The sequence below is a fragment of the Lonchura striata genome, chromosome 1 (genome assembly GCF_046129695.1).
Source record: "Lonchura striata isolate bLonStr1 chromosome 1, bLonStr1.mat, whole genome shotgun sequence".
NCBI lineage: Eukaryota > Metazoa > Chordata > Aves > Passeriformes > Estrildidae > Lonchura > Lonchura striata.
The window spans coordinates 98,462,467-98,534,555 of NC_134603.1; positions in this window are offsets into that span (position 1 = coordinate 98,462,467).

Here is a 72,089-nt window from a genome sequence, read left to right on the forward strand (position 1 = left end):
TTTTTTGGTTGATTACTTTTGTAATGACTAGTCAGCCAGGTCTGGAGCTACAGGTATTTCAGTAACAGCATACTTTGATTTAAACAACTTTTCTGCTTTGCTGATGAAAATAGATAAGTAAAAAAAAACCAAAAAAACTGAAAAGCAAAGAAAGAAACCTCGCCAAACCATAACTGACCATCACCATTACTGAAAATAAAAAAACTTCAAAAGGAAAAAGAAAAATAAAAAAAAGAAGATAGGAATAAAACTTCCCAGAATGACCTTTCAGATGTGCCAAATTCACAGCCCTGTGTCAGATGATAGCGTCAGAACAATTAACCTAGCTGTAATAGATGAGTTTTTTCAAATTTAGATATTCAACATGAAGAATATATGCATTGGACTCCTCATAAAACCTGACTTCCTAAACCATTACATTCCATTGTTTTATTCCATAGATACTTGAAGATGCAAGAAATGCAGTTAGATGCCAAGTTTCACTTTAGAAAGATCCAACTTTGATGTAAGGCCTTAAAGCATAAATAAACATTTTAAGTGAGTGTGGGGAGACAATAGTATGTTCTATATCGATTGTGTAAATCATAACCCCAAAAAAATACTTAGTTCATCACATACTGGACAACATTTTCAGAAATATCTGTAAAATTACTTGCAAAATTACATGAGCTCTTTTTAAAAATTTATTTTATTTTTCACTTTAATGGCTGTACCTATCCTTATTTCTGTCTTTGCTAAGAAAAAATGAACTAAATTGATACATATATAAAAAATAAATTAATATAGACTTAAAAAAAATAACAAAATTAAGCACAGAGTTTTTTAGAGGGTAATTTTTGAGAGACTACAAAAAATAATGTAATGTGGGCTATCCTAACACAATTACCATACTTTTTGAGTTTACAGAACCTTCCACTTTTAAAAAGTAAATTATGTCCTAACTTTACTGATTTGAAGTCTAGAGGCTGCCCTGTTTAAACTATGTAAATTATCAACCTAAAGCAATTACTCCATATTATTGTCATCTCATCATTAATTCTCCACAGGTTAAACAAATTTGGATTAATGTTTGCAACTTCCATATTGCATCAGCAGCTCCTCTAGCATATTATCTTAAGACAAATTAATTAAGACAAACTAGTATTATAGTTATGCATTTTTGAGAAGAGAGAGATTCTGATATTGCTACTGAGTTATAATAATACTGCCAAAGATATTAACATATATCTCAGTGTTTCAATTCATTACTTTTAGGCTGATAACTTCCATATTAATAATAGAGATTACAAAACATCCAGGGCCACGTGATTACATCAGGAGTGTCTCCTAGACTTACACACACCTAGCTTTTGCATATTTCTTTAAATTTTCTGTCCATGTATCATCTAATATATAAAAGCATGGACATGAGCCATGTTTGCTACAATTCAATCAAAATGTTGATCATGTGTATCACAAGGAAAATGTACACAGGTAGAAAGGAGATCTAAAATGTTGAAAGAAGGGAATAGATTCTGTAAGATTGCAGTGAGAACAGAGTCTTTTGGCAGAGTATTTCTTCTGTTGTTTCACCTATAGCAGCGACATGTAATTTTATTTATTTATATTCTCTTCACCTCCTCAAATCTATCTTCCAAAGAGTCTGGACGCTGTTTAGCTTAAAAAACCGAAACAAAACACCCAAACCAAACCAAACAAACAAAAAGTAAGAAAATAAATTAAGTGTGATAGATCGTTTTGACTAAATGGGGTTGAGGAAAGCTGTAATTTTTGACAGAGAAACAGTAATAAGCCACGTCACATAGGCTGAACTCCACGATATGCCAGCTGATAATGTGGCTGCCCGAAGAAGACATCACACCAAAATTTAAGAGCACATAAACTTCAGAGCAAAAGGAGTTATCTGGGTAGTAATTGCTGGACAAGAGGAACATGCCACAGCCTTGCATCACTCTCTAATACTGCAGTGCATCCCACAGGTGAGCGCCATTCAAGTATAAAACACTGGAAGAGGGATGGACTGAAGGATGTGAATTTACTTCCTATCCTAGTCATGCTTTTCTTATAATGTGAATAAATGAATTCCATAATAGAGCTAATTGGATAACCTGCACCAAACTGTGCTATCTATCTGTATTATTTCCTGTCCTCTCTCTTGAAATACAGAGTATGCATTTCACTTTGTAAACTATCTTCAACAAAAATATACTGGACGGTTTTTAACTTTTATGCTGTTCTATATTTCTCATGCACTCTGTCATCACCCAGTCTATCTGAAACTTTGCTTCTAACATTTTATTTAAAATCAGATTTTATACTAACATTTTAACAGATAAAAGACATTTCTAAATTTCTAATAAGTAGCATTGGCTTTGCTAAACTGAGTTCATAAGAACATAATTTCTCAATATAATGGGAAGCTTTAGAGAAAATACATGACATTTCAAAAGAGAGTTCTTTTACAGAGTGTATTTGTACTAGAGACACGTCTTTTAGGTACTCTAACCAAAGCTGCTCTGGTTTGGGACACTGAGGTTTCTCCAACAAAATTTTTTTCTCCTCAAGTCAAACAAAACAGCAACTCCACAGACAGAAACCAGTCCATTCCCTATATGTTTTCTACCTACATATGACATTTCCCAGGCTACTAAATAGAAACAGAAAATATATCTTTTATGTCACAGTGTAAAAATAAACTAAAAGAGATATCAGGAATCCTCAGAAGTACACTTAACTCCTAGGTGGGTGTAAAAAAGTGGCTTGTTGAGTTAGATGCTGCTTCTGAGATGAGAAAATGAAGGAATCTTGTAGTTATCTGAGGGAATCACCAAAACAAAGCATAGCAGAAATTCCTAATATTAGTCTGAAGTGCCACTGAGTGCTCAATCAATCTTGGTAGTATGATATTTTATATTCAGTTTTATCCTCTGTCACTCATAATTTATAACATTTCACATTGTAAAAAGTAATTTAAAGGTGCAGCAGCAATGTAATACACAAAAAATATCCACTTAACTGTGGGTCACTTCACATGGTTAAGTCTTCATTACAGAAACATTGTCTTTGGCCATTATAGATAATGACGTTTATCCAGACACACTGATCCACTGAATAACAAATGGCAAAATAGAGCAACCAGAGACCTTTGTGACTGTACAGTCCCATAATATCAGACTGCCCCTTCCCCAGAAAGGAAAAGGTCTAAATATATAAGTAGAATTAAAACAGGAGATGTTGTGGTCCCCTCACTCCCTTTCCTTTCCAATCCTCTTTTTCACAATATATAGACTGTAAGATTGGAAACAGAAAGACAAGTAATTTTGCATGCTTTCTTCTGCTAAAATGAGGATTATTATAACATTTTATTCTCCCATTCATTCAAGGTGACAATGCACATTGAACAATATGAATATAAATTTTAAAACTTCAGATGTTATAAGACATATATTCAGTCACTTTACCACTTCAACCTTTTTAAAACTACTTAAATCACATGTTTCAGTATAATGCATATAAGCTGTTTTGAGGCTTACATGCCATATAATCCTTCAAATATTTTTCAAGTTGACCCAACAAAGATTCACTTAGAGAGAAAGTTTTATTTGTGCTTCCTTTAGGATGTGCTTCCATCCCAGATTTTTGAAAAATCCTAGACTGGAGTCTGATCTTAATCAACACAGAGCAAATTTAGCAGCATCAGTGACACTACTCAATATATATATATATTTGTAATAAAGCTGTAAATCAGCTTATTTCAAATGTGACAGAGTCAAGACCTTTAATTCAATTAATGTCTAAATAAGGCTTTGAGATTAGGATGAATCTTTTGGAATTTAAATTTGGTCACTACATACCCAGAAAAGGACATCAGTGTTTGCAAGATCAGCATTCCCTTATAGCAACTCCCATATTTAATTTCAAATCCTTACAAGGACTGTAAAATGGAAACATTTCTTATTCATACTTTCAATTCAAAAATAGAACTTGTCCCAGGGCAATAAGCAAATTTTGCAAGTTCTTCAGATAAAGTTAACATTCTATTGCATATAGAAAGTAAATGTGTAAATAATTTTTAGGAAGCCATTCAAAAGGAATACATTAATTGTTTTTCTAGAGCATTACCATTTTATTCCATGACAAACCTGAGGTCCAATAAAAGTGACAGCACAAGTATTTTACAAAGTTTCTGATCTTTTGAGATTTTTTGGCTCACAGAACTGGGCATATGATGCCAATGCTTTTTAAACAGGATTTTAAATGGATGAGATATGGATTTCAAATAATAAGTTAACAACAACATATGTTTCTAGAAATCTCTTTAGATATGTTTTCAGACATAGAATAGGTATAGAAGGCCTATTACACTGTAAATACATGATAGTGCAGCATATATGTATATATACATATACATATATACATATGTATATGTATATATATGTATATTTTTCTGCAAAAAATTACCCTAACAATGAAGCAAAAACCCTTTGTTATTTCTGCTTCTACTCTAAGTTAATTCCACAACTGGCAAAATAAGAAATGTACCTATTTTAATTGGGGAGCTAATGTCAAAAGTGCAATCAAATTAAAAAATAGAAACGCAGGTGGAACATAACAACTCTTCAACCACCCACTGATCAAATAATTACTAGGCAAGTGCTGTTGTTATCATTGTTGGTTAGGGGTTTTTAATAAAATAAAAGCCGAAAACTTCAGCTTTACCTCAACAAGCTCTGTAACAGAGATGAGACAGATAATGTATTTCTGATTCATCTTTTGTTATTCTTTAGGTTACAAATTTCTCTTAGTCTCTACAACTTTACAAATTATGGTGTAGTGTCTAAGATATTCAATATTTTCCCCTGGAAAGGACATTGTTTCAAAGAAATTAATCTATCATGATTCAAATAGAAGAATATGTTTCAAAACATTGAGATGAGAGAATTAATTAAGGAAACACAATAAATATCAAACCAGGTTGTCTTCCCATTCACTTAATTTCACAGCAGTACAATCTCATCATCTTTTATAGAACTTTTCCCAATTTACCATTGTCATAAGAAATGTGGTGAACATCAACAAGGTATTACAATTCAGCAGAATTATAATACCAAAATGGAACGTTGAATGAAACTAAAGGAATTCACAAAACCATCACCAGTAGAGGGAAACACTGTTCTTGCCATGTTCTCTGGAAATTCTCCCTATCAAACAGCATTGCAGTTAGGTGACAGGTACATTCAAAAAATTGCAGCAGCTAGCTAGAAAAAATAGGTTTTAAATTTAATCCAAAATCAACTTTATATTTCCTTTTATGCAGTCGTTGATATCTATAAGCAGAAGAAAGTTAGCAGTAGTTTTCCTACTAACTTATTTCAAAAAGTATGATACTGTCATTGCAGACCCCCAGCCAGGTAATAATTAGAACTGACTTCACAGAAAGCTGATCAATCTCTTTATCATATATCTTATTATGAAAAAACCCATTGCTTTTATAGACAGTTACAATCTACCTGGACCTAATTGATCCACCAATCCAAACACCATCACCACTGGCTAATTAAGAAACCACCCTTTGGTAAACAAATCTCCATTCCACATGTTCTCAATAACAGGTGCAGCAAGTGAAGATAAGAATTGTTTCTCATTCTTTTCTCTGGTCTTCTGACAGCCTTCCCCAGAAAGGCCTGGGAAAGTTATGTGTTGCTCTCTGTGGCCAGAGAGCTGCTGCCACAATATACAGTCAATAATAAATATATTGTATGGTCTATTCCTTATATAATAACAGACCTTAGTGACTACAGAACATGTTCTAGCACTGCTTTAGTTGACTTGAAATTTATGGAGGGTCTGAGTATAAAGAGTATTAGTCCAAGAAGTCTACCAAACTCATGACTGTGAGGAGGAAGTAAATAGATTCCACAGTCTGTAGCTGAGAAGCATCACATCTGAAACCCACAGAGTTTTGAATTATTTAAGCAAAAAATGAACAAACAGAGAAGTTCCTAGCTGTTCACTATTTGACACAACTCATTTTGTTTTCTTGGAGTAAAAATTTGTTAAGAGTAGATGCCTGTTGCGATTTAAACCCAGCCAGAAGCCAAGCGCCAAACAGTTGCTCACCCAGACCCCCACCAGTGAGACTGGGGAGAGAATCAGAAGGGTAAAAGTTAGAAAACTCATGGGATGAGATAAATATGGAAAAAGTCATGCAAACAAGCAAAGCAAAACAAGGAAATTATTCACTTTCCCAAGGGCAGGCAGCCATCTTCAGAAGAGCAGAGCCCTGACATGTACAAAAGTGATTTGGAAAGACAAGCACTTCACTCCAAACAGCCCCCATTTCCTCCTTCTTCCCCCTATCCCCAGCTTTATATGCTTTTCTAGCATATGTAAATTTTTCAGGATAAAGTTATTAATGAATTTTGCCACATTGCTGCATATCCTTCTGTCCAGAGTATAATTAAATATGTTAAAATGCAAAAGAACAAGATACTTGGTCATGTTACATACTCTGCACCAATTTCTTAGAATTATTCCTGTAGTGAGATTATTTCTCTATACAGCTTCTATATGAGTAAAAGACCAAATAGGAAAATAATATGAAAAGCTGTGAATAGCATAGTTATTTTTTTGTTTTCACTTTAGAAGCTACACAGGACAGGAAGCTTCATGGGCTTTGTAGGTACTTCTGAGCTGCTTATAAATAAAAGATGTGCAACTCCAACTGGAGTTCAAATCATAGTAAGAGCTATCATGAAGGTCACTGTATACTCTCTCAAGGAATGTCTCTCATATTAGAAGATCCCTACTCATAGCACATTCTCCAAAAAATAGTTAATAGTTAGGAAAACTTCCACAAATTAAATAATTGCTACTCTCTTTTCATGCAAAATCCCGCTGTGAGATGTCTCATTTATTCTGGCTTGTCTGTCTTAGTTTCCTTACATGCAAAACAGAGATAACATTAGCCTCCCCAGGTGCATGAGGGGAGAATATTGTGATAGATAGACAGTTAGTTAACGTTCCTGTAACACTATCTTTGTGTTAAAAAATTCTAAGATAAATTGAAATAAATGGAAGAAGATGTCAATTGTCATAACAGAAAAATGCCATGGTTTTTAACCCACAGTTGAATCTACTTGTTTACACTCTATACTGTAGAATATACAGTAATGTTACAAATATACATTTGATACTGAGACCACTCTTTTAAATTAGTGAAGTCCAGAGGAATCAAACAATATTATGCAATTTGTCAGTACAATGCAGATTAGAATCGTGCAAGTCAAGTCATGCTGTGAAAATTTGCATGAGTCACGTACACTGCTGAGCTTTAAATTCACTCTGTCTACTCAGGCAAAAGTCTTGACATTGTCACTGCAAGTTAGCACACCAGAAACATTAATATTGCTGAAATAGCTATAGTTGAAATAAAAATGGTAAAGTGGGTGAAGAGATGGACAGAAAATAGTGGGAAATATTTTGTTTAAGAAATATTAATTACACTCTCCCATATATTATTGTGTTCCATTCTATATACTTTATCTCAAAGTGAAATACTGCAGAAGCTTGGAGGACTGCAGGTGGATTTGGAAATATCTCCAGAGGTAAGTAAAAAATAATTTTGAAATTAATCTAATTAGGAGGGGCATTATAACCTGATTCAGTGCAGAGCCATATGGAAAGATTAAAGTCATTTAATGAATGTCAAAGAAAGCAGAGCCAGGCCAACTCACCATATTCATTCAGGAAATCAAGCTCAGTAAAACCTGAACAGAAAGAAATGTGAAAATTATCAATGTAAATATTTTTATAAAATGCCAGAAAGGCAGAGTTTTTTTGAAATATGGGTCTCCTTGTCTTATTACGACCTCCTTTGCTCTCTTACTCTCTTTCAGAAAAATGAAAGGAAAAATAAGACATTATGTATAGTAATATTTTTTTTCTCTGTAAAAATCTTACAGTGTTCTCTAAATACAGAACATCTAGGCACCATTCTTAGAGGTGCACTGTTTACATATCCATCCTAGCCTCACTTTTATTGGGGAGCTGCATTGGGAGTGTGTGCTGAGAGGGTAATAGTGAGTAAAGCCCCACGTTCAACCCAGGTTTACTTTCCATTGGTTTCCATAGTCATTCCAGTGGAGTGATTACAGGCACTACCTGCCTGGGAATACCCAAAGTAAGATTGTGCAGAGCCACTATTTAAGTAAGCATAATGCTTGTGGCCAAACCCCACAAGAAGCAGCAGCTTGGCTCCCCATGCCCTAGGAATCTCTGTGGGGAAGCACAATTGACATCTGGTAGACAGGAGCAGCTATGACTAATGGTGTTACGGGAAAGATCAAAACCATGACAAATTGTGTGTAAGGGCTTTATCATGTTTAGAAAATGTGTCATAAAGCTAAAGGAAGTATGGTTGTGGGATCCTGGAGAAAGGTTGTGCTGATATAAAAAGCAACAGGAGTTGCAAAGTAAACAGCCACCTAAAGAAAAGACAAAAGGAAATAGATCACAGGGCTATGGTTTGTGATTTAGAGGTTTAGAGGCAATTTTAAAAAGTAAAAAAAAAAAGATTGTTTTAAAACATATTCATTTTTTTTCTCCTCAATGCAACAGGAAAATATAGTGCTTAAAAAAATCTGTGATAATATATAGGAAGCCTCCATACTATGCATACTTTTGCTAGGAATGGAGTAAGTAAATAGACCAAGGCTTTCACACAGGCCCCATAGTGATCTATAGCATTGTCAAAAGACAAATAGGGCCAGAACAGGCAAGCAAAACCTCTAATAGGCAGTGCAGAGCAAGAGCAGCTCACACCACAAAGTGAGCAGCCCAACAGAACAGGAGGCAGTACTTGGGCAGCATCGGGAAAACCCAACCTAGAACTGAGGCACAGCTGCAGAGGTATCTGACACCCTCCTTACAAAATACAATATGAGGATACGAGAGGAGTAAATGCCATGGGGGAGCAAGGGGGCATGAGCTGTCAGTGCTGACAGATAAGGTGTTCTTTTCCTTTCACAGAGAAGAGGTGAGGGTTGTGAATACTGGTGCTGAGGAGGATGGTCTGGAGCAGGTGCAATCAAACCTCCCCCTGCTGAATGCAGGCAAGCTGCATTCAGGGAGGTCTGCTCTTTCCATCCTGATCTATGAGCCAATTCAGGCACTCACCCACTTTGAGTCATGCAGCTGCCCACTGATTCTGGCTCTGTGTCAGAGATCTACTGTAAGGGAATTTGCTGGAGATGCCAAAATCTCACAGTCAAAGAGTGGACTTTTCTCCAAACTACCAGAAAATGCCATTTTTACAGAGTGGTTATTTTACTAATCAGGTCCAAGTGAAGCCATTGAGCCACTTCTGTGAGTTACTGATACTTATTTTAACGAGCTATTATAAAAACCTCCCACTTTAGCATAAGTGTAGAATACAGAAGCTTAAATTAAAATAAGGGAAAAGACTGCAGTGAAATGGAAAGAAAGAAAATAGTGCAATTAACCTGAATATGAGGAGAGAATTTTGCCCCAGGGGAACTGCTGGAAGAAATTGAGAAGGAAAGGTGATTATTCCTTCCTCTGTTTCTCTGTTAAGGGCTTTAAGAATGGTAAGCTTTTGTCATTAAGGCCAATGCTCACATTTGACAATGCTGGAACAAAGGCATATACAGGTAACTCAAGGGAGAAACATGCTCTGGGGAAAAGAACAAATATTTTTTGGTTTATTGTGAGCTTCCTCCTCAGTTATAATTTCACTTCCAGACTCATACTTCACTCCCCACCAAAACCAAATAAAATGAAGGATGCACATTATTACCACTAAATTATTGACTTAAGATTGCTTTTGATAATGGAAACGAAATAGTCATCTGCATTAAATTAAGACAATAGATCTTCCCCAGATACCTTAGATTATTTTTTAAAACATTTATTTATGGAATATCAATAATTATTTCAAAATAACACTTTAATCTTAAAAGGAGTCCAATTTCCCTTAGCAGTCAATATAATTTCATAGAGTCCATAGACAAATAAACTTCTGCTGTCAATTAACTAAACTGGATTAGAATTATTATTAGACTATATTATTATCATTAAAATTAGGTAGTTACAAGCACTCAGTTGTAGAGCTCTGCTTCCAACTTCTAGACATTATTACTGTTAAGTGAAACAAGAATATTCATTCATTTGAAAAATAAATTTTTAGAGCACAAAATGGAAAAATTCTGACTTAAATTACACAATGTGAAGAACATAGAACAGAGGAGACATCCTCCTCTGGCTCCTAAAAAAATACCATTATTTTCTTCTATTCATTTGCCTGTGCTTATAGCATTAGTACTCTTTTACCAATCATTTCAGTATTTATCCCTAAATTTTTCACATAAAAAAAAAATGAAAATAAGGAGCTTGCATTTTAAATGTCTTAGAAATATGCTTTTCAGCTCAAAAGAAAGATCTAAGTGAACAGTTTCTTTTGATATCTGTCTCTCTTGGTATTGTGTCACATCTAGCAGTGTGAAAAATAAAGTAAATACAAGATACATGTTAAGGAAAAAGAAAAAGGGGAAAAAATGGTTTCTGGTACAGAATAAAAGAAAATATGACATTTTTACTTAGTATTTTTAGGGGGGAATGAATTATTAGATTTCAAATTGACTTCCACTGAAAAATCAGTCCTTTCTGTTGAGGAAAGCTTTTTTAGTTTTTTCCTAGGGAAACTAAAATGGTTTTATGAAGACTGAAACAGAAATCAGTATGTCAGCAATCAAAAAAAAAAAAAAAATAAAAATCCCAATACCACTCAAGAATCCTACTGTAATACAGCATTTTGACATGGCTGTGTCCAGAGTGCCTGATTTTTAATCTTTTGGTACTAGAAGCACACTGATAATTTAAAACTAATTTTGTTCTGAAGTTGCAGATATCCCACGATCATGTAGGAGAAGAAATCTCTCCTTTCCTGTTTTGGAAACATCTCAGCTGACAACTCTTTAATAGGAATGTAGCTATTTTATTAAATATAATACACTGTTTTAATACAGTGTATTTTTTGTGTTAACCCCCACAAGAAATGACTAATTGCAATTTATTTAGAAATATTGAAAATCCTTCTGATGTCAGGAATTATTCCAGGATTAAGGTTGCAGCCACGCTTCTTTATTACCATATCTTATTGCCTACTTCATTAATTTTTTTCCTAAAGAATTAATCTGAAGAGGAGTACCATAATTTCCTCACCTTATTCACTTCCATAATCACAATCCTGTCAAACAATTAACTTCTAAATGAGAATTTAATAATCCAACTATTTTTGAATTACCATACAGATTAGCAGTTGTTCTGTCCAGCCTAGAACTTCTGAAGGAAACCGTTACCAGACACTTGAAAACACAGTAAATATGCAGATACAGAATAACATTTCATGGTAGAACTACATTCATAAAGACTACAGAATTAGAAAAGAGAGCAATAGAAAACTGTTAATTGGAAATTAGCTTTCTTTCATGAAAAGTATTTTTTTTAAACTTTTGTAAAAAATCCCATAAAAAAATTTGAACTGTTGACATGAAAGCATGGATGATTTTTTAAATAATGAGAAAGTGCCTTATGACCTGAAAACATACAGTCTGTCTGATGACAGTGCCACTGAGATGAAAATGCTAAATTTATTGCAAGTTTGTAGAGATAAACAAAGCCAATTTAATTTCTGACTTTCCAAAGGTATATGACAATGAAAAAAGAGAGACAGACAAAAAAAATCAGACACAAAAATCTGAATCTGCCTAAGAATCCAATTAAGTGCATTGATATTTGTAAACAAAACAACCCCCCCAAAAACCTTCCTCCCCTACATCACAATTTCTTTTTTCTGTTGAAAATTATTAATTGGGAACATTAATTGGTATGAACAAGATAAACAGAATTTGTTTCCTACTTCTAAGTCAATACAGATTTGGCATATGAACATTAATACTGTGGTGGAGGAATAATATGGGTAAAATATTTTTCTGCTGCTGTGAGTCACTGGGAGTTGCTCAAAGAAAAGGCAATTTCAAGATAGAAAAATGGTTATTATGGCAGAATCTAAAGATATAACTGAACTGTACATATACTTGCTAATGCAAAGAATATATGTCTCAGCCCACATGTATGCACCAGGTAAATTATGAATAAATATTTATCAACAAAAATAGTACTGTAGGCAAGAGTGACGTGCAATATTTTTCTTCTGTCTGCCTTTGTTTTCTTCATCATTTAAGCATTTTGTCACTTCCAGTTAAAGACCTGAAGAGATAAAATATAAGAAATGGGACTTGTTTTATTTTGTTTTGGCCATAATTGCTTTTAACAAAGCTAAAAGTAATCAGGAAGATCCTTTCATACCATCCTTTACCATCCATTGAAACTTTGAGATAGAGTTCACTTTGTCATGAAGTCATAATCTGAAAAACATTGCAAATACTGACACAATGCAAAATCTTGTCAGCTTTTTAGAAACATATGCTTTCCTAAAATTTTTTTACTTTGAATGTTAAATGCTTTGCAAGCTTGTTTAATGAAGATGTGCAACTTTTTATATAAAATCTTTCTTCAAGTTTATAATTGGGAGTACTTTTGAAGTGGTAAATGAACTGACTGAGTACCATGAAATGTGTAATTTTGATTATCTGAAAGATTTGATCATTACTTTGTATGGAAAGAGTTGACTAGAAAAAAAATCCATCAAAAATGACAAATTACAATTTTGATGGATAGGCATCCTGGAAAAAAAACAGCAAATCCAAAATCCCATCAAAATCCCACACTCGGCAGGCCTTTCTTGGAATGCTGTTATATTACGTACGTAAATGGGAGAAAATATTTGATTAGATTGGTAGTATCATCTCTGATACAGAAAAATATGAAAGATGAAGGTAGAAAATTTATTTTTGTTAACCATAATGTAACAAACAGCAGTTTCCCTTTTGAAGAGCAAGAGAGGGGGAGATGGGAAATGAGTCATTAGTAACCCTTAATGACCCACATTCAGCTATTATACCATTACAGTTAATTTGTTCCAAACCAATCCTCACACCAACGTAAGATTCTCTGGAGCAGATATTAACTTTTCCAGTATCAGAAAATGTTTATTTAATGCAGAAGTTCCAAGCAGGTGGGGTTGCAAGGCAGCACTCTCATTCCATGCAGTACAGCACCACACTGTGGGGTGGTAGAAGTCAAGCTGGAACCAAACTGAAACACATGGAAAGAGCTCAGGGAAACAACTTGGACACAGCAAGCAAAGTAGTAGATGACCTGGGAAACAGAGCAATCCAAAATTATGTGTAAGGAAGTTTCCCTGCATTTTCTTTACCCCTCCCCAACAGTTTGTAAAGAATTTTTGAACCATCTAGTACAACAGATGTGAGTAAATTATGAAATTAATTCAATTTAATGAAATGAAGCAAACCTTCATAAATAGGTATAGACAATGTAACCTCTTTACATAAAATCCCATAGTTGTAAGGTAAAAAGGTAAGATTGAATAATAAGTGCTCTTTTTTTAATGAAATTCAAATGAACAATAGAATTTAAGGACAAATTAAAGACATCAAGCATTTTTTTGGTTGATATCTTTAATTCCAGACTATTAAGACAATTGAGAATCAAGAGAGGAATTTGAATTACCTAATCACAACAGGGCAAAACAAAGAATCAGTCCAGCATTACCTTGAGCAGATAATATAATATGAGGTAGCAACTGCTCCTTAGGACGTAGGGGATGCACAAGAAAAAACAGAAAATTAAATAATTGACTATCACCTCCTTCAGCAAGACCCTTCAAGACTTCTGTATAATTTTTGCTCCTGAAATTCTCACACTCTCCTGAATAGTGAGCTGCAGAACCAGAGCAAAGCAGTGCAAGTGATCTCATTAAATCCTCCTTTACTCAAGTCATGACAGATCAGCACAATATCTAAATCACTTTAATTCTCCCTACTGAGAGTCTGATAATAGAAAAGTATGCTCATCTGCAAATTTCTTACACAGATGAAGAATCACTGTAATTGACCGGGTGACCTCTGAAAAATTATGCTGTTTCCACCTCTTACTTGTAACCCTACCAAGTATCTATAATTCTACAGAGCTGTGTCAGCATAAAATGCATGAAATTGTATTTAAAACTGTGACAACTTTCAGGATTCCCTATGTGCTTTATAGCATATTTTTAATGAGAATTTACTAATGTAAATTCATTAATGTAAATTACATTCTTATAAACTCAGGGTTTTGCATGTATACATAGAAAAGTACATACACACCCCTGTACAAGATCCCAAATTACTTTCATGGAGAAAGCAAAGCAAATTCCTGGCAAAGTAATTTTCCTGGGTGTCACGATCTGCTAGGACAAGCGGGGTTGTGATGGTTCATTTACCGATCCCAAAAGTGCAAAAGACAACCAGCAGGGGACTATCAGGTTAATCACAACACATGCACCTTTTATTGAGTGTCCATGGCAAATGCAATAGAAGGATTAGAAAGGAGAGGAAGGATAGAGAGAGAGCGAGAAAGAGGGGAAGGGGGATATAGCTACCAACAAAGAGGCAAAATTCTTGAAGTCCGGCCAATAGATCCGTCTTGTCTGTCGGGGAGAATTTCAAAGTCTTTTGTTAACTCAGGGGTCTTTTATAGTAAAAGACAATGGAGAAATGAGCCTATAGAAACACGGGTACAGACAATCCATGTTCTGAAGCAGGGCAAGTCAATTTCAGCAGTGAGCAAGACCCATTGTTTTCTTGGTCCAGCAAACACACCTGCAGGCACCACTTGGCAAACATCCTGCTTCAGCCAGGCCAGCACCCCTGTGTTCAGGTTATAGGGGTCTCAGTCTCAGTCCTTTGAAGGGAGCTTCAATCAAGGTGGTTTTCAGGCAGACAGGGCATCTTCCATCGGAGATCACCAAAGTTACCCCAAAAAGTTCATTTGGCCAAGAGGTGGAATAATTCATGTTATTGTGATGAGCGGGTATTGCGAAGCAGGCGCATAGAGCAAGCTGCTCCTTGCCAGGCCCTGCTCGAAGCAGGGCAGTGTGGCGACACAGCAAACACACCTGCAAACCATCACTTAGCGAGCATCCACCTCGCACAGGCCAGAACTCCAGTCAGGGTCTTCAGGATCTCAGTCTCTGCCATTGCAATGATTGTCAGGCAAAAGGAGGGGAACTTTGGACCGTCTCTTACACTAGGAAAGTGAATTTGTCCCAGTAAGAATGATTCCACCTGAGATATGCCAATCACTGAAAAATTAAAAGTGCTTAAAGGTAGTTCAGGAATTGATCCAAAGAAAATGGAAACATAGGTCTTTTTTTCCTAGACTTCAGCCAATTGTTCAGGTTCATTATCCATTTAACACTAATGCCCAAAGCAAGTTGTGAAACTGTTGGCCAGTGCTGCTCCTGAAAAGTGTTAAGAAAGTGAAAAAGAGTATGAAGTACTTTGATTTTAAGAAAACCCAAAACCAACCAAACAAAAAACCTCCCAAAAAACCCAACCAAGAAAAACCTTTAGGAAATGGCAAAAATGCATCTTACTCAGAAATCTATCTCTGCTTCACTATGTCCCTGATGAAAATCTCATTCAAGGATTTTCATTGATCACTTGAATCTCATAGGAACTGAGGGGACAAACCATTTTTGACAGGCATTTTCATAAGCTGCCCAGAAGATACTAGTGTCCATCAGCCTAATTCTTGGATCAGAAACCATTAATGCAGAACTGCTTGGTTCTGGACAATATTTTTTTCCTGAGCCTGACATGGTTTTGTGGGGCAATATGGGCAATTTTGTGAGCTTTATGCTGAAATTACTAATAAAGCAATTATTTATGCAGTAAGATTAGAATGCCTTGCAGAAAACAGGACCAGCTACTAATCTTGGATAGTCTCTTATATTTAACTTGTTAAGTAGTAATAATATAAATTGACATTTTAATGAGAAATTAAATAAAGGCATTCAAAACTTTACTAGATGACAGGGGAAGAACCCTGAATAAGTATATATATCATGCTGTGGCTCTGATTTAAAAACAAACAAACAAACAAAAAACAAGACAAAACCCCACAAAAACAAAACAAACAAACAAACAAAAAAGAAAACAAAACCAAAATCAAACTTCCTTCATATTTTTAAATTTGTTTAAAATTTGTGTATGAATATGTTTCTTTAACTAATCTATTAAATGTGTGGAACTAGGAAAATAGTATTTAGTCCCAAAGAAGCTTACATTCATCATTCATAGAATTCACCACAGTCATAAAAATACAGTTTTATAGAAGCACTGTGCAGTTCTACCAGAACCAACCTACTCACTGTGTTGTAAGAAAAGGGGTTTACTTTCCTTAAATGTAGCAATAAGAAGACCAGACAGTGCACAGAAAATGGAGAAAAATAATAAAAGGAAAGAACTCTCCCACTACACACAAAAAAAAGATAAAAACAAGAAAAGGAAAGGTGCCTGTAGGCACGTAGAGGAAAATTTTGTCCTCCTAGAGGAGCACAAACAAAACCATACCTCCCCTGGTTTTAACAATTACTATGTTCCCATTAATAGCTCAAGCAAACTGTACAGTGCATGTACTATCAAACCTGTTAAAACCACTGCTTTCATAGCTATTGGCTACAAGAGCCTCGGAATAGAGATTCTTTATAACTGGAAATATTTTGAAAAAAAATTAGACTCAATTTTCATCCCTAGTTTTCCTGAAAAATCTAAATCTACTCTGGTAATAGGAAGTACCTAATAAAGATATATGACTCATTATTTTCTGTACATTTTAATATTTTCAAGAATTTATGAACTAAAATCCTGTATGTTCTTTAATAATATATTTCAAAGTAATGCAAAAATGAAATAAAGATTTATAAGTGTTTTCTTTGCAAGAAATTCTTAGCCTCTCTCCCAGGGCACACTTGGATGTGACTATGGGATGTATGAACACTGAAATTTTCTGGACATTTTGTGTGTCAAAACTGTTGAGCACTTCCTCCTGAAAATCAGCTCAACACAAACATTGAAGCTTAGGTAACATGAAAAATTCTGAATCCAAGTCCTTGAATTTGCTAATATTACAAAATATTTTTCATGCCATATGAAGGCTGTTTATGTGCATCCCTCTAGATCACAGCAGCAATGGCCTTCTCACTATAATTTTAAGCTATACTTTCCAAACTGAGATGGTCACTTAATTTCAAGATTGTTCTCATTTATTTGAGGAAGAAGGGGAGTGGTGGTGGGGGGGGGGGGCAGGGGGGGCACAGTATTTTCCCCTCCAGAACTCCTTTACATAAGGAAAGATTGACCACAACCCAGAAAAGATCACAACCATCTATATGCTTAAATCATTAGACTGTTAAATCATGAATTTCAAGATCTGTAACTAATGATTATTTATTAAACAGAGAATATTTTCCAGAAATTCAAATTGCAATAAATAAAGCCCTAAAGATCATAAGTTTAATGATGTTTGCCTACGCAGCCTGCTTTTCATCGTGAGCTTTAAAGTGCCAAATATTTTTCTGATGAATAGGAAGCCAGGCAAAAACAGCTGAACAGGGAGAAAATACTCCAAAAGGCAACATACAAACCACAAGCCTTAGACACCATCAGAGATGACTCAAAATGAGATTCAAGAGCTACAGAAATATGAGTTAATAAAAGCAACAGGACTAATGCACTTTGTGATGTACACAGGCTGAAATTAAAACCAGAGTGGGAGGAAGGGAATTAACTGAGCTCAAACACAAGGCTCTTCACTTTCTCTTTGGGAAAAATATAATTTGAAAGACTATAACAGGAGGAGTGATGAAGAGAGGAAAGCAGTAGGGAAAAACAATTTTGCAAAAAAAGTGACAAGTATATCCCCTCTCAATAAGGATCAAGTCTAGCAAAAAAAAAAAAAAAAAATTCTTTCTCGTTCAGTTTAGTGCCAAAACAGTGCATAAAGACAGCATTTGAATTATGAATAACGTATGAATAACATCAATAGCCTGAAAGTGAATTTTCTTGTCTTTTCAAAAAGCCCTCAAGAGACATCACAAAATCTTCTTCAATATTGCTCCAAATGGCAAAATGACTTGTGGACTCAGCAAATGTGCACAGCTTGATCAGGCATGTGATACCTCTGGAAAAAGTGGTGGAAAGAATGGGGAAAAGGAAACAGATACAGGCATCCAAACAGACAGGCAACTGGCATGGACATCAAGCAGACTAATACTTGCCACACAAACAATAAGTAAGAACCTTCCAGTTCAAAGCATCTTCTTTAGTGTAGTATCACATATCTTTTTTTAAAATTTTCAACCAAAAAAAACCCAAAAACTTGCTGTCTACAACCATGATTAAAATCATGACACATCAAATTAGCAATCAGTCATTACAAGATTCTAAAATCAGAATAATTGTCAGTAACCTTTTCTTTCAAGATGAAATAAAGTGATTTAGTTCACTCTATTCAGGTAAAGTTGAGTGTTCTGAGATTATAACTACTTGGACCTGTGAATTAAAATTTAAAGTGAATCTTTAAGTAAATGTGCAAATAAAGAGCACACCCTGACTAACCAAAGAATCCCAGAATGACAGAGCAGTTAGGGTTGGAAGGGACAGATCTGGGGCAGAGCTGCCCAAACCATGTGGAAGACCAGAAGCAATAAGGAGTGCTCACAGCACCTCCAGGGCTGGACACCCCAGCCTGGGAGTAGAATTGGAGAAGCCCATTTGAAGCTGGTGAAGCACTGAGCTGGACTAGAGATGCTAGGCTCTCTTCAGGGCTCTCTTGATATGCAGTGTTGAGCAAAGGATTTGATTCCCCTATGAATTTCATTCCCTATTTATGCTGCCCCAAGCATACAGATTAAACTCTTCCAGGAGCACTCGTCTATTCTGTATGCTGATAGTGTCACATGAGCACAGTCTTGGTCAAAAAGTTACAATTCAGAATTAACAATTTTGAATACAGGACACATTCTGAGGGTAGAGAGAGAAACATGCAGTATCTAGAGAAAATTATGTGGCGGAGGTCAGGGGACTCCTGAATGTAGGCTTAGAGGGATGCAGGAAGAAAGAGGACAAAGGATTCACAAAAGACAGACCCTTAGCAGTAACATCTTACCTTTAAGTGCTTACATGTACAGCCCCCAGGGAATTTAACATCGAATTCTTAACCTCCACTTTGGGAAACAAAAATACAAATGAGCACACAACCCTTGGAAATTTCCAGTGTCTGATTAAAGTGATTTCCACAATGTAAATAAATAACACTCTTTCCCAGGTTCCTTTTATTCCCCTTAAAACAAATCAAGATTTTGATTATTTATGGAAACTACAACAGCAATTTTATGCAGTTCCCTTCCATCTCCAGTGAAGCACACCATATCCAATATTAACACAGCCTTCTGTACAATAAAACATTACAAAAATTATGTATCTTTTTTCCCTTAGTAAAACTGTTGCCACCACCGGCAGCCTTGAATCTGACAACTTTAATTACAATTCAAGGATTTTATTGTCAAATATATTCCCCAGATAAATAATTCTTGCCTTTTCAATGATTCTGACTGATGTGCTGAGCATGGAGTCATCTCTGAAAAGCTGGAATATATGGGGTAATGCAGATTCTCTTGCATTTTACAGGCTATCCAAAGGCTTTCTGCAAATGCATTTTTAGTGCTTGTTTCTTATAGTATGGTTTATTTTACATGAATCTGCACTGCTTTGTAGCAAATCAGATTCAAGTACATAATTTGTGAGCTACATACAAAGGCAGCAGTAAGAGCATTAATCTGTTCTTTTCAGCATGCTAGGTCTCAAGAAGCTCCTACAATCTAGCATTAACAAGCTATTTATTTCATTTACCTACTTAATGACTGAAGAAAAAAAAAAATTAAAATGATGATTGCTTGTTTGTTAATGATAGGGTGCTGTGGTTAACCACCGGAAAAACTATCAAGCATCGTAAAATTGTCCTTGGAATTTGACACTTTTAATATCTCTGATGTGTCAGACTAGTAATGCAATAGAACTAGAAAGATCAATAAAGGTTTCACCTAACTCCCAATTAGATAATTTCATGGATTTGAGGAAGAAAATAAAAGTTAACTTGAAAAGATAGAAATCTAAGTATTAAAATATTTTAGATTATTGAACAATGAAATGTGATATGGGTTGAGTTTTGCTATTTTATTATCATAATTTAGCTGCCTTATAAAAACATAGACCTACTTACCTTTTTTTGTGTATTGCCTACGTTTTTGTCCAGCTAGGAAATTTGCAGATCCTTGCAGGTCCTTGCTAGATTACCAATTATTTTCACAAAAATGGAAAACGAAAGATTTTTTGATATATTTTGGTATTTCCCTTGCTCTTTGCATAGGGAGCCTTGCAGAAGACATGCTGAGGAGCTGCTGACCTTGAAGGGTCCATGTCTCCTCTGCTTGTACTCTGGGCTGGAGCAGGCTGTATGCAGCACAAGCAGCCACTGCAGGGGAACCTGCTGGCATGTCCAGTGCCAGCCTGTGCTGCAGCAGTAGGTGGTAGGGCAGAGGGAACATCCCGGCCTGCCAGGAAACTCTGACAGCTGAACAGTTTCCCAAAATAACCTGTAACATTTCCTATGCTTGGGAACAGAAGGGTCTATGCAGATCAAGAGGTGCAGTGAAGTGATTCTGACTGGGGGGCTGCTGCACCCCAAGGAGTCAGTGATCCACATCACAATTGACCTGAGGCCCGTGCTGTGCTGGGCCACCTGTCCAGTGTGGCTTCAGGATGTGTGGGGCTGCTCAAACACCTTGCTTGCAGAACAAGCTCACACAGCTCATCATGATAGTAGAGTCTGCAGGCAGCTCCCCCTTGGTGCTGCAATTACACCATCTGTATGACCTCACCTTTAACTGGAAGTGCTGTAAGAAGCCTTCATGAGAACATCCTGTATGAATGGAGATACTTGCTTGTTAGAAAATTATATATATAGCTCAAAGGATCAGAAAGGAAGAACCTCTCTCCTTGGACAGGATCTCAACAGCCTGCTATGGATATCAATCATGGTATCTCTGATGATGCATGAACAGTATGTTCCCAACATTGAAGGAGACACCAGATTTATTCCAATAGCCTTCTCTAGAGGGCAGATTAGGAAAAAGAAAATAATTATCCCTATATTATTAAAAAGGCTACTTTATTTAACTACATGCTGTTGACTCATCTTTCAAACTGCACCTCAGTGTCTGAGGCTTAGAACTTTGATACAATATTTTTTGACAATAAAAAGAACAAGGAAAATCTCAAAATCTAAAAATTTTATAAGAACTTTGCCAGCAGATCACTACAAGTAAATTACATTTTTGACTATGGATGTCACTACCTTTCCCCCTGATTTCATCCTGCCCAAAAATCTTGATTAACCTTTGACTACTCAATTCTCAGCTGGTGAACTCTGCAATTAGCATTTGTAGCTTAGTTCTGCAAAGAACAAGAAATGAAGCTATAATATAAACTTACTGTCATAGCAATCTGGAACATCTCACGTGAAGGTATTTGGGACAAAAGTGGGACCCTCCAAGTAAGAATTAGGTTTTTGCATAAGTAATTCAGAAGAGCACCAATGCTAGTATGTGACCAGATGTAACCTACTTTTGCTGTAGGAAGTGCTTAGGAAAGTGAGAACTCTTGAGTAACATCCCTTTCCTAGGCTTTTTCTCCATATTTTGTAGTACCTACAGAAACTTCACCACATAAAAGCATCAGCATTGAACTTGCTGGTTTGCAGGTAGAGAGGCCTAGAAGACAATTAGTTTCTTCCTTTCCAGATAAAGACACAGGAGGGTAGACAGTAAATGAACAAATAAACTTTGCCCAAAATCTTGGGCTTGCACATGAGTTGAAGCCAAACTTCTGGATAGCATTGGTATTAAGATGCTGCAGAGAAAGAAAACTTCAATTATAAATAAGACTATGGATGTAAGAAAGCTCATAGGCTTCAAGTATTTGGCACAGTTTTGAACATCCAAATTCTGGACTTAAATAAAATGAAAGCATCTAAAATTCAGTTTAAAGAAACAACTCCTGTCACAGATTTAAACATTAACATATAGAAAGAACAGACCAGATGTCTTGAAAGGACTTTAGTAGTTTATCAGTAAATATCAAAGTATCTCTGTGTGAATTACAGGTCCTGAGAAGCTCCTGTTCTCCCATCTTTTACATGTTTATGTGTTATGTATGATTAGACTAAAAAGAGAAATTTTATGAAGTCTACATGCATTGTTTCCTATAAATAAACAGTAAGATCGATGATTATGCTCACTAATTTCTCTGAGGACTGACACACTAAAAACTGCAAAGCTAATTAATGGCAGTAGATATTGCAATTTACAGATGAAACATCAATCTATCTTGGAATACAAGCAGATTTTTGGAGTTTATGAAGTTTATATACTGCAAATCTACTGAATGGGTTTATGTTCTCTGTAAGCACTTCATTTCATGGCTCTCAATTTTTACAGGGCACTCTGGAAAAAAAAAAATTAGTTTTTATATCTGAGAACACTCATGAATATTATGTAAGAGATGAAGATATAACCATAAAATTACTTTGGCATTCTCCACCCTGGCCTCTCAATTCGATTTTGTTAGGGTTTTTTTTTTCCACCTTTGAGGTAAGAGAACATTTTTATAAAGTGTGCAAAAATAAGCAGACATCAATTCTTCTCTTTGCATTCCTGAGTAACACTCAAGCCCTTGAAAAAGAACTGCAGATTGTGTTATGGAGGGTGCTACAGAAGTGAAAAGAAATTCTTGAAGTGATGTAAACATAATTTAAAGAACCTTTGAAGCTCTCTACAATTTCAAATCCAGAAACCCAGGTAAATTAACATTCAGTATTTTCAAAATATTTGCATTGCATACATCAACTTTTTTCTGGTGTAAGACTAGCTTTTAGAAGGAAGAGAAAAACCCCATCTACTAGTGGAATAAAATCTTTTATTTGCCTTATCTATTTCAGATAAAAGTTGCCTTCTAAACAGTTAAATAGTTCAGCAAACATTTCAGCCCATATGCCTTTGCTTATGTGAATAATGTTGGTACTGATTTTATTAGCAAAAGAAACAAAACATTGTGGAAACAGAAAAAAACCCTGGTTGACTGTGGAAAGAACGGGATTGAGCAGAAGAATGTTTAGCTCTTCCACAAAGACCTGCCTCAGTAGAACAGTCAGACATAAATATAGAACTGAAAATTTTAATTCAATATAAAATATTGAATTAAATTCTAGTCTCCGACTAGATTAGAATTTACATCAATCTTTATTGATATAAACAACAAGACAACATAGTTTGGAAAACAGGGACAACCTGGTTCCCAATCAGTTTTAACAAAATACTAAACCTGAATTAAAAAATACACTGTAGAGATATTAGATACACATATAACATATGTTATATGTATATCAACAACGTAATATAACAATGTAATATAAAATACCCAAAGAATTTAAGAAGTGTCATGTTCCTTTGATAAGCATATTAACTAATAGATACATTTTTAGTCTCCAGAAAAACTTATTCAAAATATGAACTATTATAATAATTCTTTGCCATTGTCTGTATAAGCTGTCTTTGAAAAGGGGCCTAGCATTTATTCATTCCTTGTCCAAACTGAAACAAAAGTGCATATGAATTATGGATAGCAGAAGGAGGATTGCATGATATCTAGAAGTGTAACTCAGGGAAGTCACCGTTTTAACAATTCTTTAAGATTTATTTTACCAGTTGAACATATTGATTGCAAAGCATCGCTTAAGCATATACATGACCATACTAGGTATGATTCTATTGGTCTCAAATCACTTTGTTAGAATTGCATCAGGAAATTCTATTACTTGTTATAACATTTATTGTTACCAATCTGTCTTAACCTTACTCTTTATTATAGACAAAAAGTAATTGTAGCTTACGACTCTACATTAACAGAAGTGTCCCACCTGTAATTTAATTTCTGAACAAGGTCAGTATAACCTTTCACATTTAGTTTCTGTGTTGTAAACAATGCAATTTGTTTATGCCACGCAAGCTGCCTGAGTTTTCACTACTTACATTTCTGCACTGTTAAGTCACTTGAACATAATCAGCCCTTCCTTATTCTAGGCCTCAATGGACCCTAACATTTTGAAATAGCCTTCTAAAGAGTACAAATGTTTGGCCATTCTTTTGCACCAGTGCCAGAACTACAGGTAACAGTATATTTCGAACTAGTGACAGGGTCTCTCCTCAAAAGAACCTCGCTGTAGGAGATGAAACATTAAGCTAAAATAAAAACAACAGTAGTGGAGGTGATAAAGGGTGCATCCATCTTAGGGATTTAAAGGAGACACACATTCTACAATTGAGTGCAATGAAAGACAGAAGATCAAAGAAATAGAAGATTTTTAAATGGGGCTTTGCTATTGTGACACAGCTCATGATAATAAAGTCAGGAGAGTCACAGGCAGAATACATGAGGGGCTGAATAGTGAGAATGAGTCATCTGGGGGCCACATGGTGGATCCCAACTCAAAAGCACAGGAGGAAGGTGGCAGTGTAACAGGCTGAAGTAACAGCAGAGAATTTGAACACCTGCAACAGTCTTGAGAAGATGTCATAGTCTCTTCCCAATTAAAATTATCTTCATTGGTATAAAGAGCTTTAAAATATGTGTCAAAACAGAGATTATTTTTTTTAATATGTTAATAATTATTCTATTAATTTCTTGCCCTAAAGAGTGAGAATAGTACCAATAGCACAACAGTGAAAGTAGGACATCATGTAGTGAAAAACATTACTCAGAAAAAAACAGTCCAATTTTACTACTGAAGCCTGAAAAGATACTTTTCTAAAGATGCAGTGCTTTGTCTCACTACATACCTCTACTCCTTCATTTTGGAGATGCTCTGCTATTACCCAAGAAGTTTTTAAAGAGTCAGGAAGCAGTATCAATGTTTTTAAATGCACAAACAAGAAAACCATTAAAAGTCATTTTGAAGGGAAGAAACAATACAATCATTGCAATGAGAAAGGACTTATTCAGGTGTACACTTCAGAGACTGTCATCATGCTAATACTTCCTTAATCACATGCTTAAATTCAGGTACCTTTCTGAAAGGACTTAACATTAGGCAAGAAAAGTAACAAGGATTGGCTGTTTCTACCTTTTCAGAGGTACATGTTAGATTTCAATACTTGCGGGAGGAAAGCTTTTCTGAGAGGGGTCTGGCCAAGCTACTCTAAAGAGGTTTTTATTTTTAACAGCAGTTTACAGTGTATAGAAAATTAGACATATTGAAGTAATCCTTCTATGTTGCCTTTATTTCTTAAGTAATATAATAATGCAACATCCTGTCTAAAGTCAGAAAGGGAAAATCCCTTCTACAGAATCATAGACAAAACTGAATTTTCTTTCACAGATTTTAGCAAAAATCTGAAAAGGAAAGTTTATGACAAAAGGAATATGATTCTGGATCTGAGCAAGACATTTGTTTACAAATAAAAATTGAGGGAAAAATAAAGAAATAACTTCAAATACTGCAATATCATGATAAAAAATAATTTCTGTAAAAACCTACCACAGCTATAGCAAAGATTAAAAAAAAGTCAAAGTAACAGACTACTTTTTTTTACTTTTCTATTAAGTACACAGTAGATATTAAACCGATAATTCATAATAAACTTAATAGCTAGTCTCAGGAAAGTGGGAAAATAAAACAGCAGGAAATAGGAAATTATGCATGAAATTATATTATCTAAGCCTCCCAGTGCATCTGGATTTTATACCTACATTGTATAGTATACTGTAGTAGATGTTGTGGGTCCCTTGGCAATTTGCACTGGACCTAACTATGCTTCATCAACTACCATAAGGATGTAAATTTTACCTCTTGTCTATTTATTTTTCCCCCTACTTAGCAAGGGAATAGCATTAAAGTTTAGTGTGGTGTTACAACAGTGTTGCAAAATGCCAGTGAATTATTTTGTTTTTAAAACAAGCAGGCTGCCTGCTGGATTCATAGTCATTGCTCCTGTTGTATGTGTGAATGCAAGCACTATGGCACGCCTTGTCCAGGTGAGCTTACCTGCTCTGCACCTCCTTCACACCATCAGGGATCCAGGTAGGGCTCATACTTGAATGATTGCTCGATCCTTAATTTCCTACATGAGGTGTTGACCTTGGTTGGCTGCCCAGCACCAACACAGCCATTTGCTCACTCTCTGTCCTTCCCAGGACAAGGAGGAAATGCCTTTCCTCCCAGTCATTCTCAGACTTTAATGTTTACAGGGCTGTTTCCCTTCTTCATTCTTGTTTGTGAAATGCCAATGCATTCAGGCATGGCAGACTTCTTGGTTATCTGCTTTAAACTGCACCAATGCCCCTTCTTAAATTTCATCACTCATAATCTTCCAGTCTGACTTCTCCCCTCTTCCCACCACCACTACCTTTCTCCCCTTGCTCTCCCCCCAGTTCTTGTGCTTTTTACTTAATTCTTCACATTCAAAAGATACATGAAGTGCAAAAGGCTTACATCAAGGGATGCTGTCAATTATATATTTACATCTAGGAACAGGGTTTGGTTACTGTTGCAAAAACATGCCATTCAAGAGCAACCTCATTTCTTACATAAAAATAACCCAGTAATTTGTTCACTTAGTCCTCTCTGTGTTTAAGGCTCTCCTTTTCAAAGAAGCCTTTAATATTTCTTGTCTATTACTGAAAATTAATTTTTTGAAATTTGGTTCAGGATTAGACATCAAAGGTTTACTACCTCAGATGGCATGTGTCAAAGTTTTTTGAAAGCACTTAAAAACTACACTTTGCAATTATTTTCTCCTAAAACAATAAGCTTTATAAATGCCACCTCATACAGGAAATATTACAAGAGTACCACTGTTCTAGTCATTCAGTTTGTTAAGCATATTTTGCAACATTGCCAAGTATACTCCAAGTTAATGATGTCTTTAATTTCATCCTGTATGCAGGACATGACAGACACCATTTAAAGCCATGGATGAGACAGTGGATTCCAGAAATCACAATATTTGTATAGCATTGAATAATCCTGAATTTGTAAATTATACATAGGTCCCCAATGCCTCAGGATTAGAGACTCTGAAGTCTGAAGAGAGCTATGGGGCATGTATGTGCACGCTAGAAATCAAGGCTAGTGAAATTGCTTGTTGAATTTTCAAAAGAAATGTATCAAAATCAGCAGTCTTAAAATTGGAACTGATGCCTTCTCACTTTAATAAAGGCCACTGTTATAAATCCTGCCTATCTGCAAAGACCTAGCTCTGATTATTTCTGTATTGAAGAAATTTACAAAACCTGAAAATTTACAAAAAACATTACTAGCTGTTCAGTGTCTCAGCATTTGGATAATATAAATTAATTTCCCTACTTTTATTTCTAGACATAATCATGTACACAAAGATGTATGGAAATAGTAAGTTTTCACTGAGGAAAATATGATTTCTTTTTTAAAATCTTATGTAGTACTTCTTAAAGCAGGAAAATAAATGTAAACAGCTATACAACAGAAATGCAAAGAAAGGAACAAATTTAAGAAACAGCTTCCTTTGCTCAGCATATGTGCAGGTAAAACTAGAGGGTGGACAAGGAGTGGATAATTTGAAAGCCTATCCCCTTTAAAAGGTTGGATCAGGCCTTCTGATTTTCTGTACCTTCTAAAATCCCCTGCTATTGAATAGACACTCCAAAAGCTTCTTTTCAGTCAACACTGTAATTAACACTATTTTACAGAGAATCTTTTCAGCAGATATTTGCTAAACTGTTGTTTTCTGGAGTATTTTTAGGCACTTCTATACTCAGGGATATTTTCTCTTTAAATCTTGGGAAACCAAATAAGTAGGTACAGAATTTACCCAATACTATAATAAAGTTCTTAGTAATTTCTAAATTATAATTTGGAAATAAATATCAGTAGGAAGTATCAGTTACCCCACTATTACCTGAAAAGTAGTGTTGATGGATAAGTGTCTCAAGAATTTAGCTGTCCACATATGCGATAGCATCTCAAGGTGGCATGCCAAACTGTGAGAGAATTACTTAATTTTTAAAGGGCAAACCCCCACATCAATTTCTCGAACAGATAATATGCAAATGAGCCGAGCACTGAAGCACTTACTGTCAAAAGTATAATGCAGTTGGTTTAAATTAATCCAGCTGCAATGTGACAAAATGTACTTGAGGAAGAAAACTTTTTTCCACATAAACTGTCAGAAAATACCTCAACAATGTCTCTAGTAAACTATGCTATGATGTATTCAAATTATTAAAATCTTTTCTTCTTACACAAAAACAAGGCTTACTTTAGTTATCTGAAATTATCTTTAGAGGTGGGAGGGTAGGGAAATGTGGAGGGGATCCAGACTACCCTTTGTCTATCTACCATGTGTAACACATAGTCAAACTTTAAATATAAACAATTTAAATAAATAAAAAAAATTAAAAAAATTTAAAAATTTAAATAAATGCATTTAGCTTTTCATATTTCACCTGAGAAAGGACTTGGCAGATACATAAGGTAAAATACCTATAAACATCAGCAAAGAAATGTTTCCTCTAGCTCATCACAAATTGATGGACTCCACATGACAAATGCATAGAGAATGCTTTTGGTTGAAGGACTATTTTGCACTATTTTATTGTCCATGTCTTATTTTGAAAGGGTGAGTGGATGGAACTAAATATGTGGAACAGCAGTAGTGGGGATTGTTGGATAAAAAAACTCCTCAGCATTATTCCTAGGTTTTGAAAAATCAAGATACCTTATTGAGTCTTGATATTTTTCCCATCTGGCACATCTTGATATGCCATCTATAGCATTTCTGAATGTTCTGTTTGTTTTGACCTATTCCCAAATTGAACAAATTAGTTCCCAGACCATCAGTTTTCCATTAATTCCCAGACCATTCTGATTATCAATAAAGTATATAGTTTAGCTTTAAAGGCTATGTAGACTTCAAAGAAGAATGGCAATCTAGCTGTGAAAAAGCTTATTCTGTGCAATTACAATAACAGTTTGCTTTGGACAGCTGAAAATATTAACATCCTGTTGCAAGCATATGCTGATGGATCAGAGGTTCATTGGCAAGTAAGTTAGAGATGTCAGACAGTTTTGAGAAAACAAACATGTTTTCTCTGATAGGGGCATGATCCTTTGACTGCCAGTGTATCAGAAACAAGTATGAAGCTGAAGAGAGGAGAGGAAGAAAATAAAAATGGATTTAAGCTAAGACAATCATTTCAGCAGAAATAACTTCATATGAAAATTCTAGGACAACCCAAAGTAATCCTGTCTTCCTGTTACCTCTCATGTCAGCATTTGTATTAAATGAGGAAAATACTCAGAAAAAGCATTAAAGACTAGATATAGTAGCCTTATTAGTACCTGAATTTAGATCTTCATCAGAGATATTACATGATGCAAAAGCATGAATCCCAACTTGAAGTCCACTTAATATGTAGTCCAGTATCTTTAATTAAATACTTAAAAACATTCCCTCTTCCTGTTAAAATATAACTTAAAAAAAAATCTTCTCCTTTTAGAAAGCATATGAAAAATCTTTCACAACCAGCCATTTTCATTTTGAATTTCTAAGAAGTTTGATCAATGAAATTTAGCATGTGGATTTTGCCAAGGGAAAAAAAGGTAGTTTTATATCATGTTATCACATTGCAATACTGCTGTATCTGAGATGACAGCAATGCAAAGCAGTTGTAGGGAACAAAAGAAATATATAAATAATGCAAGTAACATGCACAAGGTTTGCAAAGGTTAAAATAAATTTAAGCTATGACAGCATTTAAAACTTCAAATCCATTTTTCACAAAGCAGATCCACCTGTCTATTTCTTGGTTTTTCTTAGAATGATTAGGTTTCTGTTCACCAAACAAAAAGAATTTAGAAGAGAGTCAAAGTTGCTCAGTTCACTAGAGCAGTAATAAGATTTTATATATTCTATGTCAACAACTTGTACTTTGCTTCCTCCTTCCTCCCTTGTTAAGTAAGCCCTTGTGATAAATCAGTATATGAAAATTCTCTGATGTCTGCTGATTAGTCGCAGTTAATTTTTACCTCCATGTAGCACTATTATCTTTGTTTAAGATGAAAACTTATGTTAACTTGTGCTATTCATTCACTGCATTTTGCCCTCTTGAGTTAAGAAATGTAAGTCACGCAGGATGCAGTTTCAAGAGTAGTTCTGCTCATACAGTCTTTATACAAATAGCAACTCCACATTTAGAGACACAGTTATTAGCAATTTTGCCCAACTTCCTCCTAGGCTATAGTTAGGTAAAATTAATGAATTCTGTCTTGTTAAAATTAGTTCTTTAAGTTAAAGACTAGGGGGAAAAGCTAAGGTTAAGGGCAATGCACATTGCACTTTGTTATACACAGAACAAGCAGCTTTTCTATTCCTGTCTCTGGCGCTTTGGGCAAGATTCACCACATTCCACATTAAACAAAACAATGGATTGCAGTTCAAGTCCTTCAGGTTTCCTGTTGCTAATTAGGGTTTTGAACAACCTTTTAGAAGCATAAATGGATCAAATTTATAACAAAGTGTCCTGGAGGCACAAATAGATTTAATTCCTGTCCTGCTGGTAATCTCTCTCTGTCCTACATATCCAGGAGAACAACTCACTTCATTCTGATGGCTGTTTCACCTCAGAGGTCTGACCCTCAATGGGGTGTCACTGGGCTAGACATTTACTTACAGCACCACTAAGTTCCCTGCAGTTTTTGGTTTATAAATCTTTGCCCTCCAGCCATACATTTCTTCCTCCCAGCTCTGTATTGCAGAAAGCAGTCATTCAGCATTTTTTAAACATAAATGGCAAAAAGAAAATTATGTGTCACACAAAACAATATCATTCTATATTCCCCTGGGAAACATTGCATCTTTTGTAAACTTTGCTATCTCTCCCCCTTTCTTACAGCATCCAAGTGTGGTTGGGATGACATTACCTGCTTTACTGGGATCATTCTCAAGCAATCAGTTACAAAATCATAGATTCCTAGAATAGTTTAGCTAGGAAAAAAATATTAAATATCAGCTAGTTACAATACCCCCACCATTTAGAAGAAAACCTTCCATGAGACCACTGTGCTCAGAGTCCCATCCATCTTGATCTTGAACACTGGCAGGAATGGGAGTGGGGATATCCTGTGCCAGTGCCTCACCACATCAGCAGTAAAGATCAGTTTAAAGCCATTCCCCCATGTTCTGTCATTACATACCCTTGTTAAAAGTCCCTCTCCAGATTTCTTGCAGGCCCCCTTTATGCCCTGGAAAGTGCCATATGATCTCCCCAGAACCTTCTTTTCTCCATGCTGACCAGACACGTCTCTCAGCCTTTCTGTAAAACAGAGGTACTCTACCCCTCTGGTCATCTTCCTGTCCCTCCCGTGGACTCACTCCGTCAGGTCCATGTACCTCTTATGTTGGGTATCCCAGAGCTTTACACAGCACTCCAAGGGGACCTCAGGAAAGCAGAGAAGAATTCTTTCCCTTGCCCTGATTACCACGCTTCTTTTGATGTAGCCCAGGAGGCAGCTGTCTGTCTGGGATGAAAGTGCACATTACTGACTTATTATGAACTACTTGTCAACCAAAAAATTACACAGAATAATTTTATCAGATGCTAAAACAGGGAAATAAAATACTTCATTATGATATTCAGTATAAGGAAATAAAATACTTATTTATAATTTGATAACTCATTGGAAAATTATTTTCTGTGACTAAGATACCCTTATACATTACCAAAAATCAGCCACTTGAGTTGTCAGAAGAAGCTCAGAATGCTGGAATATATCATGACTCACTAAGGTACACTGTAAGAGCACCTCTACACTTTGCCACTGACCCAACTCGCAAGAACAAAGAAACCCTGTAGATCCCAATCACACAATGACCTCCCTCTGTGGCTTTGTGAAAATGTAGACATTTATTGATAAAGATTTGAAATATTTGGCTGCATCCCTGAGCTCTCTGTTTCCAAATAGAAGACTTTTGTTACTACAAAACCAAGACAGAGTTTCTGGATATAACTATTTAAGAGTTTAAAATCAGAAAGGAGAAAAACAGTGATAACTATGTTGTTTAAATGGAAATACAAAAAAAAAAAAAAAAAAAATCCAGAGTTCTATGATAGTCATATAACACTCTTGTTAGACATTTCCAAATATTCATTGCCCACCGCACTTGCCTCTCCCCCTGCAAACTATGGAAAGAGGAAAGGAACTCCACAACTTATGCCACTTAGGCTGACATATTTCCCAGGAAGGAACACACCTCCTGAACACCTTCCTGAAGCACTGAGCCTCTACTATTTGAGTATTTCCTTTTCACTATACAGTCCAGGAAAGTTGCAAAGAAAAGTTTGCTAGTTGCAGCACTCTCACCACTTTAAGGAGCTGTGCTCCTTGCTGATGCAAAAGGCCACATTAAGTAAGCTAACCTCTGGTCTTTGGGATGACAACAGACAGGAGTTGTGGTCTCCTCAAGCAGAGAATATCCCTCACTAGCTCAGAGCCCTCAGTTCTTTGCCAAAAGTTCAATTCAAGAGTTCTTCCACCTTTAAAACAAAAAGGTACAGATATGCAGATATTATGGATATTAACAAAAAAATTTCAAGGGGAAAACAATTACCTTTATTCAGTTATAAACCCTGTCTTTTAGTTAAACAAGAACAGTACTACACAGTTTTATATATGGTGAACTTAATTCCTACCAATCCTCATTAAATATTAATTTTGTTGCAGTTTTATCTTCTTAAAAATTATTTTCATAATCCTTTGTTTAGATATTTTGCTTGATCTTTACACTTCTGCCCTGTTTGGGATGAAATGGCAGTCCTTTTCTTTGGATTTGTATTCTCCCACTAAGTGAGAGCATACATGTGGCTCATTGCCTGCGGCTGGGAGAGATTAGACTCTATAACCATTCAGATCCCTGTAGTCCAATGTTCTGTCTTCTTGTTACTGCACATACCATTAGCTCAACTGCAAGGAAAGTTTACAAATGAATATGGCAAATTTGTTGCTCACTGGACAAAGCAAAAACCCTGGAGACTGGTATATATCACTAGGACAAGGATTTTTGCCTTGAAATCCAAGACTATCAACATAATTTCACAAGACTCTTTTCAACATTGCATCTTAAAAATATATATATACTTCCTGGAAAGGTTCCTGAGGGATAGGGAGATGAGGAGTTTCTTGCTTTCAGACATCCTTTACTTGACAATGGGTCTAACTCTAATATAGTCTGAAAGCAGATTATCATGTCAAGCCATTACCTTAAATAACTTTCAGAAAATATTATCAACTGGCAAGAAATCTGTGGAGCTCATCATTTACCATTCCCTTGCCCATTATTAACACTTCAGGCTTGGAGCTGAACATGGTAACAAGATTTTACTAAACAATTTTCCTTAAAAATAAGGATGACATAGTCTTGCAGCATGAATATGGCAAACATATTATTTATTTCTCCACTTTTGTTTTTTTTTGACTAATTTTATTCCAGATATACATGTTTTCAGATCTATACCTTTATCTCCTCTTCCAGCTCTCCAAAACCTCGTAACATTAGTGTCTGGTAACATAAAATGTTTTACATAGGCACCAGAGACACCTAGCATAATGAGGCAGTAATTTAAAATAAAGCCTGCCAAAATAGGTACAAAAATTGCAGAAAATCTCAAAATAAGCATTCTCAGGAGAGCAAAGAGCTCTGCAAGTTGAAATTTAAGTCTGACAGAGGTCAAAAATATAGCAATTTTGTTATGCCTTATTATCATAGTTTCCTTATTTCAGTCTACTATGTAGAGCATGTCTGGTGTTGGCTGTGATTAAGCATGCTATTGAGTCCAGAAAGACAGAGCTCTAGAATAGTCTGTGTTGCTGTGCTATTATGAGTCTCACATTTACAACTGCTCAAAATGCTCTAAATTCACCTTAGAAAAAGCACCATCTGGCTATTACTGGCTGCAAATTACCAGCTGTGAAATATTACTATATTAAGAATGTCAGCCAAAACAACAGCTGACCTTTTGTGCAATAGAAATGCTGTGTATAAGCCTTGCAACATTTTGATCCAGATTTCAACTTACAAACAAAACTTATGCTAATTTTGCCTTTTTACAGAAGGGTGCATTTTCTTCAGTATTTTAAGGATAAAAAAACCATAAAGACTGATTTTCTAAAAGGTTTAACTCTGATGTTTTCTCTTTCTCTGAAATTAATGGAGGATTTGGCTGGATTTGTCTTCATCATAGATATGAAGATAGATATTGTATTGTAATTCAGAGATTTTTTTCAATATTAATTCCCCTTTTTGTCTTTCTTTCCAGAAAACTATAATTTATCCTTTATCAAGAATTATAAATGCTCTTGCTCTTATAATCAAGAATTAGAAATTTTTTTAGTGTGGTTTTGTTTGTTTGTTTGTTTTTGTGGTTTTTGCCTTGGATTTTTTTTTTAATTAAAGTAATATTTTTATGATGTGGAAATAGTTTTAGGGAAAACAATGTTTTGAATTGATAATCTTGTGGATTTGAAGGGGTAGGGTGTGTTGTTTTGCTTGTTCTCTCCATCCCTTCACTGACTGTTTCACATAAGATAAAGAAGATAGATAAAAAACTTCGAGAGGAAAGTGTTGCAAATCTAATATGATTTCTAATGGCAGAAAGAATTGGTATACATGAAAGCTTGGTTTTTTTTTTTTTTTTTTTTTCTCTAAGGTCACATTAACTGGTCCAAGAGAAGATAAAATATTTCCCTTATAGCTTTGCCACAATATATCCTAAACCTTGACAAAAAGCAGCAACATTAATGACATAAGTGCAAGAAAAAATATGTTGCTTAGCAGAATAGCAGACAGGGAAACCTTTGAATATGGAGGATATGAATAGTTGTTTAGGATGCTTTGAAAAAACTTTTGCTTTATCAGGCCGTTTATCTACTATAAGATTAATTCTGTCAAGTATTGTTCTTCTTAGACAGACTATATTATGAAAAATAGATGAAAAAACATGATGTTGAATTAATGAAGTTGAAATGATGAAAAAAACTCATGTTATACTGCACATTTCCCTCTCTGTTCCATAAGTGTTAATTAACAATGAATATTAATGAAATATCACAAAGATTATTAATCCAGAGAAGCAGCTTGGTACTGAGGGCTTAGTATACAACCCAGTAGCCACTCATTAAGTCAACTGCAATAACTGGAAAATATGCATGTTCTCTGCCCAAGGAGGTGTACAAATGATCTATTATTCAGATTTAAATTAATACATTCAGAATTGACTAGAAACATTTGGCTAATCATTATGCTTCAGATAACAAATGGGAACTCATTCTACACAGTGATTAAAATAAGTGCCAATTGCTCACGTTTTGTGCTGGTGTTTCTAAACCTGACAATGTCATATTATCTGAAGGGCTTTTAGTTCCACTGTAGCAACCATGTTCTGCTACCTCATCAAAGACATGAAGGAATTGAACTATTGCACTGTCTGGACTTTGGCACTGCACAAAGAGAATACCAGCAGCTAGTGCTCACTATCTGAATGCAATCAAAGACATGGCATGCACAGGCACATCCTAGCAAGCACCTAGCTCAGCTCCTGCCTTCAAAACGGATATACTATTTAGAAATACCATTTAGGTCTAGATACTTTCTGTCATCTCATCCATTCCCTCAAGCCACCCTGATATTGAAAATTGTTACAGGAATGGCAAACAGCACATTGAACCAAATATTTGACAGGACTGTCCATCCAAACTTTCCTTGCTGTTGCTGTGTTGGAGCCTCTTGCTTTGCATTTGGCACAATTTGCTGTAGTTTGAGCTCTCAGGAGTTAAGTTGCCTATATTAATAATCTATGTGAAAGTTCATATGCAGCTTTTTTTCTCTGTTTTTTAAATCTGTTTTACAGGGCTTTACCACTGAGGTAAGGAGGCACATTTAGCTTACTTCAGGGGTAATTTCTTATCATCTGCAAGCTTGAAAGTTTCACTCCTCATGTATTTTCTAGGACACTACTGAAGTTAAATAAAGTCAATAACATCATCAGTCCTACAGGACTGGTGTCTCACTTCTCCTCCTTTACCCTGAAAAGTGATTGCTAAGCCCTACCCTTCCTCTACTCTAACTTTCAATACAAGAAAAGTCTTCCCCTAAAGCCACATGTCAGTGTTCAACATATTCTGGTCTGGTTCTTTTAGATATTCTGTGTATGGAATGGATAATATTTAATGTAAAATTTACTTACTTGGAGATGTTTGATGCCACACAGGGTTTCTGATTTAGCAGAGTGATACATAATATATTGAAAACACAATACACAGGTAAATTTCGCTTCACTAAATGTAGCAGTTGCAATATACAGTTCAATCCAATTATCAGTCCTGTCTCTAAGACCTGCTGATTGTCACAACACTGGGCATCCCACCTTACCAGGAAACAATGTGTGGGTTGAAAGCAGCTCAGCATTGTTTTTCCCCTCAAAATATTTTTGCTATTTTTTATACTCTATGTTGGGCTGAACCATGAATTTACTCCCTCCCATTCTGGTCTAACTCAGGGAGGCATTTGCACCTCCAGCTAAGCCACTCATCTGCTGTCCATTTAAAACAAAACCCACTCTTTGGTGCCTCTTGAGTGAGGGCAGAAGCCAGATCCTTTGCATCTAGGCCTACTCTGGGCTTCATGAGTACATCAGCCTTGCAGATTCCTCTTCTTCTATCACAGGGGTTCATTTATTGGCTTCCATTACACCCCTAGGGTTTTAGTCAGTCACACCATGGTAATTTACTTTCTTTATCTCCACTAGATTTACTTTATGCACATCAAACCCCATTCACAGAAATGTTACACAGATTGTTAGTGAGGCAGGTTCTCCCTCTACAGAAACCATGCTGGCTCCCAGAGAGCTTTAATCCATGTGCTTATATTTGTTATTACAGTTTCTACTGTCTTATCAGATGTATACACCAGCTTCATTGCTCTGTAGCTGACAGGATGTCCTCCAGAGCCCTTTTGCAAGTAGGATTGCAGCAGCAATATTCCGCTCCTCCTGTACAGCTCCTATTTGTAATATTGGGCTGCAGACCAAACTCATAATTTCACATCTGAATTCCTCCAGAGTTCTCTGGTGAATATCATCCTAGTCTTACCAGATGCAACTTGTCTATCAGATCTAATATAACCCATACATTTACTGAAATTGAGCTAGTGTTTCTGCTCTGTCTCTTAAAAAGCGTGGGTCACTGGGAATCCCTCCAATACCTGCAGCAGCAAAGGCGAATGCTAAGAACTCACTTTATTTTCCTCCTGCTGCTCTACTCTTTTGTCATCAAGAAAAAACCACCTACCTACCTACTTCCTCAGTTTTGAACTATATAAAGAGCTTCTTCATATGAGCTCAAGCATGGCACCTGCCACATATTTTGTGGGTTTTCCTGCTCTTCTTGCTTTCATTCCTACCAACTTTCCAACTTTTTAATTTTTTTAAATGCTTGTTTGTTTTCTGTTTGCATCTCAACTTGTTTGATCTTCTAGTAAAATAGATTTTTAACTGACTGTAGACTGCTTGCATTTTCTTGCACTGCTGCTTTAAGGAGGTGTTTGGTTTTGACAAATTCTCTCATTTTCATACACTTCCAACTCTTAAAATTGAATATGCATGGAGTGGATTTGTTTTGCCTATTGGCTCCTGCTACAACATTAAACCTAATTGTATTATGGTAACTACTACAGAGCAGCTGCATAGTGTGGATCAGCACTCAGTGTAAACCAGAAAGGCATATTTTCCCGTTGTTACACATAGTTTGTCTCAGAAGCAGCCAATTATTGCATCTAGAAATTGAATTGATCTTTACACAGTAGCTTTAATTTCCCACTCTTCTACCTGCCATAAATTTGCAATTTGACTCATTTTGTTTAACACTCTGCTCATTTTTTTTTTCTTAACTATGGTATAAACAGTATAATATAATAGTATAATTAATAAAATCTTACTATTAGAATCTGGGAATTCTGGCCACAAGGGTTCCACAGTACTTCTCCTTTCCTTTAAAACCTGTCCTGTTATGCCATTCATCCTCCCATCAGTGAAAATAATTTGATCCCTGTGAAGTTGGTAGCCTGCTAAAATTATGTCCTGTTAAATTTCCTGCTTGCAAAACGGCTGCTTGCAAGCACCACTTAATGTCATGTATTTTCATTTTTTTTCCTTTTTTTTATTTTTTCAGAATTTAGACTGGTGTAAAAATACTTTAAAGTTTTATACTCACTCCATCACTTAGAGCTGCATATATGAATAAATAGGAATTATAGCTGAATTAATTTACCTCCTTTAAAATTTTCAATGCCATTTACTTCTTTCAGACTGTTCAGGACTGCACTGGACATACTTCATATCAATATAAACCAGGTGATCTTTTGTAATTCCAAGCTTTCCCTCAATTTCTAAGTTTCAATATTCCTCTGTAACCTTTCTAATTCAGTATCATCAGCTTGACTCCAGTATGATAAAGATGCCACTCATCCTTCCTATACAGTTTCCTTAGTTCCAAATACGAGTACATCTGATTTTTACATCATCTACTCATCTTCATACCGTTATAATTTATCACTATCCTCTATATCTCATCCACACATTGAGACTTCAAATCTCTGCCTGGCACTTGTCATAAAAAACACAGATGAACCTAAGGAGGTCTCAGGTCCTGGACTCTGGTTATTCTCCTAAACACCTTTCCTACACCTTTGTTATTACTTTGTTGCTGGTTCCAATACAGATATCTGCATCTGTGAAAAAATATCTCCTCATGTTCATTGTTTTTGTGCTTGGCATAGAAGTTCCCATTACCATCATACTGGATGTCAAAAAGTGCCCATGTATCAATGAATTTCCACTAACTACCACCTGCTTACTCCTACTTGTGGCCACCCCTCAGCTGTACCTTGAGCACAAGAGGACATTGACCTCAGCTGGAAAGCAAATCCTTTTCAGAAACCTTCTTGTTAGTGGTGTTCTCCATCTTTAAAACTTGATGCTCTTCTGTAGCACTGGGAATGCAGCAACATAGGTGAGGCTATTATGATGTTTTCCTGTCAGCCACATTAAAAGAAAAAAAGTTTTCCTAGTTTGCTTAATTCAGCAGTCCCAAACTAAACAGCACATGCCTGTTCACTTGGTACTGGTGGATCCTTTAATTGTGTTGACAGATACAAAATCTGCTCCTTAGATCAGTCATTACATACACTGCACTTCAGAACAAATTGGGTAAGCCCTGCTCCACTGAGAATATCTAGTAATTTTTTTTTTTTTTAATCTTACTAGGCTAATAGTTTCAACTTTCTTTTTCTGATTTTATGGGTTGATTATTGTTTCTTCCTTGAGGTAACCATCAAGAGGTGAGAAATACGCAAGAGCACAAAAAGAAAACAAAGTTCAAGGAAGTCAACAACTACATTTCTTTCCTATGCAACAAAGGCAGATGCTAAAAAACCTGAAGACTTTTTTCTCTTCCTTAGGTCCTGGAAGATTGACTTTATGGATTTTAAATAACCTTAGCTGGGTATCTCAACATAACAGGTTTCACATTTAAGAGTTGAACAGTTACCTGCACCCTCTATTGAATATTTATAAAGAAACTACTAACCAAGACAGCCATAGCATCTTGTATCTTGTGATGTTCACATTGATTTTTTTGTATTTATAGGTACAAGAGAAAAACAAGTAAGTGAACTCAAGTGCCCTGGTTACTAGCTCATATCAACTCAGACATACACATACACACAGCAGATTACTGAAGCAGGTCTAGCTATGTCAGTAATCAGATCACACAGAGTGTGCCTCAAACAGTTTGGTCCTGAGCCTGATCCAGATTTTTAACATGTAAGCATCCCTACCTACTGCTCTAGTGTGCAAATCATCAAGCGTCTGTGAACAGTAACCTCAGCTGGAGATGGTAAATGACAACACAGTAGCAATAAGAAACAGCTTGTTCAGTCATCCATTAGTTGTATCTGACTGGGTGAACACTTGTCTACTCCAGCAGCCATTTACTTACAATTCAATGAAAGCATCTGTAATAGCAGTTTTTATGGAAAAGGAGCAGCAGAGAGGCCATTCAAGATGGCACTTTTGCTCAAATATTTCTTATTGCACTCAGAAATCCATTTCTGCCTCACAGTCCAGTGTTTTACAGGGCACACCATTCTGAATTCAACATCAAGCACATTAGGTGTGATGGATTTCTTGTGTTTTAAGGTTTCCAAAGAATAAAATGTAATACAGCCTAGGCTTGCTGGCTTAGCAATAGAGCTAGGCAATGATTTAACCATACTGATATACACATAAAAAATTCAATTATAGTACCAGTCAGTCCCTCTATCTTTCTTTCAAGAAAAAGACAGAGATTTTAACCTCTACAACTCCACTGATTAAGTTACCCTATTATTACCCAAAGGTAGCTTCAACTAGAATTCTTCAGCTGTATGAAATGTGGGGCAGATATGAAGTCTGCCTCCTGATTCTCCTCTGCTCTTGTGAAACCCCACCTGGAGTGCTGTATCCAGCTCTGGGGGGTCCCAGCACAGGAAGGACACTGCTGTTGGAATGAGTCCAGAGGAGGACACAAAGATGATTACAGAGGTGGAGCATCTTTCCTGTGAGAAAAGACTAAGAGGATTGAGATTGTTAAGCCTTGAGAAGAGAAGGCTTTGGGGTGACCCAGCTGTGGCCCTCCAGTACCTGAAGGAGACCAACAAGAAAGACGGAGAGGGACTTTTACAAGGGCATGTAGTGACAGGACAAGGGAGAAGGGATTCAGACTGACAGAGAGTAGGTTTAGGTTAGATACTAGGGGAGAAATCTTTACTGTGAATGTGGTGAGGCACTGGAACAATTTGCCTAGAGAAATTTAGGCTGCCCTACACCTGGAAGTTTTCAAGGTCAGGCTGGATGGGTCTCTGAGCAATCTAGTCTACTGAAAGGTGTCCCTGGTCATGGGTCATTGAAGAGGGGTTGGAGCTATATGATCTTTAGGATCTTCTCCAAATCAAACCATTCTATGATTCTCCACAAGGTTTGTGAAGAAATTGGCTAAAAAGTACAGTGGGAAGAAAAAGGGAAATTATTAATAATTAAGATTTCAAAGTCAACTCATGAACTGGAAGCAAATCTATTTTTCACTCTGCTCCTTTAGTCTCCACATTATTTTATTTCTTTGGTTACTTTAAAATAAAATGAGAATAAAAACCACATTTTTAGTAGCATTTTCTGAAATAACTTTGTTAACATAATTGTTCTCTAAAAGCCTGTCTACAGTAGTAAGAAGTTTTTATCCAGATAAACAAACTTGTAGCTCTTCTATCAACCTACCTAAAATCTTTAAATAAAAGAAAATTATTTTTTTTTGTTTTGAGAACCTTAGATTTGAAAAGAGCTCTGTTTTAACAAACAAGCAAAAAAGTGCTGATCATTGTAGTCTTGTCACTACTTACCAGAAGATGAGAAGCCTGTACAGAATTCCTGTAATGAAATAAATAAAAAGGGGCCAATATATTCCCAGTAATTTTAAATACCCAGCACTTATAAGCATCCTCCCTTTTGTGGATCAGTTTCATAATATCTATCTGTCAATTAGCAGACATTGCTAGAAGATATATAGGTGTGGTGATGGCTCTTTGGTCACAGAGGAAAAGATAGTTTCCCAGGCATTGCTCTGGGAAAATCTGTGAGAAGCTCAGAAAAAAGAATTATAAACAACCCTCAATCTCTGCAGATTGACCACATTACCATGTCTTACCTGCTGTTTACAGTAAGGTTCTTTACCAAATGGGTGCCTTGCTAATTAGCCAATCATATGAAATGTATTAATTAAATGACCAGTCAGGTCCATCTGTATTGAACCAAGATGTAAAGGAAGGCAGCTGAATAAAGGAGGAGGCCTTTTTGCCTTTTATGACTTCTGAATGATGGAGTTGCCTTCTTTACTATCCCTATACCTTTGGTGACATATAGGTTAAAATTCTTTAACAGCCTGAGTGCTCTACAAGTTCTACCAAAAGTAAAAATAAATTTAACAACTAGTCATATACTTCCTTTTCTGTTTTGTTCTAAGAGATCTGAATAGTTACTGTGTATCTCAAAAGGAATGGACATGATGTTTTGCTTTATTAACCAGGCCATTTTACAGAGACAAAATCAGGACTTGTGTAACTGTGGGACACAATTGCAGAATATCAGGAGTAATCTATACAGCACTTGCATTCAAAAGTCCTAGAAAGACAGCTTTGTAGCACTAAGAGATGAGCGCTACAACATTTATTCAAACCAGTAGTTTTCTGTACAAGTAACAAAGTCATGCAAACAATCTGATCCTTTTTTCATTTTCCTGATTCTTTTCTAATTACTATCTCTCTGTTTGGTATCCCTTCCCAATGTTTATTCCTACTTGTAGGCTATAACTAAGCCAGGGAGGCCACAGACTGTAAAATGAAAGCCCCTCTTCTTCCACAGTATCACAGTCCTAGTCCTTGCCCCATCCATTGTAGCTTGGTTTTCTGAGCACTGCTCATCTCAAAAAAATACCAGCCAATTCATTTATTTGATTTTCCTTGTTGCCAGGGTACAGAAATTACTGTACACCCACCTTTTTATCTTTCCTCCAGTTCATGCTTGTTAGCTTCTCTTCCCCATGAAAAGATGTTGCAACTTGCTACAATTCCTACTACATCTCTCCCTGTGCCTTTCAGTTCTAGACTAGCTGTCATCTCCCGCAATTTTTCCACTGGAAAAGAAAAGCTGCAGTATCAAACAGATCAGAAGTTGCTGATTAATATGTGTATTAAGGACATCAAACATCAACCAGAGATGCCATCTTTTACCTCATTTAAATTTCATAAGCAGAAACAGAAAAATGTTAGCATGGTTATGGAAAATGCTATGCTATTGGTGACATCTCTGATATAAGTTCATATATTCCTCAATTTATTAATTCTTTCAGTTACAGGATAATTAGTACACTTCTGGGGTTTTTGGTCTTCTTTGTAGGGAGCATGAAGAAATATCACAGATGTTTTCTAATCTAAAAAATTAGGATTTTAGGATTTTCTTTTACTTTAAGCATCCCTATAAATATTGTCTGTAACATTAAAATATTTTTCAGGATTTTAAAAATAAATATTAGCATCAGAACAGGTTGCAGACAAAGTTTCTCCTTCAAGATGTTTCTAAAACAGATGACATTTTAAACAATTTTGAAAGAGACTAAAACAATAACTGCTCTAAGCCTTCCATATTTTACCTTTAGACTTTCAAGACTGTTGCTTTCTGCAGGCTTTCAGAGACACTAGCAATGCTGTTTCCTCTAGACAGGGAGAGGATGCCACTAAAAAAGTGTGGGATTTGCCAGTGATAAACAGGTTCCTATTAGATTCTCTTTTAGAAGATAACTAATTCAAAGTTTTTCCTAAAATGAAATACTCTATCTGGACTTGGAAGAGGGGAGCAGACTAAAGTATATGTTATGGGGTAAAAAAAAATTGAGTAGTGTAACTCTAGTGGCTAGAGCCAGGTTGTTTTGTTGGGATTTTATTTGTTTGTTCATTGTTTTGTTAATCTGGGGCTTTTTACATAATTTTTGTTGATTTTTGTTTTTTTTTAGGCACAGTGGTGGACTTGTATCAGTGACACAGCTAGAAGCCAAAAATCCCCCATTTGAGGCTCCTTGTTCCATTTATGGCCAGCAGACACTATCTATTCATTTACACATAGTATGTTCCAATGCCCAAAGCCTCATAATCTATAATAAAAATAGCAAAAGATAGTATTGCTCCCCTTTTGATCATGCTTGCAAACAAATCTAACCCATCACAGCATGTTTGTTTCAAGAGAATACCATTTCCTAATTAAATTCTTGCAAAGATATAATTATGTAAAAAGCCTCAATGCATTTCATGTTAGCGCTTATTACTTTAAGTACTGCTATGATTAAAATTTCATTATCAGCTATCAATTGACCCATTCCTGAACATTTTGTAATATTTAAAAACATCATCTCTCCTCCAATTCGTCCTCTTGAGTTTTGTCAACTGCTGTGTGCCTATTTATAGCTGAAATACCTAATGGGAGTCATTAAAACTCTAACAAATCAAACATTAGCAAAAAACACGAAACAGCAATCAAAAAAAGCAACAAGCCAACCTCCTCTCTACTCTTTTTTATATCGTTTCCTTTTAAACTCAATAGCAAAGCTGGGACACATACAGGAAATAAATTAATTTGCTACTGACTCTTTGCAGGGATTCATTAGCAGGCAAAGGAAAAGTAGCAGCAGGTATGGAATATGCAGTTGCTGCCTGAATCTCTAACCTGAGGAATTTGAGCTGACAAAGAAAAATCAGCTTCTAGCTGGGCTTTCCTATGGGGTTTCTATTCGTTCCTAGTTAACTTTAATAATAACTAACCGATAGGAAAATAAAGAAGCAGGAGAGGGTATTCCTGTGAGTCAGCTCAATCTCCACTGAAGTGGTAGTCACTGCCTACCTAAATCCCAGACACCACAATGTTCTGGGACTGGGAGGAAAAAAAAACAAACCTGTAAACTCAAAAAAGCAATCCAAGCTATAAAGTATATCCAAAAAATGTAATAATTTCTAATCTCTTCTGTTGCTGAAGCACAGGTAACATCCTGCTACCAAACTAACTTCCATGAATATGAGATCTGATTATTTTAAACTCAATCCTTTAAAGACAATCTTCAACTGGAATTCAGGTTGTTAAATCTTTTAAGAAATCAGAAGAATTCTGCAAAATTTTCAGGGGAATGCGAGTGCACTTCAGCTGATTCAAGCAGCATCCTCAGTGACTCCTAGATAGCTGAAGTCTCCTGTGGCTTTTCTTTAAAATTTGACGTAACAAGTATCCATTTTGGAGTATGAAATTGGTGTTCAAAGATGAGACTTTACTAAGCAGAGAAAGAAAAAAAGGGGGAAAAAAATCAACTTCCCCTTAGAATGATCATCTTAACATACACAATAGTTGGTCTTTTTACCTTTGGATTAGCAGTAGTAGAAAAAAAACCACAAAAGAAACTGTTCTCTGGGAAATAGAAATCTGACTGAGTGCATGGAAGGATAAAAGTATCAAAAAATAACTATTCAACATTAGTAGAGACTGGGTCAAAAACATCCTCCCAAAGCTGCTCAAAAATTTATAGTTACATTGACACTGGTGATATTCAAATTTCTGGTATGGGAGTGGATTTTGTGATGAAATGAGGATACCTTCTCTGCTTCAGGAAAGATCTTGGCTAGAAAAAACTGAGACAACATATACCAAATATCTTGCTTTGCTATCCAGCAAGCAACAGCTGACATTATTTCTTCTAAGCTCTCCTCTTTCTTTCATGCACACAAATACAAACAGTGATGGATTATGTGCTATTTAAAATCAAACTGTGCATCTGGATTCAGATTAAGATTCTTTTCTTCTTTGTCTAGGAGCACATATAATATCATGGGTGGTATAGAACCAAGTGACTGACTATTAGTCAGCCTACAATGAAAGGTCATTTCTTTATAATACAGTATTTTCTGGCAGCTCCCTACTTCAACTGTGCATTTCAATTGCTCGGTTCTCTTCACACAAAACACACATTTCTTCACTAGCCTCTTGTTAGGATGTCCAGGAAGGATAGTTGAGCTAAAGTTGCTCTTTATTTGAATTTATGTTTAGGAAACCTCACAGAATGAATAGAAAGGAGTGCAGCTTCTGAAGAAGGAACCAGCAATTTTCTATATACCCATCCTAGGGTGCTGTGTATTTTGTATGTAGTAATGACTTAATGACACTGGAGAGGTAGCATGGGTTAAAAATATTCACTGAAAAAACCTGCTCATTATTTGTGTTTGGTTTAATCCAGATAGAAACGAGTTATTGCACTACCTTTGTCTCCTGCAGTTAGATTCATTACAGTGGCTATATCTGTATTTATGTTTCCAAAACACACAGCTAGCACCTGTGCTGTCTTCTTATTGAGGTTCACTAGATAATATTGGTATCCAATTTTCAATTGTTTTATTCTGGTGAAATTTTCCATATTGGCAATATTCTTCAGATAAGGTATTTCAGGAAACTTAAGACAGAAATCAATCAGTCATGTGTAACAATGAAAATGGGTGCCACTATTTCTCTTGTTTATTTTTCTCAAGTCTGTTGAAGTGTGCAGTTTATGGTCCTTAGCATCTCTGCACATCTGTGCAGACTACAAAATCTGTCCAGTGGAAAAATAGAGAGCCCAACAACACTAGATGTGATTATTATCCTAGATTGTATATTAATGTGCAACAAGAGAGAATTATTATTATTTGCATAACACAACATCACTTTTTAGAATTTTCTGTCCTTTTATTGCTTGACTTGACAACTTTACTGTTTTGAGTATACTGGGGTTTTTTCCTAGTAATTATCCCTAATACAGAAATGATTTTGAGTTAGCTTGATTTGGACGTGGAACTGTGGAAGAAACTTAACAGTGTTAATCTCAAAGTAATTAATTTATTTACAGACATATACTTAAAGTCTTATTTCTCTCCATAGCAGTATAAATATGCAGAATCAATGCACTCATGAGTCCCATACCAACATTTTCCTCCTCAGTGAGGTACACAGTTTTCTGCCTCTTGATCTCCATTCCTTAAAAAACCCAAACAAACAAATCCATAGCCTTCTGTAGTTTTCCTCTTTCATACAGTTTATTAGACTGAAAATCACTCTCTAGTCACTTTATGCAATATATATACAACCAATTTCTAAAACTGGAAGCTCATAATTTGTAGATCTTACAAATGTAAGATTTAACTTTTGTTTTAACAATTTTATTGAAGTTATTGAAAACCAAGCTAGCAATCAGAAGTCTTCAGCTGAAAATGTGTGTATTTTCACTGTATACACAAGAAATTTGCTTTGAAAACAGGATGTCTTAAGCTGTCTCAGGCTAAGCCTTGAAATTAGCCTGTTATTTTGAAAGAGCTTGCCTACAAATAATAGCATTCAGAGTCTTTGCTACAGCATTAATGTCAATACAGTTTTGGAAATTTAGAATGCAGTGAGTTGGAGCAGTGGAAGACCCAGAAAGACTCATTCTAAATCTAGAGACATTTCTCAGGCATCATGTACCCTCACCTTTGTGGGTGGCTTACATGAAGAAGAACCAGAAAATATGCTTGTCCATCTCAGAGAGCAGCGGTGGGTAGAAAAATGGAGAAAGTGAACATCACATGTATTTTTGAAAGGGAAGCTGATAATTGAATAGTACCTCAGAAAGCAGAAGCAAGAGATGAAGCAAGAGATTTAGCAACAAGTTAGTTGGTCAAATTAATTTATCTGCCCAAAGAATAAAATGAAAAATAACACTTAAATACTTTAATAATTCTAGTTTCCCTGATAAAAAACATATCTCGACAAGTACTGAATTAAACAAATAATTTATGGAAAACAGATATCTTTATTTTTTCTCTATTGCTCTCATATTTTATTTTATGAACTCTATCATATTTTCAAGTGTGTAGTTAATGCAAAAAGATTAGACATTTGATCTGAAGTCATATTTCAAAACTCATCAGTGGAATCTAAGGCCAGGAAAACTTTTGAATGCCAGGATGCAGGACAGACCAAGATTTCAGAGAGCCTCTAACAGTATGCAGATATCTGTAATATATGCAAGTTAGATTTCAGCTCCGTCCTTTTCCTATGATAAGGTCAATTATAGCAACCAAGTAAATGACTCAGTGTATTTATTTATGGGAGCATTTGACAAGAGAAATAGACCATTAAGTCCACATTGCAATGCACATTTATACAAGCCTACCTCAAGTTTTTCAAAGGCTGTTACAAGGCTACACAAAGAAGCCTTGCCAAGGCACGCAGCTCCAGATGAGCAGCTGTGCTTTTGTTGCCACAGACATGAGTGAACTCCTAGCAGCAGATTACTCATGTTACCTATCAGTCAGTGACTTTCCATGAGTTTGAACAAAAGCACCTGGTCTTGTTGTTGTCACAGCATTGTTCCACTCTGTCAAACTATGCTTTCCTGACTGCTTTCAGATCCAAGAGCTATGCAGCAGAGCAATATGGAACTGAAATGATGAGGATATTCTTTGCAAAAATTACTTTGATACAAACAGATCTGTACTTCAAGCCATATGCAGTACCCACCTTCCTCTTCCCAGAGGATTTAACTTTTAATTTTATTTTCCTACTGCAGTACATCACTTAAATGCAGAAGTAAATTATTATTTCTAATACCACACACTCTCCATAAAGAACAGAGAACCACAAAGACAGTGTTCAGAACTTCAACAACATCAGATAACCTTCAATCCTTTTTTCCCTTCAACATATATGTTATGATTTATTTTTAATTACAAACAACTTATTTTCCACAAGATCCTGCTTTAAATCAGAAACTCAGAAAGGACAGTAAATGTTTCCTGGTGGACTAGTCAATATTTTTCTTCTTATTCACCAGTCATTTTGTGACCTCAAATTTTATTTACTACCTGCTGTTCAGGCTCTGCCATCAAGACAGAATTAGTGATTCCCTTAATAGATTTTTCTATAGCCTTCATTATTCTGGCATCCAAGTACTTCACAAACCTCCCCCATTGCCAAAAAAACAACAACAAAACCAAAAACAAACCAAAAAGTAATGGCCACAAAAATCTCATGAGATGAAAAAAAAATCTGTCCTATTTTACAGACCTGGAACTGAGGACAAAAAAATAAGATGTGTGGGACTTCAGAGTAATGAAATTCAAGCAGGTGTGCATATCTTCATGCACTACTGCACCATACCTCTCCATACAATCACTTTGAACAATTTTGTCTCCAGCCCTTGCAACAATGTTATCATTACATGAAGATCAGCTTTATTATTCCACCAGAATTTCTGTACAGCAAAATAATTGCACCTGATTATGTAAGATTCTTATGGTTATTTTCTCTGTAAAGTTCTGAGTAATTAAAGAAGTCTGACCTTATGGCATAACCTCTCACTGGAAGCATTGGTTTATGATTCCCACCCTAAACTGTACTATTCCCTGCCTCTAAAGACCCTTTGAGCACTAAAAGATTCATCTTGATGGCAAGATTTTCCTGAATGTTCTAGCAAAAACTCAGTTTTCAAAAGTCAATAAGTACCTTGAGGAAGAAAAAGGAACCAACTTTATCACTTTGAGGTATTCACCCTTCTCTCTCAGACCCCTGAAGAAAATGTTCATAAAAGATGGAAGCCAAGCATAGCATAACAACAGTTTAGAAACAACTAGGAATTACTGCTGAATGGCAGGCAGAATCAAACACCGTTTATCAATCTCACTATAGGATTCCTTTTACTCCCAAAAAGGAATAGCCAAAGGCAGTTCTATAGCACGATCTTATCCCCCGCTGCTTAATCCTGAACAAAACATATTTGAGAAGAAGTGAGCTACATCGAGCCTTTTGCTGCCTAAGTGAATAGGCAGAAGTCAGAGATGGCACATGCTAGCTGGGTTCTTTCACCAGCTTCCTTCATTTTACAGATATCTTTAGTTCTTCAGGTGCAGTAAAAATGTAGATGCCTTGCACTGAATTCATAGATTCACTGTCTGTAAATAAGGTAACTCACTTCAATTATTTGTACACAATCAAGAACTATCAAACATCTCGTTCAGGAGAGGATAAGTCAACATCTAGAACTACATATTTACTGATTACACAACATTTATAGCTATGCTTCATGCTCCAAGCTCTGACGACAGAAAAGATGGCTGTGTCAGTTTGCTTTCAAAGCATAAGCAATCTGACCACAGGCAAGTCTAAAATATCAGCATCTATATTTCTATGGAAAAAAGCCTAGCTAAAAGATCCTGGCATATTCAGCACTACAAAACAAAGTAGCCCTCTTCAATTCATCCAATTTCATGGAAAAAAAATCCAATTCCTAATCAAATTTTTGCAAACCCTTAGGAGATGACCACTTTAAAACAAACAACATTCTTGAGTATTAACCTAGTCACAAACAATTAATTTTCCCTATCTTTTAGGTTAAAAACCCTTTGCTTCTGTTCATCAAACCATCCCTCTCAATTGTCTTTGAAAAGAAGCATAAAAATGTCAATAACAGTAGATAAATCCTCTGGCCACTGCAACAACAACAACGAATATAATTGTATATAGGAGCCTGGATGAAGCAAAAGACTGTTAAAAACAGGAGAACAGCACAGGTGTGGCAGTAGCAGAGCTAATGAGCAGCACATGCTTTCAGTTAAAACCCTTAATTTAGAGCCAGGAAAAATCCCAGGAATGGAGATAACAGGTAATCAATGATCCTATCAGCTAAGCAATCAAGATTTTAACTCAGTTTTATTTCTAGTGTATTGCTAGGCCAGTACTTACTGAGTGTTTTTTTATTAATTCTATGGAGAAAAAATGATGCTTTTATATTTACATAATCTAGGAAGAATTTCCAAGAGAAACAACAGGTTGAAGAAAGGCTTTGAATGGTTGCATGCAATCATAGTGCTTTACTTGGTACTATATCTTGTTAACTTATTTTACCTAGAGGCTAAGAACATGGTGAGTATAATAGAGACTGAACAAAATTTGTTTTTTATATGCCCATTAATTCCCCTCTTTTGGGTTTAACCTGTGTCCTTAAATTATATGCCAAAATGATTAAAATATTATTCATGTGATCAGAAGATTTTTGGTCTTGTTCCACTGTTGCAGAGACAACTAAAATTCCAGCAGATTTCTGCACTCTCACACTGCAGCTTCTGATAATGAAGGGAAAGCGTGTGGGCAACCCACTGTGACAGGGAACTTTAAACAGCAATTAATAGGCAATAGCTTCCAGCTTCTTCTCTTTCATCCTTTTAAAGATGGAGAAGAAAGGATGGAGCACAGATTCAGGAAACAAGCAAAGAAACATGAAAATGTGGAGACAAGACAGAAAAAAATGGGACAAATAAAATATGAGAGCCCTTCAAAGCAGGAAGAAGCATCTACAAATATATGTCTGTTTGTTTAAAGTATCTGTCCTTTTCTAGGGGCTTTGACAGGACAGATTTTAAAACCTTTTCCTAAGGATGACTGCATTGCTTCTACAAAAGAACAGGAGATTTTGGAAAACAACCTTTGCATGATGGAAGTAGCATTTTACACCTGAAAACATCTTAATACCTTCCTGCTCCTAGGTTCCCTCACTATTGCCATGTGGAAAGGACTGCAAAAGAGTTATTGCACCATTGCATATTCCAAACCTATGTTGTGTTTAAAGAGATGCCTCAGGGAAAGCTCTGCTGCAACACCCTTGGCTGGGGTCACCCAGTTTGGCAGCATAGACCTGCTCTGGCTCTGCAGGCATTTGTTGCCTCCTGCTGTCCAGCAGCTGGGATGGCTTCCTCATTTATTGAAAGGTGGCTAAATTCTAAGGTAAACAGGGACAAATTTAGCTTCTGGTGTCAAAGTGGATCACAAATTACAGAAATTAACACCCGAGTCATTATGAGCTACGTGCCCAAATATTGAAAATGATGGTAGAAGAGGTCAAATTGCTGCTTTAATGAGTTTTTGGAATGGATTCTGCTTGAATGGAGCCTATTGCTGCAGTATATGTGAAAGCATTATCTCTCCACCCCCTGGTTGCTCAAAACTGAGATCCCATTACATGTCACGATGCCTCTCTGACTGTGTTAACGTTATTAGGAACTAGGCAGAGAGATTGGTAGGTTTGTTACACATTGTTTCATTAGATAACCCATTCTTCCTTGCTCAAAGTGAGTTTTTAAAGCCTACAGAAATTATTTGCATTTCTGGGTTGGAGAAATGCAGGTGACAAGCTGATAAGAAGCTTATGCCTCATAAATATCCACATGATTTCTTAATATATTTAGTAGATTTTAAAGGTCCTACATAAGCAAAGGTTGCATTTTCATCAATACTCTGTTGACAAACTCCTTGATTACTGTCTGAATACTTTTTCTCTTTTGCTAATAATTTCATTAGGAATAGACTTGGGAGAATCCCCTGGGTTTTTTTGTTCTGGTCCATAGAAATAAATTGCTTTTGTAAAATGGGGCAGAGATGACTGTCTTGCAAGTGTGGGAAATTATTTCTCTAGCTTTAATTTTTACATAAACATGTTTTTAAAAAGATGGATTGCTTTTTCTGGGATAGTTTCAAAATATATTAAATGCCATAAATCTTTGTCTGTAGAGATTATATTCAGGAGAGATAGATTTTAAACGAGTAGATTTTATTAATGCAGAGAAGTTGAAAACAGTCATGACAAAAGATCTTTTAGAAGTGACTGCAAATGAAATGTTTGTGCTAAACTTATCTCGTGACCCCTTACCACACATCCAATCCTTATTCCATCCCACTTAGTAAAAATGGAAATTTTTCTTTATCCAAAATAAGGCATTTTTCAGGTATTAAAATTTCTTGTAGAGTATTAGATTTTTGCTTTATCTCATCTGGATATTTGCCAGAATACTTAGTGCATGTGTTTCTCTAGCTAGATAGCTAGATAATGACCAATGACTTTAGCTACCAGCCTGAAGATCAATAAAAAGCCATCAGGTAAACAATGAAACTCTGTAGACATTTGCTTTTGCTGTCTACCAATGTAAGTGTGACTAGTGCATGAATCCTACATATAAGCAAATAATAATTATGGCTATGCACTCTAATAAACAAAGGTAGTGACAAATATAAGGCATAGTAATTTCAGTTCTGTACACTTTATTTGATTCTCCCAATGCTCACCTAACTCAGACCATTTTCTTCACCACAATTGCTGGAAGGAATTATAAAATGCAGGAAAATGTAATTCTGTCTGTTTCAGCACCAGACTCACAATGAAGCTCATGGATGCTGATTACCTCCAAAGTTGCTTGTGTACAAGATGAAAAGTGTTCTCTTGGTTTTCTGCCAAAGTAGTGTTAGGTATAGGCACACTCAATTCTTTGATCATAAAAAATAAGCTATTGGTTCCTTGGTTAAAGATAGTCATAAGTCCTGCAAAAATTTCTCTGAGTAGAATCTATCTGTTAGATTAGAATTAATCTCAGCAAAATCTCTGAGACTAGGTGCAGAGGCCAGCATAAGCTTCTCTAGAGTAAAAGATTGCAATGAAGTTTCTTGATAAAAATGAAAATAAATAATTTTGCGAACAACTACAGATAAAGGATATAAAATTTTCTCGCACTTCTAGTAACTTCTCCAGTGTTTTCAAAACACTTCTTTGTTAAATAGTTTATTTGTTCTATTTAGTACACCTGCTAGGTTATCCAATTTTTTATTTTGTGTTTTTATTATTTATTATGTTCTGCTTTAAAAATGGCTAATTTTAATGCATTAATTGCATTTAAAACAATATTATTAGTTAGCTGTGACAGGTTCTACTGCTCTGTTTTTCTGTTATTAATTATTTTCTGTTATGTTCTGCAAATGTGTGCATTTCACAATAAATTTTACTTTCCCCTCAGGGTATCTCTAATATTATCTTATACTTAAGGTGTGATTTCAACATCAACTCTGTACCTGAAATAAATAAGAACTTTTGCTCTTAGTACTACTACCACTGCTACTACTAATAAAATTATTCAGGCCTTATTTTAACTTGTAAGTGGAGCATATTGAGACTTATCTGTATTTGTTCTTCCATGAACTGGTGTTAGCTGCAATAGCAATCATCTAAAGGTTAAGGAACTACTGCCTAAACTTTTTCAGCTTTACTCTGTGGATATCACAAGTGGTTAAGTTTTAAGGAACTTAAACAGTAGTAGGTATTGTGAATGGGGACAAGTAAAGGCTGCAGTGGTGCTCTCACACATTAGCTGTAAATAAATGAACAGAAAATAGCCTTTGGTACAAAAATTGTAAGACTAACAGCACACTGGCACCACCAGCAAGGAATTCCACTTGCTGAATGGCTGGGAAGGCTTATCCTTTCTGCCTAAGACAGATGCTGTAGACCTTTGGACCCAAAAGCAGTCAGCAGTCAGATTCTATCAGCAATACTCATGATCAACAGAAAAAGGAAGAGAGGTGGACATCAGGGAGACAGGATGCAAGACCATCCTTTTCAGGGCAAAACAATTTTGAAATGCGGTTAAGGCCACATCTGAAATTTCAGTATTTGTGACTTCTCCAAATGGTTTTCATAAACAGCATATTTTCACAAAAATTAATAGAAGTTCAAGAGTGAGTTAATCACAGCAAAACAGGAATCCTTCAGTTAGAAAGATTCCTGCCTCAAAAGACTGTCATGGTTTGACATCAACCCAACACCAGGCACCTACAAGAATCACTTGCTCACCCTCCCCCGCCACAGCTGGGTAGAGGAGAGAAAAAAAAAGAAAATAACAAAGGGTTCATAAGCTGAACCAGGAGAAAACACTTCAAGGGTAAAATAGGCTCAGCTTAAGGTTGCAAAGTGAATTTATGACTAACGGAATAGTAGGAGTGTTGCAGATGATAGATAAATATGATTGTTCATAAATAATACAGCTAGGATGAGAACAGTTCTCCCAGCTAGCCGGATGACACCCCTGCCTTCGGATGAGTCCTGGGGTGAAATGGACAGTTCCATCCCACCCCCCAAAAGATGTATGGCTCACCCCACACCTCTATACCTCCCCTAAAACATTAGTGCATGCAACCCCATTGGATATGCCTCATCCCAACCCACCTCGAAGCTCTCCTGATAAGGGGGCTTCGAGGGGCCACGTGCTCTCTTGGAACCTTTTCCCCCCTCTTGGAACTTCCTCCTCTCCTGGAACCTCCTTCCCTCCCTGGGGGCTTCCCCTCTCCTAAACCCTCCTTTTGTCTCTCCCTCACCCTCTCAGGCCTGGCCACGTGCTGCGCCTGGGAGCACGAGGCTCAGTCCTTCCTGGACCCCCAATAAATGTCTTTCCCCAAGAGCAAACTTCAGAGATCTCTGCCTCCATCCATCCACACCGTGCTGGAGCGTGGTATTATCCACAGAGGAGGACAATGAGAAGTAAAATAAGCCCTTAAAACATCGTTTCCCCCCAGCCCTTCCCTCCTTCCCACTGACAGTGCAGGGAGAAAGGGCAAGGTGGTTTTTTGGGTCCGTTCATCACTGAGATTTTCTTCTGCTGCTCTGGGAGAGGAGTCCTTCTCCTGTGAGGCCATGGGGTCCCTCCACCAGAAGACAGTTCTCTGTGAACTTCCCTAGTGTGGTTCCACTCTCACAAGCAGCAGCCAAACCACACCTGATGCAATGTGAGTCCCTCCCATGGGCAGAGTCCTCCCAAAGCTGCTGTGATGTGGGTCACTCTTCCACAGGATGCAGTCCTCCAAGGCCAGGCTGCTCCAGCCTGGAAGCAGGGCCCCTCTCTCCACTGGGTCTCCCACTCGATCACAACTTCATCCAGGCATCCACTGCTCTGGCATGGGGACCACTCCCACGGGCTGAAATGTACCTGAGCCTGGCCACTAGGAAAAGCTCTCTGTCTCAGTTGAGATAGAAATTTTAAGCTAGCTTAATTTGAAGTTTCTACATGTTTTCATTATCTCAGGGCTTTGGGAAGGAAGCAAGCAACATGAACATTTGCAAGTTCTCTAAACCCTGCAGAACTGAACAGGCCAGCAGCAGAGCAGAAGTGTGGAGGTATACTAGGGATGTACAGAAACACACAGTATTTTGCCTAAATCCTGGCATGGGTTTCTGTAGCACACATGGACTGCTTTCACAGTTTATTTATAATGTGAGTGTAGGCCCAATTTATACTGCACTTTAAATAAGCTGCACCATAAGATGAACTCACCAGCTCATTCTCAAAGATAAACTTACCAGTTCTGATTTCAGGTTAGAGTTCCTGGTAGTTACAAATGTTAGAAACTTTCTTAGTCACAAGAAATGGCATTTGAACTTAGAAAAAGAAAAATATTGGAAATGTTTCTTTCTCATATCCTTCCCCAAAAATTCACCTAACCCATCACTATTGTGCTACATAAAGAGTAAATTAATATTAGTGACTATATCCCCTTGTATACTTAGATTCCAGAAAACCAGATATGATTGTTCCAGTCCTTGTTCCAATGTTATAGGCAAAGTTCACACAGTGGTTTGAAAATCTTGAGAAAGAAAAGCCACATGGAGGGCAACATTATTACTACTGTTATGCCTTGTTTGGGATGCTTGAGCTCTTTTTGTTAATTCCATTGTTTATTAAAAACCTCAATTGCATGTATATCTAGCAGTGAAAAGATGTCAAACAATGTGTTTATTATTTGTTATTTATAATCAATTAAAACATACAGATGCCACCTATTTGAGAAAATAATTACTTGCCTTAAATAACAGTATGACTAACATCTATTCAGAAAAGCCAGTAAAACCACAAAACTTCTGAATAATTATTATTTTAAATACAATCAGAATTAAGCTTTTGGATTACAGACAAAAGTATCTTTATTGCCTGACCTTCTAAGTGGCAAGCTTTGTATATTACACAATTATGATTCTGGGATGCAAGCGATGTGCAATATTGCAAACTTTCTACTACTCACAATGTTAATGCTAAATAATAAAGACATATTTCATAGTAAAACTAATTTCAAAAAACTTGCAACCAGCTGATAATTTCAAAAACTTTATTCAATAAGTATGCAAAAAAATGTATATCATGGGCTATGCCAAGGAAAGAAATTGCTGACTGAAATGCCCCCACAAACCAAGAATAAACAGTTGATGCTTACAGTGAAACTTATCTATGTATGTCAGTGCAGACAGGCCTCTTGAATGTGAGTTAATTCACATGTTTCATAGACTGAGAAATGGAAGTTTCACTGAGATGCAAATGCTTTACTTCCAACACAATATTTTCCAGTTTTTCTCCTAAACAGTTTTACTGTGAGTTTGGACACTTTGTTCTGAAGTGTGCTCATGAGGAAATCAGGGTAAAAACTCAATGTAGAAAATTACAGGGTTTTAAAAATTTATTTACTGACATAATTAGTAATACAAATTAAATTTCTCTTCACCTACATATTGGCAGCAGCTGGAATTTTTCACCTTTTAAGGGCAGAAGCTAAATGAATAAGCCCATTCAATTTAGCATATAGCTAAAACACTTCAAGTTGACCCCAATTCAACCAAGCAGTTTAGTACATGGCAAAATCAATATTCAGCAAAGCATTTAAATATACATTAATCACCAAAGACATTAAAAAATTTGAGCATAGCTTCTAAACCTGCATTTGAACACTGCCTTTGCAAAGATATTTAGATGCCAAAATATTAATATAATCACCTCCTCAGATTTTCAAAAATGGTTATCTTGGAAAATTAATTCCCAATTAAATTCTGGAAGTAATTTGCCTCTAAACTTGGTCATAACTAAGTTAATGATTAGACATCCTGCACTTTACAAAGCTACATGAAATGATTAGAATATAGACCCTTGACCCTTATTTTTGGTATCATTATTCTACTTGTAAAAATCTGAGTATTTTTTTGTAAAGAACAGTATTCTGTGTTACAGATATTATTATTATTATTATTATTATTATTATTATTATTATTATTATTATTATACTTGTAAAAATCTGACTATTTCTTTGTAAAGAACAGTATTCTGTGTTACAGATATACAGATGTAATACCATGACTCAGTTCCTCAGGAAGGCTACTGTTTGGTGGTAGCTGATGAGATTCTTAATAAAGTTTTTATAGAAGAGAGTGATGAAGCTCAGATTTTTAATTCCATAAACCCAGCAAGTTGAAAGTTAAGACCTTCCCAGGTGAAAATTTAAGAAAGGAATGGGGTTAATGAATTAGTAAGTGGCAGCTTTGTGAGGTTTAATTATGTTCTGTCAGTAGAATATAAACTTCTCATAATTTAGGAAGGTTTTCCTTTGTTGTAACACCTGTAATTAAACATAAAGTGTTCCTTAGATCTTGTGATGTTCAAAAAGATTCAGTCTTCAAAATTTTCTGGTCAAAAAGCCAGCACAATATACAATGTGTGGACATACTAAGAATCTAGAAGTAATTTTAAAAAATAGCTTGTCTAAATGCCTTCTAAGGGACAAACTGCTCTAAAAGTCTTAGAAAGTAATAACTGTCATAGGGAAATTTGTTGAAAAAAAATACTATCACTTTCATAAATTAAAAAGTAGGAGGGTGAGGGAAAATAAGAAAATTCAATTCATGATTAAAGATTAGCCATTGCAAGTGTTTTCTTATAGCATGTGTTACATGAAGACGTTTAATCCTTATGGAAAATAAATTTTACAGTAAGTGAATATCCTACCTTCTTCCTTCATATGTGGGTCTTAATGATCTTACATTTCTGAATACTTAGATACATCTATTGGTAGAAAGTTTAAAATTTGTCCCAACCACACAGATACCACAAATAGATTTTAATAGTACTTTGAATAAAAATATGTCAAGAAGAAAACATAGGAGAAACATCTTAAAAGACTAGAAATATTCAAAAGTGAAAAAGAGCAAAATGTTTCAAGAGAAAATTGTGACAAGATTTCAAATACATATAGACAATCTATATGAATGCAGAAACCTGAAGGAAAAGGAGAAAGAGTCATCCATTAAGAGTAGTAGGAGTAATTAGAAAATAACAGTGGTAACAAAAAAATGCTGGAAAATAAACTGAGAAGGGTAGGAGTTAAAGATTACAAAAACAAACAAACAAACAAACCTCAGAAAAATAAACAACAAAAAGAAGAGGAAAAAGCACAGGGGAAAAAAAAAACCTAAGTACCTTAAGAAAAGCTTACAACATAAAAAAGGAGAACAGAGAGGAAAATGCAGAATATTTAATAGAGTGAATAACTGTCTAACAGGAAAAAAAAAAGAAAGAAAATCACAAATAAACAAGAGAATAATTTTTTATTCTGCTTTTCATTTTGTATAAGAGTTCAGTTTAAACTTTTATCCCTTCTCAAAAGCCCAGCTAGCAATCTGTTTCATGCAAGCAAAATAAATCTTCATTATTCCCTATAAAATACTAGAATACACCTGCCAGGTGTTGTATGCAGTAGTTTTCAGAAACTGGTTCTGAGGTATGCTTATAAGCAAAGAAGGACCTAATTTTTTTTGCCATTTCTGTTTTTCAAAAATCACTTAATGCAATCAAATTCCAGCAGAGGCTCAGGAATTCATTATACCAACAAGAACACAAGTTGAAGAAGGCACACCAACAAAATAAGAATTTATTTTTTGTACATCTTGTTGTTGCTCCTCTGTTTGTGCTGCTTTTGAAGAAGAAAAAAAAACATGCTTAAGTTATGGCTTAGGAGTGTTTAATTCATAGAATGATGATGTGTCTGTCACAGAAATTGTGCATGAAAAAGAAAGAGGTGAGGTTTGGGAAAATGGTGTTTTATATCCACTATGCCCAGCAAGGACCACTGGATTGGAACATCAGGAAACATCAAGAGGTTATTCTACCTTGTATTGCACAGGCCATAGATTACCAGGATAACCTGCTTTACTTGAAATGAATCCATCAAGCTTTAGGGAATTGAATAGGAATTAGAAACCTGTCAGAGGTTCTTTTAAAAATCTCAGTCTGAGAATCAAATCATATGTAACTGTTATAAATGAAGTACCCTAATAAGTTACCATAATTAAAATTGCTTAAAATAATGATAACATCTATTTTAAAACTTTTTGTTTGCATTTTAATGTCACTTGCATGTTTTTTTTTTGGCTTTCAGTTCTAGTACCTCTTGTTCTTTTCTTACCCTTTTTATTTCCTTAATGTCTGTAGCCACTCAAGCCCAAAAAATCACTCATAAAATCTACTGACTTTGGCCAATATACTTTTACAGATAGTCACATTCCACTGAATACGCATGTAATAAATGTCTATTTCTATATTAAGTAGCTTAACGTTCAACATCTACTGAAATTCTACTTGCACTAAAATGTTCAGAAGTCAACTCGGACTACATGCTTAGAACAATGATGTTACCAAACATATTCAATGTTTTTTAAGTGATAAATGCTCTTGGCTTGCACTTTCATATGCCGGAGAAGGTATATGTCCATTGGTTATCAATTCCTATGAATTTTTCTCTGATACAGTGCTTTAAAAGAATGATCACCTACTATTTGTGTTCAGTATTATATCTGTTTTATGTTTCTAGTTGGACTCAGAGGTTACATGGAATGTTTCTGTTTGGATCAATACATCTTTCAAAATTGGCATGACTGGAATTATCAGGAATTACATGATTTATCTGTAGATATTAACTCTACAAAAGAATCCATATGTTATAAACCCTTGATAATTTATTGCAACTATTCTGTAAGCAAGAAACTGCCTGCACAGAAAATTTTACACCGTTTTCACATTTATCCAGGGTCTGCAACATTTCCTAAATTTGTCCTTCTTTTCACATTTTTTTCTTCTTCTAAGACCACCTTGTATCACTTGCAATAACATCCCTTGAGAATGACCCAATTAAGTAACATTGTCCCCAAAAATCAGACAAAAATGAGAATTTGATTAATGTATTTTTTAAAATTTTATTTCATTTTATAATATTAACCTAGATTTCTATAGTACTAGAATAATAGTGCCTATTGAAAATTATGAATTAGCAGTCACAGAAGTTATTAGTATACAGTTAATTAGCACATCAACATTAAAGCTGATTTATTCTGTAAGGATGTTTCCATTTTGATAGCTTCCTAGGTCTCAAAAAGGAAACATCCCTACAGAATAAATCAGATTGTTCCCTTGCTGTGGCAATGGAGTTGTATAGATGAAAACAGGTTATCATTCAGCTAGTTAGCTAAAGTGCTTTGTAGCACTTTGGGCATAACAGAGAACTCATTAAGAGCTGTTTAACTTGCTAGTCCACACTACACGTTCTCCTAATCTTGCTGCTAGCAGGATTTGAACTTGTCCAAGTTTGTCTCCCATCAGCTATTTTCTAACATCAGCGTAGGCATACCTTTCCTGGAGAAATGTATTCTATTGCTTCTATAATGAATTCTATATCTTTTAAAGAAAAAACATATACTAAATCAATGAATAATAGATATTTTTGGTTTGTGATTCTACTCCCACTTCCTACAAATGCAATTTTTGAAAAAGGAATGTTTTCCAACATAAGTTTGAAACAAAGCATAGCTGTACAGCAAAAAGAATGAACTAATCTTCTAAGAACAGAAGAGTAACGTTAGCAGATAGAGCAGAAGGGTTATTTAGACTCTTAGACATCACCATTTCATTAATCCAAGCACCAGGCATCACAGCGATTCTGTTGTTAAAAATTCCCCAGTTTGGAATAACAAACAAAACTATTAGCCTGGTCTTTGTGTTCATGTTCAGCATTATTATAATCTTTAAAGGGGGTCTGAAGACTTAAGAATTTTGTGGAGTCCTTAATGGCATCTCTGGGCAGTGCTGTTGCTGGTCCCTCACCAAGCAAAGAGGAGCTGCTTACAGGGCATTTTTCAACGATGTGCCGCCTGAGATGCTGTCAGAAGATGTCATTAAAGGAATTTTGTGTTAATATATTGTTTTCAAGGCAGAGAAAAATTATTTTATTGAAAGAAGGAGTATTACTAAGAGTGACTACTATAGTTTTAAAATTCGGCCTTAAGATTTTACAATAAATTATGTGTGATACTTGGTTGTGGTGGATTGAAGGGGTAGCAATGAAGCAACAGCATCTCATTAAATGACACCAACTTTTTATCTAATAGAAAAATAATTCCATGCAAGACTGAAAGAGACTAGAATTTTTGAGAAAATTTTCTTGTCCAAGGGGCACAGTCAAACAATTTTTTTGCTACAAAAATTACGTCCTTGAAAGACCCTCAGCAATCAGGGCTGAAAAACGTTTTAGGCACTAGCAGGTGTCTCAATACCTGCTCAATCCATGAAGAATAATGCAAAATCTGAAGCTACATTCATGGGTTTACTGTACAGTGTGTGTAACAAACTTGGACCCTTTGCAAAACAGTCTCAAAACCCCTGAAAAAAACAAACAGGAAATTCTCTTAGACTTAGGTTCCTAAATCAGAATTGCACAGACACAATTTTTTCAATTTAGGATTTTGAGTAATGGAACATAGTTCGAACTAGTTTTTTTATCTGTTCCAAAATACGGGTGCTCAAAGAACCATTCTGTCAATGTTCATGGTGCCTACATTTTACATGATAGTTTAGAGGCTTTGAACACCCTCAGGAAGCTGGAAAGATGAGACCTAGCCTCTTTTCAGCCTGAGAAGGTCCAAAGCCATAGTTCCTATTTTCAAGTTTAACTTCTACTAAGAAAGTGAGAATCACAGAACTACTTTCCCAATTGCTTCTATCTTTTGGATGTTCAATGTGAAATTTATTAACTAGAATATAACAGGAACAGGACTGTTGATTTGCCCCACTTTTTATCATTACATGCTTTTAAATATAAAGCCACTGTGACTTCTTTGGTGTGGTATGTAAATTTTAAAGGAAGTTTCTCATCTCTGGTTTTTTTTTAAGGCTTGTGCAGCCTTAATGGCTTTGCCTAGAAAATACACACAGCCAAGGCTCAAAAACTTCCAGCTGTATCTGTCTAACCCATACCTGTAAAGTCCTTTCCTTTGTAAAAAATCAGCAGAGAAAAAAATCAATCTAAAGGCTATGAATGAACAAGTTTATTAGTTTGTGGAAGTGCAACAACAGATAAGAAATCGCTGTTGCGAGATATAGTGATTGAAAATGAAAAACAAAAATGCAAGCCAGGTAGTAATGGGGAAATCTTCATTAAAATAGTTAGAGCATGAAGAATTAGGGTTTCTACTTAAAAAAAAAATGCACTTAGTTTCTAAGTCGTACTCTTAAATATAAAGAAACTTTGTAAGGAATTTCACTATTTTCTTTATAGCCACCTGTTTAAAATTAAGAAAGATTATGTTGTAAACCCTATATCAAGATACTTGAAAAAAAACTATAGATAAAGAAAATATGGTGAAAGTTTATAAATTTTTCTTCTTACCATGGACTATTTTGTGGAAAAATATTTCCTAACTGTCATGTTTCCTTTAGTTATTTATTAAGAATGGTTTAAGAAAATCCATTTGAAGCACATTTCCATTTATGAAAAGTAGTTCTCTACTAATCCTACAAATTATTTTGAGTGTTTGTACACTCTATTAACTTATTCGCTTTATATTATGGAACAAAATGTTATATCACAGTGACAGCAAGACAGATGGATTTAGTAGTTCATGAGAGAATATATTTTAGGGTGTCCTAAATTTCCCAGAGGAATTCTAGGGAAAACCTTATTAAAAACTTCCTAATTTGTTTTAAAAGAAGAGTAAGATTAAAGACTTTGCTTCTAAAGTCTTACTTGGGTATAATTTTAAAACAAACCCAAGAAAGATGGACTCATATTCAAAAATACACATAATTCTGTGTTTAAAATTCAGTCATATAATTCTGCAATCATTAAACTACAGCAGAACTAATCTTGAGCTGAAAATGATGAAAGGGATTAAGCATCTCAGTGAATCTGACTTTAGGAAGGATACATCTCTTTTTTAGACTTTTAGTCTCCTTTTAAGCTTCAAATCAACTTTTCTACAGTTTATTCTAGAGTAACTGTTCAGGTAAAACTTTCTTTTTTTCTCTTCAGAAATAAACCAAATATTTTTATGAATTAATTATTTTAATGACTTTTTAGCATTCAGCTCTTTTTTTTTTTTTCATTTTCACACATTTTAATTTGAAATACCACTGAAATGATGAACCACATTTAATGTGCACAAAAATTCTTCTTAATCTTGCTACTTGTGTTGATTTCTAGCTAATGATCTAATTTGGTTTTTTTTTTGTTCATTCAGAAAGTCAGTCTCTTAAATGTAGCTTGACTATGTGACTAAAAAAGACATGAGCCAAAATGAAATTAACACCTGAACAAATTCCTCCAGATCATGGCAGTGAATCAGTAAATCTAATGAAGCTTCAAAGTAAATTAGTAAATATTTTCATTGCACGAGACACCCCTATAAGTATCAAGGCATCAACTCATTAGAACCACATAAAAATTGAGTTCAAATCTTATTAACTCCTTGGCAGATGCCATATCTAATGTCTCTACTCCTGCCAAAACATGCACAGAAAACAAGTTGGGTTTTGACTACAAAAAGCATAAAATACTACACTTAATCCATTATTATTGCAATTAATTGAAAAATAAAATGGATCAAGATGCACAGTCATGACAATAAAAATGTTTTTAAAATGTTACTTGTGACATCCGTTTAGCAGAAGCAAAGTAGAGATTTTGGGAAAAATAAAATTAAAATATCTTCCAAGAAAACTGATATTAAAACATTTACATTCCATACTCTTAAAAAGAAATCAGAAAATATCTAGAAGAATTTGCAGGAAATAGAAATTTGTTTTATCAAATACAATTAGAAGTAAATTGTTTTTTCCATGACATGAATTTTACAATTATTAAATTTCCTAGGTTAGCACTTGGTGAGCATAGTTTTTTATCTTGCACTAGTGAACATTATCAGTTTGATCTAGTGTACTACCAGTAATGCCTGAAAAGTTTCTTGATATTGGAAAATTAGAAATGCTAAGGCAGTAGTGTTCTACAGTAAGTTGTAGAACAAATGCAGCAGTAAAACTAATCTCAAATGTGGGCTAGGTTTATCTAAGAATATGCCTAAAGTACTGACTTTCTGTTTAAGAAATTATATATATGTGTGTATAAGAAAACCATGTGAAATTCATACATCTTTGGATTCAGGGTGTATATATATATATATTTTAATCCATTTATATATTTACATTAAACCAGGAACTTAAAATCCTAAGACAATCTCATGGCTGCATATTTAACTAGATAAAAGATTTGGTGCTATTGTCTGGGTAGAAAGTGTTGAGTTTCACATAGTTCTAAGCAGTTGTGTAATTTTATTCTACTGTAAAGATATTGGAATTATATGGAAAATTGTGTACACTGTAAAAATAAAACTGCTGAAGTTAATCCCTGCCCCAAATGAAAAATGGTCTGTGGTACCACCTACAGTAAAAGTAGAAAATATTCAAAGGAAAAAATAATTTCTCCTCTGTCACCAAAGCACGACATCACATATTACAGACCAAATACTTCAAAAGAGTTCAATTCAAAAGTTTCAGGGATCCCTCTGCTGATTGCACTGGGTTTTGGATTGGGCCCCTGGAATGGCTCATCCTGGTATGGATGCTCTATTGTGGACTATATATCACACTGTCAGATATATTAATGAAATTTCAAGTTACTCAGTGGCAGTGCAGGTGAAAGTACTTCAGAACAGAAATAGAAAGCATTTCTCTAATTGATTGAATACATTATATGGGTATAGAAAGTATTTCCCTAATTGATTGAATACATTATATCGGTAACAGGCCCAAGCCACAGTGATTTTGTTTGTGACTTTGTATTTTCTTTTCACTAGTTTTCACATTGATATTTACACTAGAGAGTGTTTTAAACTATATATATGAAATATATATAGTAAAGCAGAACTGATATATATTTATATAGCGAGATATATATAAAATATTGCATACTACTTATATTCTATATATACATGTGACTAAACTGTTGACATTTGAATGAAGTAGATTTCTTTTAATTACACATTTATTCTGCTTTAGTTATGGATTTTATGTACTGCTATAGTGCCTTAAGCTTTGAATAAGGGGGTTCTTTTTATATAAGATCAGCATGATAACTTTTATTTAACTGATGTAACTACCAGTTTAATTAATTTTGGTTTTGCAGGGAAAAAATTGAAGGTGCTAGATTAGTAACTTTGGAATTGTATTGCAAAACCGTAACATCCTCATTAACAACCTGATGAAGAACAGACTAGATAACTGGACAATGAAGTGGAATGAAATTTATCTCAACTGACAAACTCAAATGGTTGTGAGCAGTGGCACAGAGCTCAGCTGGAGGCTGGTCACTAGTGATGTATTTCAGGGGTTGATATTGGGGTAAACACTGCTTAAATCTTTATTAGAAACCAGGATGCTGGGCTAGTGAGTACTCAGAAAATCTGCAGAGAACACAAAACTGAGAGGAGTGCTTGATAGCACTATGTGGTTATGCTGCTATTGAGAAGGACATCGTCAAACTGAAGAAATGAGCAGATTTTGTTGAACATTATCAAGTTCAACAAAGTAAAAACCAAAGTCCTACAGCATGAATGAATAACTCTTTGGCTGGAAAGCAGCTCTTAAAAAGGACTTGGAGGCAGCATGGACCATTTACTAGAAATACATAAAAGAGGGCCAACAGCATCCTGAACTTCATCAGGAGGATGCGTGTCACAAGAAGGTGGAGGGAGGTGATCCTTCCTGTCTACTCAGCACTGACCAGACAGCAGTGAGTCCAGTTCTGGTTCCTCTATACAAGAAAGAAATGTTCATACCTTAGCTGGGCCAGGGAAGGATCATGACCATGAAAAGGATTTGGAGCATCCATCATCTGAGAAGAGACTGAAAAATTTAGAACCTTTTAGTTGGAAGACTTGGGGGGACCACATCAATGTGTACAAATATCTTAGCAGGTAGGATGTTGGACACTGAAACAAGCTGCCCAGAGAGGCCAGCTCTCTGACCTTGGAGATATCAAAAAACACAAAAGAACAACCCAGCCCAACTGTTCTAGATCAGTTTGATTTGCTCAGGAGAACTGTGACAGATCTCCTGTGAAGCCTTCCAAACCCAGCCTGCCTGTGATTCTGTGGACTTGAAAAGATCAGAGTCTTGGTGATTTGTGTCTTGATTCTTGACCCAAAAGATCATTGAAATTAATTTTATTTGCATATTTTATACTAAATATAATCCTTCTACTTAAACATCTAAACTCTCTGGGCCAACAACAGTTATGTTTTAGCTATTTGAGAAGAGTACCAAATGAAGGGTAAAATGTTTTATGAAAGAATTGCCATTTTGACTTTAGCACTGCTCTTGATCCCAGGCATGTCTACAGTAACAAAAATGGCATTGTAGCACTCAGAAAATAAAAATCAGATGAAGGCTTGTTTAATCTTTCCCCAGCACTTCACTTGATACAGACAGCACAAAGAAAACATCACAGTGCATCTGCTTTCTTATGGAATTTAATTTTTAAAATACTGACAGCAGTATATGGGAGAGACCCGGCTGGGCAGGGCTTTCCCTGCGGTCACTGGGAGTGTTCCGGGCTGGAGCAGGGAAAAGTGCAAGGAGGAAGGAGCAGCAGAGAAGAGCTGCTACGGACTGACTGCAGTTCCCCATTCCCCTCTGCTCCAGCTTGCTCAGGGTCAAGGAGGGAAGAGAAGTCAGAGATGAAGGAGTGAAGTTGAGCCTTGAAAAAGGGATGGCAAATACAGAGAAAAGCATTTTAGGTCATGTCTGGTTTTCACCATTCAACTTTTTTTTTAACTGACAATAAGTTATATTAATAATAATAAGCCTTGAGGGTTTTTTGGCCATGACAGTGCCTGCCAAGTGATCTCCTTGTTTTTACCTTGACCCAGGATTAAATTCTCCCTGTGTCCTGTTGAGAAGGAGTGACATAGCAGCTACCTCAGTGTCTAGATACCAGCTAATATCAACCCACAACAAATATGAGAATTACATCTTGAATAAAATTGCGCAGATAGATGGGTTTGCATGAGGGAAAGTATATTTTCTTCACAGTGTCTGGTATGAAGCTGTGTCCTGGATTTGTGCTGAACACAGGGTTGATAATACAGAGATGTTTTTATTTTGCTGAGCAGGACTTAGAGAGAGCCAAGGCCTTTTCTGATTTTCACAATGCCATGCTGGTGAGGAGACTGGGAGTGCTTGGGAGATTGGGAGAAGACACAGCCAGGACAGGTGACCCAAACTGACCAAAGGGATATTCCAGACCATATGGCATCATGCTCTGTAAATAAAGTGAGAGAAAGAAAGAGGGAGGGGATAGCATTAGGAGTGATGGCATTTGTCTTTCCAAGTTACTGTCGCATGTAGGGCCCTGCTCTCCTGCAGATGGCTGAGAACCTGCCTGCTCAAGGGAAGAAGTTAATTGTTCTGGTTCGTGTGCATGCACAACTTTTCCTGTCCTATTAAACTTCTCAACCAGCATCAATTGAGGTAAAAAAGGAGTGACTCTTGCTAGTTCACTTTTATGTCTTAACAAATTAGATCAGCAAATTGTGTTGTGAAAATTAAGACATATCAATCCAAAATTCTTTAGCACAACTTTGCTTGAAAAGATCTTCCTTATTCCCCAAAGAATTTTTCAGCAAAGAACACATATGTGATAGTCAATCTGCAGTTTAACCTCAGAACTGAAATGATGTCTTACTCTAATCTGCCAGCAGAGGCAGATAACAGAAGGATAACAGTGTGTAAACTAATGCATCTGTTAGAAGAGCATGTGTAGTTTGGGGATAGTCCCCACCAGCAGAAATGGTTTACTTAAAATATAGGTAGATGCAGAAAAACAAAATAGCGTGAAGTCTTTCAACATGTCAATAAAACTTTTGTCCCAGGTGAATCTTCTCAACTCACAAAAGAACAAGCAGATTCATTTAAACTTCTTGCATTTAGTAAAGGAAACCTTCTGAAATAGGCCATAATATAAAAATAGCTGGTCAATAGCTAGTGAATGTTTTAAAATACAGGTAGGAGACACATAATACACACCTTGTAAAGATACTTCTTGAAAAGTCAGGAGAATATTAATTTTTGAAAGAAGTTTAAAAAGAGCACTTTAGAAATATAAAGATATAAAATATTATTAAAACTAAAAATAAAAATTTTGAAGTTTAAAAGGTTTTTGTGGTTTTTTTCTGTCCTTTAAGTCCAGAGTTTAACATTTCCTACTTCCTGAGAAGTCATGCAAAACCTTTTCTTGCTTTCAAAACTTACTTCCTCTATGATTAAACAATCTATTGACTCAAATATGTAAGACTAAACACAAGACAACTGGTTGTAGCAACTGTAATTTATCCATTGACCATCTTTATCTAGTAGTGTTTACTGTGAAGTAATGATTTAATTTTGCTTATAGCAAGTGAAAAGATTGTCTGTTGCATAATCTTTTTACAAACATGACAACAGACTAGCAAAGACTCTTAGAGATTTTTTTTTCGTAGTTTTGGGGGTTTTGTGTCTTTTTTCTTCTTAAATGTGCTTATATGGTTATTTAGAAATGCAGAATTTGATGGTTTCCATAGTAACATTTTGGGACAGCCAGCCAAGCAGGAAGGCCTTGTTCACCCAGCTATGCTTTTAACACAATTCTACCTTCCAAATCACTGGTACAGAATATATACAAACACTGACAGGTGAAATTAAGATAAATTTGTTTGAAAATAAAAAAACAAATTCACAAATAAACCAAAGCAATAAAACGGAAACTCAACCAACTCTAACAGAGCTAGATCCAGATTATAGGTATTCGATTAGGGAAACAATGTCAAGTAAGCTGAATTATTTTCTCAGGGATACATATTCTCCCATCATTTACTAATTCAAAATTGGAAATACTTCCTTTTAATTTCATGATTGTTGGTAACACATAAACTTATCCTCAGGGAAAGAACAGATGCAAAGAGAATGTTGATTTAATCAGCATTTAAGTGCTTGCTTTTAGTTTATAACTTCATGTTAACACAAGGCAGAAACTAGCTAGAGCTTCTGTATTTGTACTGATTTTCTCAAAGTCTCACTTTCAAATGTCTGCTTGCAGCAGAAAATAGGAGCTAATGTTTAAGGCAGATTTCTTTCCCTACTCTAGCTGCCAGACATCAAACAGAACCTTTAATGCTGATATCAGTCCTGCTTCTGAGATTTCCAAATTGATTGCAGACATCCAAAATATTTTTTTGGACTGATTACCTCTGTAGAAACAAAAGCATCTCCAGTTTTACAGTTTCATTTGCAATGTTTTGAATGATAAACAAGCCTAAAAATAAGAAATAAAAGCAGTAAATTTATTTTGATGAAAAAAGAGGTTGCACTGTTTTTTATTAAATGGAAAACAAAGTTGCAAAATAAAGTTAGAACAAAATTAGGTATTTAATGGATAATTGTACAGTACCCAGCTCTAAAGTGGTTTTGTATTAGATTTTACTTTTGTTGTTACCTTTAGTAAGTTATTCTAATAACTTGTTAGCATGTAATAGTAAGTTAATTGAATAATAACTTATTCAGTAACCTTTTCAAATCCTGGGAAGAAAATACTGAGACTAGAAAGGAAAGGTTGAAATGGAAGGCAATATGGTTTAAAAGGAATTTGAGATATGGGAAAAAAACCTCCATATATGTTTGCAAAATTGCAACATAAGTCAAATTTCCAGAAAGAAAAAATAAGCAGAAGGGAACCTGGCTGCTTTGGAAAGTACATAGATGTTCATGTGGCCCTTCTCCATAACAGATTTGAAAGTTAAGCAGTATCATTAAGGTTCTCCTTTGGAAAAGAAAGGTGAAATGTTTTAAAATCTTGTATGATTTCTAACTTGAGTTCGGCATTGCTCATCCAAACATTGTTTTTCATTGTTTTTGATGTCACAACAGTAATATTTCATTAAATTCTTTAGTTTTGTAGGCTTATACCATCCATCTTTTGAACTGTGGATTTCTATTGTTAGAGTGGACTCCTCTATGGGATGCACTAAAGAGAACTTATGATATTTACTTTATTTTTTCATCCAATTTGTCACAAAAAAAAAAAAGATAGTATATGTCCAAAATAACATAATTTATTAATTTGTCACTGGTATCAGTTTTTTACCTTATGCATATATAAAGTGCACCAAATCTAAATCTGCCCAAACTGCACTGCTTCAAAGAACATATTTTTGAAGAGCTACACTCACACTTAAATTGCATCTTAGCACATTACTGTAGAACATGAAGAGTGCTCAATCACCTCTATAAACTCATACTACAGCTGTACAGTGAACACCTCTCTCAGCATTTTTTTAAACTTAGTTTCACTTGGATCAACAAAACCAAAAGCATAGTGTGACTAAGAATAATTTATTTCTATCTCAGAAATTATTATCCTTGCAAGAAAAAAACTTTAAAAGAAAAAAAAAAAGAAAAAAAAGAGGAAAGAAAAAAAGAGTGAGAAACTCTACGCAAGGAAGATTTCTGTCTGGCCACAACATTTTTATGAACTATTGATTGTGCACTAATTTTTCAGGTGAAAGTTGTTAAACCTGATTGCCTCCGGCCAACTAATTTTCAACAAATTCTCTAGAAAATGTTCAAATTATATTTAGAGATAATGGCTCAAAGATCATTTATTTATTTTCTTCATAAATATGAGCATTATGCCTATGCACTGAATTAGAGGACAAGTTTTTCTCTTTCAGAAAATGTTTTAAAGTCCCATGGACAGAGACAGTGTTTGCCAGTATTTAAATTTTCAGTGCTCAATAAAAAATGATACTAAAAATTCTTATAACTTTTGAAAAAATTATCTTTTAATTAATCTTTTATCTAAACACTGTAGTTGTAGGTAGCAATATGTACTGTACTATTACCATATAATAGACAGTATATTCTCTCTCTGTATACAAATAGATAAAGATGGAGGCATATTCAGCAACACAAAACCTCACATGATTAACTGTCAAGATTCATTACCTGCTGCTGATAAAGTCCAGCCTTTAAGAGAAGTTTCACTGCTCCTTTACTGCATATTTTTAAGCAATCAAACAGGTCTTCACAACTGACAATGGTCCAAAACCAAAATCGCAATAAGCTTCCAGTCCAGGAAAAATGCATATAGTCAGAACTTAAAATAAAATGCATGGGTTTTTTAAAGAAAATTCTTAATTTTTTTTTTGCTGCTAATAGTTTTCATGATCTACTGGAACTTCATTATCTGGGATAAGCACTTGTGGACTAGGTCTTTGGATGTACTTACATGACTTCT